The sequence below is a fragment of the Nelumbo nucifera genome, chromosome 5 (genome assembly GCF_055504915.1).
Source record: "Nelumbo nucifera cultivar China Antique chromosome 5, China Antique-T2T, whole genome shotgun sequence".
In the NCBI taxonomy this organism is placed as follows: Eukaryota; Viridiplantae; Streptophyta; class Magnoliopsida; order Proteales; family Nelumbonaceae; genus Nelumbo; species Nelumbo nucifera.
The window spans coordinates 25,199,115-25,256,819 of NC_142653.1; the positions used below are offsets into that span (position 1 = coordinate 25,199,115).

Below are 57,705 nucleotides of genomic sequence, written 5' to 3' on the forward strand. Positions count from 1 at the left end.
ACTATCAATAATTAAATTAAATAATTTTCCCGTGACAGTACATCTGGTACGAAATAATCTATGCCTTTGAGAAGTATCCTTATTTTTCTAGGACAACATTAATTTTCTTACCACACAAGTATACTCCTCATGTTCATATGGACCCTCTTCATCCTCCCCATCAGGTCTACAATATACTTCCTCCTCAATATCTTCTTCCTCCTCCCTTTCTACCATATTAACTGCCTTCCTCCTGGGACAGTCACTAGATCTATGTCCAACCTCATTACATTTAAAACATTTAATAGGAGCAGGCATTCCATAAGGGTTACTGTGTTTAGGAGGATTGGAAGGATTACCTCGAATATGTCCTCTTGTAGTAGCCTTACCGGCGTTACTTGTACTTGCTGGGTGAAAAGGTTGTACAGCCGGAACTGATTTGTTCCTGTCGACAGTTGCCGGTCTGTTGTTGCTCCCGCTGTACCGGCGATAATTGTCACTGCGTGCCTTGTCCTGGAACATTAATTCTGCTTTCAAGGCTAGGTTCCTTGCTTCCTGCACACTAAGAACCATCTGTACACCAATTTTATCTCTGATAGACGGTCTTAAACCGCTTAGATAACGGGCTGCCTACGAGAACCCTGCGCACACCTCTGATAAGATTCAAACATATATTGTTCATAGTCAGGAGGTAAGAATTTACCTCTGATCAATTGTTTCATGCGCCTCCAGGTTCAAACAGGACCCATTCTTTCTCTCATCTGGGTCTCTCTCATCCGTTCCCACCAAACAGATGCGCCTCCCTTTAATCAGAAAGCTACTAATTTTACCATTCGTTCCTCTGATATTTCCATGTAATCAAAGAACCTATCGACCTCTATACCAAGATCTCCACTAAAAGTAGGAATATCTACCTTGAGTTTAAATTCATCATTATTCCTACAGGGTTGAAATTACCTTGATTGTGCCAATTTCTACTGTTTCTGTCGTTGCTGGGAAGAACTGGAGCACCACCAAATTCGAAATCGTCATCACTGTCGTCGTCAAGAACTGGGCGTCGGGACGCAGTAGTGACGGGTGGTCTGTTGTGGTCGTCTCCTGCGATCTGCTATGGATTTTCCCGGATTCGTGGGACAACCTCCCGTAACAAGGTTTGCAGTTGTTCAGTCACCTCTGCCAACTGCCGTTTGATGTTACGTGTGGCTGTATGCTGCTCTTCGATTGCTCTCCAAACAGCTGAGAACCCCTGATCTCCGTCACGGGGTGGGTTGCGACTGCTACCGTCTGGGTGAATTCCCTGCTCTGATACCACCTGACGCAGCGTGGAAGCAATGAGAACCGGATCTGGTTATGCAAGCACCGGGCGTTCGCTAGCACCTAGCGAATAACACGATTTCTCTAGGAGAGAGAAAAGGTGGCGAAAATAGGAAGAAGAGAACTTGAAGAAATTCTGAAATCTGAAGTATGAAATTGATGAATAACTTTGGAAAATAGCAGTATTTATAATACATTTGGGAATTGTAAAAGAACTAAGAAGGAACATGAGTCTTGATCTTGATCTTGATCTTCTTGGGCTGTCTTGATAAAGTCGAACCCTCTTGGAATTCTTGGGCTTGATCTTCCACCGTCCGATCTCCCTGGTTCTCCTTATGCATGAATCTGGGAGTCTTGGATTTCTTGATGCTTCTTGGAGTCTTTGTTGGATCTTGATTGGAGTCTTGAATTCTTGCTAATCTTGGAAGAGTCTTGATAATCTTGGATTCTTGATAAGTCTTGGAGTCTTGGAAGAGTCTTGATGGATCTTGAATTATCCTTTCTTGGCTTATCTTGGACTCTTGGCCTTATCCTAGGAGCTACCGCCCCTAGAAGTGAGATGGGCCTTGGGATGGGCCTCCATCATAAACTATTCAAGGAAGATGTGAGATCAAGGAAGGCATCCTCGAGAGAACCCATTGGATGATCGAATCCGAACTCCTTTTCGGCCTGACTTAACAAATCTTTGAAAGAAGGATGGTTCAAATATGATATGGGAACACAAACCGCTTCTTCTGATGAGCCTCTCCAACATACACCGCCAAGTGGCCTTTAGGAACATCCAATGCCACCGCTGAAACAGATTGGTTTGCAATCAGAAAAGAGCGTCGAAACATCATCTTAGCGTGAGACAAAGTAGCAGGCAAACGGATACCCATGGCTTCTACGTACGCACGGTTAAGTCAGAAAGAGTTTGCACATCTAAGAACAAATTATCTTTTAAGAATAGAGAGGCTGTGATTTATGAGGACTTAATTAGAAGGTGAGATTGTATATGGGACGACTAAGTATATATATATATATATACTAGAAGAAGCAATGATCAGAAGGCAAATAATCCCCATCAAATATTGAATGAGTGGTGAAGAGGGGTTTGGGTGGGTCATGATTAGGGACATAAGTCATGAAGGTTCACATGGCTTTACCTCCAGATCCGTTGTCCTTATTTTAGTTAATTAGGTATTGATAGGGACAAGGAATGCTCATTCATTTCTCTAGTGAGAGAGTTAGACTGAGAAGACGAAAATAGCCATGCAATGCCCAATCACTTGGGATTTGGTAAACAGCTAGCCAAGAGTCTACAACCCAACTTGACTGGACGGATAGGAAATCGCCCCTTGATTGTGATTTGTGAGTTGGAAATGTTTGGTCTAAAGTTGTTTAGGATGGCCACAATACGAGCCATTTGTGGACTTAATGTACGTACCTATCAATTCTGATGAATATCAAACTTTCTTCCTGAATAGAGTGGGGCAATAAGTCTATCCTCTTTCGTCGGTCATCAAAGGAACAATTGACTCAAAAAGTTTGAACCTAGCTATCCTCCACTCAGCCCATTATCCACTTTCCTCTTTTCTGCTGTCCAGTCCCCTCTAAATTTTATAGATTTTGTTTTAAGTTTTGAGAAAATTAGACAATATTGAATTGGATTAACGTGGCTTCCAACCCATCTATTCCCCAAAAATCATTAGTCTATTACCTTATCGTTTTGTTTCCGATTCTATTTTTCCTACACTCTCTCTCTCTCTTAATTTTATGCAATAACCATATCTCTTCACCACACTTCAGCAGTTCCAGTGTATGCCTCTCGAATGTTCAAACCCAAGGTGTTTACATTCTACTAGGGCCGTCAAATGTATCTGGTTATCCAAGTCCGGATTTGAATTTTGATTTAATCAAACTGCATTTGTATTTCTAATCTACCCCAATATTCAAATCCAATTTTGATTCGAATCTGATTATATTGGATGACTATATAAAATCGATAAAGCTGTTTAAATATCCTATTTTTATTGAGAAAAAACAATAAATATCATATTTTCATCAAAGGCTCATAAAATGAAGTCTAACTAAAGCCATTATTAGTTTATCTTTTCAATAAAATATCTGTCATTTATGATTCTTTTTATTCCTAAAAATATAGTATTTTGATTATTTTTAATTTAATTTATTAATAATATATAATATCTGATTCCAATCGAAGGCAAAATCCGACAGATGAAATCCAATTTGAGTTTGGATACTAATTTATTAGCCATGTAGGTAGATCTGATATGTTGATTTCGACTACCCTGATCTAAATCTAGCTTGTCGTAACCATTGCCAAAAAACTGAAAAAGTTTCTGTTTCATTCTTCACAGTCACCTCTAAGCTATGCAACTTGAATAAACAAAAGGATTTGGTGCAGTATAAGTGCTTTCCTTCAGCTGAGGAAATTAAGCATTATGTAATGGTATATCTATATTTATACCTATACTACTTCAAAAAGTACAAATGGCTTCAAGAATATTTCTGCAATTTTTTGAGGACAATCTGTCCCTCAATATTTAAATTTATTGATAAAAAATAAGACAAATAGGGTAATAGGTTATTGATATTAAATGAGTTGAAAAGAGATAATTTTAAGATATTCAATGCTTTCAATTCTCCCATATTAAATCCAACATTTAAGTTGTTAACATGCATTCATGTTCATTGAATCATATATTTAGTTCATTTTTATTTATTCTCATCATTAAGTTCTATTAATTAAATCCATACTTAATAAATTAATTATTCCAATAACATAAAAACTTATACTTTTTAAAATCTACATAAAAGAAAAGTCTTTTTCATCTAGGTGGTGGTCAGAAACTAAACAATTTTTGGGTCAAATGGGTCAATCCATGTTGACATGATTAAATAATAAAATATAAAAAATAGATAAAATGAAAAAATTGGGAATATTTTTAACATACATATTAAATAATAATAAGTATGATAAATAAGAAATGCTTTTTTACTAATGATGGAAATGGAATGTAAAATTTAAAACCAATTAGAAATAAAAATATTTTCCTATTCTTTGATTAAATCATATATTTAAGATATATTTTTCTCACCATTAAATTCTTGTAATCAAATCCAAAATATTAATTTTAATAGTATAAAAATAAATATTTTGAAAACTCATTTGAAAACAAAACCATTTTCTTCCCTCCCGGTGGTGGGCAAGAAATTTAACCATTGGGGGTCAAATGGATTAATAAATAATTTCATAATTAAATAATAAAAAATTAAAATAAATAAGTATGAAATGTAAGAAGTATTTTAATTAATGATGAAAAAGGACTGCCAAATTTAAAGTTTACCTAGAAATGAAATGATGTTACAGTCAAATAATAAAACTTTAAAAATAGAAAATACATAGAATAAAAAATAAAATATAGAGAAAATTTTGGAAACATATCTAATGTTATACATTTATAAAAAGTAAAATATTGAGTACGTATCTAATATTATGCATTCATTATATTGAACAAAAATAAGTATTATATATAAGAAATAAATTTATCAATGATAGAAATGTAATACAAAATTTAATGCCAACCTAAAAATCAAATTATTTTTCTTTTGGGGTAGTGGGTTAGTGGTTTGGGTCAAATGACATCATCAACAAATAAAAATTAAGTGTGATAAGTAAAAATTATTTACATAATGTAAATGAAACATATAATTTAAAGGGAAAATTATAGTCAATTCCGGTTGTACATTTAAAATTAGGTTGTAGGTTGGTCTAGAAACCAACAAAACTCTGACAACCAACTCTACATTTCAAATTATAAAAATTCCAACCATGTCATCGAAGACTTATGTGGCTATAACCAACATGAGACTCTTAATCCATGTTGGACACAGTAAAAAGCCTATACCGAAAATAAGTTTTTAATTTCTTTCCCGCTTCTTCTGTCTCTCGATCTCCCTCCCTTCTCTCTCACAATCACAATCATCTCTCGATCTGCTTCTCCCTTTGTCTCTCCCACTCTCTCAACTTTGATCTGTAGCCAAATCAAAACCTTTGTTTCTATCTCTCTCTCTCTCTCTCTCTCTATATATATATACACCTTTCTTTCTTTATTTTTTTCTCTCTCAATCTCTCTAATTCTTCTCCTACACTCTCCCTCTCGGTCAATATCTCATTCTCCCTCAATCTTTATCGTTTTCCCTCAGTCTTTCCCTTATTCCCTCTCTCATTCTTTTTCTTTATTTTTTCTTACAAACTTTTACAATATTAATCAGACCATATAAAAGAACGAAATGGGCCAACCACTTGTACAATCAAGTTATAGATTTCTATCAAGTTTCTGTAAATTTCATGGCCAAAAGTTTCTTGTCAATTTTTATCAAATTGGTGTAATGAATTTTGAACCATACCAAGTTGGTCTCATGTTATTTTATATGGTATGCTTAATACCATATAATTGTGTAAGAAAATAAAAAAGAATGAGAAAGGGAGTGGGAGAGAAACTGAAAGAGAACGATAGAAATTAAGGGAGAATGGGAGATCAATTGAGAAAGAAAATGAGAGAGATTGAGAGAGAATGATAGGTAGAGAGAGAATGGGAGAAATTGATAGAGAGAACGTAAATACAAAAACTAAAACCATTTTTTTTAATTTTCAAATCACATAGTTGTTGAGTAGGGAGAGATGACTATGAGAGTGAAAGAGTGGAAGGGAGATTGCGTGAGAGAGAGAGAGAGAGGGGGAGTGGAAGAGATACTAAAATCCATTTTCTTCTTTTCCAATCACCCAACGTTAAAAGGCAATTTCGGTACAAGTTTTTTTTTTTTGTGTTCAACATGGATTAAGAGTCCCATATTGGCAATAGCCACATAAGCCTCTGATGACATGGCGGGGGGTTTTATAATTTGAAATGTAGAGCTAGTTGTTAGTGTTTTGTTGGTTTTTGGACCAACCTATAGCCTAATTTTAACTATACAACCGGTTCTGACTATAATTTTCCCTAATTTAAAACTAATCCAAAAGCAAAGCTATTTTCTTATGTGTGTCAATGATCCAATTTTTCAAAAAAGCTGATGCTGTCGTAATTGAATAATAAATAATTTAGAAAAAGATAGAATAGCAAAAATGAAAATATACAGAATTTTGTCAAAAATATTTGAGAACATTTCTAATGTTATATACTCATCATATTAAATAAAAATAATTGTTAAAGTAAAAGTTTTTTTTTGTTAATGAGAGAAATGGAATACAAAATTTAATAATAATAATAATAATAATAATAATGATAATAATAATAATAATAATAATAATAATAATAATAATAATAATAATAATAATAATAATAATAATAATAATAATAATAATAATAATAATTGCTATTTGCTACAAGCATTTAAGTTTATTTTTAATCATGTTGTTATTTTTGTTAATTTTCAATTTCTATCTTAACTATGTTATATCTAAAATTTAAGTAATTAATATGAAGAAAAAAATTCTGACCTGCCATGTGCTTAATTACTAGTTCTAGAAAAAAGACATTGGCTGTTTGAAAAAGAACAACATGGGCTGTTATTCAGCATTCTGCACATACCATTGCTATTACCTTCCTCCAAACATCTTTGCCATTTACTTTAACGGGGTTTGTACATTCCATTTCTATTCCTTCCATGCACATTGCATCCATTCTAGGCCAAAATAAGATAAAAGATCAACCGTTCATTTCAAAAACCTTTACAGTAACAATTTGAGAAGTCAGCTATGCTTTTCCACATTTATGCCAAATGCCACATTCCAGTATAGCCAAGGCCTGACGACTGGAATCTTTTTATGCTAAAGAATTGATTTTTAAATGATGCTTTCTGATCCATAACCATGAGTTTAATGCCCTGTATATTTTGATTGGGGATGACCTTAGAGCATACTTGACTCTTGATAGTAACAGAAATGAACTTAGTAGATCGAGAGAAGAATTCTCTAGATGTATTGTATTGTTTCTCTCAGATATCCGAACCAGTACAGGAGGGAGATATTTATAATAGCTGGAGTCGGTTGAAGGTGAACCGACTTACATTGAACGAAGACTGATATTAACTCACCTTGGGAGCAGAATCGACTAACTTGGGAACTAACTAATCTTGGGAGATGTAACGACTCATATTGGAAAGAAACGAACATTGGAAGAAGACTCGACTTACATAGGAAAGTAGCTTTACATTGGAAGAGGACTCGACTTACATTAACATCTCTGTTTCTCAAGGATGACTCGAGAACACTGAATTAATGTTCCTGAAAATGTGTAGTAGCATTTAATACTCCTCCTTGGTGCACATTTCAGTAACTCCAATCATGTCTCGTAACAATTCAAACTTGCCTTTTGGTAATGCCTTTGTGAATATGTCTGCTAACTGTTCTTCAGTTTTGCAATGTTTGAATTCTATTACTTTGTTTCCTTCATTTTCTCTGATAAAGTGATATTTGATGCCAATATGTTTGGTTATGCTATGAAATATGGGATTTTTTGCCATTGCAATAGCTGATTTGCTATCGTAGTAGATTTCAATAGCACCAACTTGTGGTTCTCCCATGTCATCAAATATCCTTTTGAGCCATATAGCTTGACTCATTGTTATTGCTGCTGCAATATATTCTGCTTCAGTTGATGATTGGGCAACAGTTGCTTGCTTCTTTGAAGCCCAAGAAAATATTCCTAATCCAAGTGTGAAAGCATAACCAGATGTACTTTTCATGTCATCTACCGAACCTCAATGAGCTTAGAGTCATGTGTGACTCTGTACCAAATTCCATTGCTCTTTGTACCTTGCAAATACCTTAGTATTCTTTTAGCTGCTCCATGGTGGACTTGACTTGGGTTCTGCATGAATCTTGATAGTAGACTAACTACATACATGATGTCTGGTCTTGTAGCAGTTAAATAGAGAATACTTCCAATCATACTCCGAAATTGTGATTCATTTGCCTTTGGTGAGCCATTTTCCTTTTTGAATGTTTTAGTGTTGTCTAATGGGGTGGAGACTGTTTTGCACCCCTCCATATTGAATTTTTCAAAAGAGTTTTTGTATACTTCTTTTATGAGATGAAGGTCCCTTCTTCTTCTTGAATTATTTCAATTCCAAAAAAGTAGTGCATTAGGCCCAAATCAGTCATCTCAAAAGTCTTCATCATGTCTTCTTTAAACTTCTTGACCATCTTCTCATTATTTCCAGTATAAATGAGATCATCAACATATAAAGAAACAATGAGAGTGTCATTTGTACCTTGAGTCTTGATGTAGAGTGTTGGCTCACTATAGCTCCTCCTGAATCCTTGCTCCAAGAAGTAATTGTTGATTCTGTTGTACCAAGCTCGTGGAGCTTGTTTTAAGCCATATAATGCATTCTTTAATCTGAGAACTTTGTCTTCTTGTCCTTGCACAATGAACTCTTGAGGTTGCTTAATATAAATTTCCTTCTTAAGATAGCCATTGAGGAATGTAGATTTCACATCAGTTGAAAAGTTTTTCATTTCTTCTGTGCAACTAGTGCTATCAATGCCCTGATTGTGTCAAGGCGAGCAACTGGAGCAAATGTCTCATTGTAGTCGATACCGTATTGTTGTGAGTATCCTTTGGCAACTAGCCTTGCTTTAAGCTTCTGGATCGAGCCATCCGAGTTAAATTTTGTCATATAGACCCACTTAATTCCAATAGTGTCTTTGTCTTGTGGACGATCCACAAGCTTCCAAGTCTCATTTTTTTTCAATCATTTTTATTTCTTCATCCATAGCTTTTCTCCAATTTTCTTCCTTAAAAGCTTCTTCAAAGCTTTCTGGTTCTATGATCATCAAATTGCATGTTTCATATATTTCTGTTAAGGATTTAGTTTGCCTTGGTGGTGAGTCCGGAGTAGACTATGAAGCTTGTTCCGGTTCCGATTGTGTTGGCGAACTGATTTGATCATGATCTTCTTCAATTCTTTGACTTGGTAATAGAGGCAAGTTGATAGTTTTTATTTCAACTTCTTTTGTCTCCCAATTGTATGCAACATCCTCGTCAAAGCTTATGTCTCGACTGATTATGAGTTTTTCTTTCCTTAAGCTATAGACTCGATAGCCTTTTGATTGAGTGCTATAGCCTAAGAAAATTCCTTTCTCAGTCTTCTCATCCAGTTTGCCTCTTTTCTCTTGTGGGACATGGGTGTAGCATATGCATCCGAAAACTTTGAGATGCTTTGATGATGGTTTTTGCCCACTCCAAGCTTCAATTGGTGTCCTATCTTGCACAACTTTAGTAGTGCATCTGTTGAGCAGATAGACAACAGTGCTTATTGCCTCTGCCCAGAAAATTTTGGGAAGACCTTTTTCCGTGAGCATGGCTCTTGCTGTTTCCATAACTGTTATGTTCTTTCTTTCAGATACTCCGTTTTGTTCTGGAGTGTATCCAACTGTGAGTTGATGCTCCCTGCCTTCATCTTCATAGAACTTGTTGGTATATTCTTTGCCTCTATCACTTCTTATGGTCTTGATGTTGTGACCACTTTGCTTCTCAACACGGGCTTTGAATTTTTTTAAAAATATAAAAAACCTGCGATTTTTCTCGCAAGAAATAAACCCATGTCATTCTAGTATAATCATTAATGAAGAGAATGAAACACCTGTTTTGATTATTTGATGGATTACGCATTGGACCACAAACATCTGTATGAATTAACTCCAGTGGCTCTTTGGCTCTCCAAGCTTTGCCGGATGGGAAGGGGTGTCTATGTTGTTTTCCGAGCATACACCATTCACAAACATTGTTGAACTCCTTGATAGCTAGTAGGTCATGCATCATGTTTTTCTGTTGAAGAATCTTTAATCCATGGAAGTTAAAGAGTCCGAATCTTCTATGCCATAGCCACGACTCGTCCACTTGTGCTTGCATTGCTATATAAGTTGCATCTCTCCATTGAATGGGAAAGCATCTGTTTTCAGTCATTTTTGTCTTTGCAATTTCAAGGGACTTGTCTTGCTTGTCATAGATTGTGCAAGAGTTTCCCTCAAAATGTAAAGAATAACATTTTTCAATCATTTGGCCCACACTGAGTAGATTTTGATCAATATTGAGGACCAAAAGTACATCATTTATGTATTTCTTGCCTTGTTTGGTGTCAACAACCATGGTGCCTTTGCCGGTTGCTTCCATGAAGTTGCCTTTACCAATTTGGACTTTTGTCTTGATTTTATTAAGACTATGGAAGATGCTTTCATTTTTAGTCATGTGGTTATTGCACCCACTGTCAAGATGCCAAGTATCCTTTTTTTCTTCCATTGCAAAATGACAAGCATAAACGAGATTATTTTCCTCATTTTTCTTTTCTGAAAAATTAGCTTGATGGGTTTTCTTGAATCTACAAACTTTTTCAACATGGCCAAATTTTTTACAGTTTTGGCATTGTGGTTTTCCTTTGAACCAGCAAATTTTCTCCAAATGGTTTCTCTTCTTGCAAATACCATATGAAGAATACTTGTCATTATTTTATTTTGGTTTTCTTTGTAACTTTCTTCCATCAACTTTTGTTTTATGAGACCGAAGATTAACTTTAGACTGAAAGACAGCTTCAACCGAATTTTCATTCTGCCTATCACGCCTATTTTCATATGTCTCGAGAGAGCCCATCAATTCAGTTGGTGATAGTTTTTCTAGATCCTTTGTTTCTTCTATCATCGAAATTATTGGATCATACCTCTCTGTACAAGAAATTAGAACTTTTTTGACTATTTTCTTATTAGAAATAGTCTCCCCATAGGCTCTCATTTGATTTACTATTTCTTTTATTCTAGAATAGTAATCTTTTGCAGTCTCAATATCCTTCATCTTAAGATTTTCAAAATCCCTTCTAAACTTCTGCAATTTAACAGTGCATACCTTGATAGATCCTTGAAACTCCTCTTGCAATGTATCCCACACTTCCTTTGCAGTTGATGCACCCATGATTCGAGGAAATATCTCATCAGCCATTGCTTGCTGCAAACAGAATAGTGCTTGACAATCCTTTTGCTAATTCTCTTCATAGATCTTCTTTTGATTTGCTGAAAGAGTGGAAGTATCGTCAGCAATGCAGAATCCTTCCTCAACGATTCTCCATAAATTTTGTGACCGAAAATAGGTCTTCATTTTGATAGACCAGAAGTCATAGTTTTCTCCATTGAAGATTGGTAGAGAAGGGGTGGAACGATTGGCTTCTGCACTCATTATGTTTAGAAGAAATCACGCCCAAGAGATTGATCGAACGGGCTCTGATACCACTAATAGTTTGCGGATGATAGTAACAGAAAAAAAAAACAGTAAAATATAAGATAGAGAAGAGGGAAATGAACTTAGTAGATCGAGAGAAGAATTCTGTAGATGTATTGTATTGTTTCTCTCAGATATCCAAATCAGTACAGGAGGGAGATATTTATAATAGCTGGAATCGGTTGAAGGTGAACCGACTTACATTGAACGAAGACTGATATTAATTCACCTTGGGAGCAGAATCGGCTGACTTGGAAGCTAACTAATCTTGGGAGATGTAACGACTCATATTGGAAAGAAACGAACATTGGAAGAAGACTCGACTTACATAGGATAGTAGTTTTACATTGGAAGAGGACTCGACTTACATTAACATCTGTGCTTCTCAAGGATGACTCGAGAACACTGAATTAATGTTCCTGAAAATGTGTAGCAGCATTTAATAGCGATGAATGATTCCAACGAGTCGGTCAACATTCTTCTTCTAACTACCATAAATACCAAGATTATCCTTCTCTCTTTGAATTCTGATTTTCTTGAGAATTAAAATCAGTCTGATCACAAAGTGGATCATTAGCGAACCATCAAACATAAAACTCTTTTACCCACCAACCATTTGATCAAAGTCTCATTCAAGCTTCAGCCTCTCCCAATTGAGATTGTAATTCACAGTTTCTTAAAAAGAACCCAAGATTCCTTCGTCGCATATGGCAGGAATATATGTGGATGGATGGGACTTGCCACCCCATTTTCCTTAATTCTTACGATTGTCTTAACATCTGTAAGGTTTCGAATTCTGAAATTCGAACTAAGTATACAATGCTTCTTGATCTTCTTTTTCTCTTATTATAAGTTTCCCGTGATTGAATGAATCCACTGAGTCATACCCTTAGGAACATGCATGCATGGAACTACGAGAAAGGACATTGATAAGCATATTGGGAAGAAAAGGTTCAGAAAGTGTTGTTTACCGGTTATCACTGGCATAAATTAATGAACTTGGACCAGCCTTGCATCCTTCGTTCCAAATAGCCGAGATCTAAACTTTCAGTACGTTGGCCAAGGGCCTGCTTGGCTAATAATGGATAGATTCTCCTTGATGTTCCCTGGAGGATTTAAAGCTTCTAAGAGCTTCATTACCACCATTATAGATCAAAGTAAAACCATTCTAAATGATACTGATAAGAAAATTATGAGACCAATTCCTTCCAACTCTTCACAGAAAAGGTCAGGCTCCTAGCTGGCATAATCTTGGGCTTTATGCAACTTCAGAACCTTGAAACAATTTAAATTTGTTCTCTTCTCCTTTCTTCTAACCATATCATCACGGAATTATATGTCATTAACTCTAGTGGCTAAAAGGGAAATGGTATCATGTCCCACAGAATTCATGTATTCATGTTCATTCTCATTTATTTTGCCTCTACATCTAGTTTTTGGAAAATTTTCTGAAAAGAAATGTTCCGGCTTCATCCTTCCCAATACCCTTTAAACTTTCTTACTAACTTGAAAATAGGACTGAGAATCATGGTTCCTACTCTTGCAAAGGAATTTTTTATTCATTTCTAACAGAGCAAAAAATTAAAGCATTGCTGCTCCAAACTTTCGGCAATTTAAATGGATTTGGTGCACCATAAGGTATGTTGTGTTTGTTTTAATTATCTGGGTGGCTGAGGATAAGAGTAAGATGTCTTTGTTGGGGTTGATTTTGTTTGGGTTGAGTCTCGGTGATTTGATTTTGTTGGGGTCTTTGTTTTGGCTCAGGGTGATTCTGTTTATACCCATTGTTAATCATCTTTTTTCTTTTATAAAATTTTTTACATTTATCTTCAAAAAAAAAAAAAAAGAAATGGGAAAACCACGTTGTTGTCCCAATTAACCATAACCAGGTTCGTCATAGATATATCCCTTCAATAAATTACTGGGTTAGGCCCTTATGGACAAGAAAGACTCAATTGGCCCTCATGAGATTCCACCGTGTCATGCTTAAACTCCCAACAACTCCTCTCTTCAGAGTTGAGAGAGAGATGTATGGCACAAAAGGAATTCGCTATGAGTTGGGCAAAAAATAGGACCGAGCACAGCCTAGAAAGAACTGGTTGGCTGATAATGGGCCTTTATAGTAACAAAAGCCCATTCGGTATTTTAAGAGGCAATGCTTTGAGGCCTGTCATTCATTATGTCTAAGGCAAAGATGCCATCTTTGTTTGGTTTGGTCTAAAATCTGGATGCCTCTAGCAGAACTGGACGTTTAACTTCTCTTGGATTCTCATGGAAGTGAATAAACCTGAGAAGTGTGTTGTGTTAGGGGTGCGTTTTCGTGTCTCTGTGCTGCCAATGTTTATTCCTCGGTTGCCACATGATAAGTTCAAGTTGAGATAACAAAAGAGACTAGTGAGAAAATCAATTTGCTTTGTAATAGAAATCTACTTTGACATATTAGACTAGTTGCTGAATGAGTGAAAGATTGTACTTACAATACTCTTCCGCAGTTGGGATGCTGTACAACTGTTGCAAACTTGATATAGCTTGTTGAATTAATTTTTGATATGCTGGTTGGGTGAGTTGTTTCGTCATCATATCCGCTGTAAGATCCATATCAATCATCCTCAGACCCATGTAGTTTTTCTTAGGATCGGGTAAAGTCCGCAACAGATATTGGTCTATTGATGAACTGGCCTGGTTTTCGATTGTCGTTTGGCATATTCACCACGTATGGAGTGGTATCTGTGTTTTCAAATTCTGGAGAAGGATGCTGCCACCGGTGAATGGTGACATATAAAACCGAAACTCTTCTCTTTCCTGAGTCATAGCAGCTAAATCATGCATGAACTGCTTGTGGCTCTAGCTCTTCCTAACAGAAACACAATATATAGGCCTAGAGATATACTGATAACGGCATGAATCAGTTTTTGATAACAATAAAAACTGAGTGGACGTCATATATGGGACTCAAATTGCTCTTCGATCGAGCTGTGTTTGTAATGAGTAGGGCGTCGGAATCAGAAACTGCTCCAGGTTCTCCTCGACATAGAGGAAAAACGGCTTTGGAAGAGATCAGCAACTAGTTTAAGGAAGATAACAAATGAACTAGAACTGCAACACAACTGTTTTTCCACGGCCATGGTTACAAGGAACAAAGATATCGAATTTGAGAAAATAAAGCAAGATATGATAAAGGTGTAAGAAATTTGCAGGGCGGGATTGTCGATGCTTAAATACCTATCTCCATATATATATGATGTAGGTCCTTGTGTCGGAGAAGCACTCAACCAACTGGTCTGTGATAAATAGTGAATACAAGTTGAGGAAACTAGAAGAAATATTAATTGCATGTTACTCTGTTAGGTTGATGCATTGCCACAAATCCCAGTCATAAATTCTTGTTTGATTTCACTTTCAACTCTCAAGTTTGGTTTTGAAGCCCTTTCGGTCTCAGGCAGTAGGGCCCAAATTAACTTGAATCTTCTTTTACAGTACACTAATAGTTATTCGTACACCAACAGTCCAACACCATCACATGGATATCATATTACGTTGTCAAGTGTATGTTGTAGCTAGCGACCACTTGCATGGTGTCTCTGCAGTCTGCACCATGGGTTGGTGCCTGGTGGATAATTAGAGAGAGAGAGAGATGTAGTAGCTACATTGTTGATACATTGATGGATGCATGAGGTGGGGATAACATGCATGTAGTAGTTATGTTTTTGATGAGGTGGGTCTTGAACAGACCTAATGACCCATGGGTTACAAGGCAAAGCCATGTGATCATTGTAGATGGTGGTCCCTCGATGGAGACAGATGGACCCATGCATTTGTGCCAGTCACGAAAGAATTTACAAATAATTACCATACAATCAGTTCGATCCCCACTACTCATTTCAATGTTTACTCAAGTGGTCAAGTGGGATATTTGCGGTGCATCGTGATGTGATGTTAAAGAGTTATACAAGGCAAACCCATGAGGCGTGTTCAGAATTTGGTATATCCATCATCTAAGTCTGTCTAACTAGTCAATATTCATTCATTTGTGTAGGTGATTAGTTTTGGGCCACATTACATAGCGTGTTGTGTATATATATCTACCCTTACTCCCAAAGGAAGTGCATCGATCCATCTTTAATTTCAAGTCTAGCCTTTACACCTCCCTCTGAAATTCAGAGCTGAAGCAAACTTCGATATCCATTTTCGTCGGTCGCTCTTTTCGTTTTCAAGTTACCTCCTCAGAAGCCATGGGTATCCGATTGCCAGGGATGGTTCTTGCAAAAGCCCTTCTCCGACGTTCTCTTTTACCTTCTGCACCAACCGCTAATGTTCCCAAGGGCCATTTTGCAGTCTATGTTGGTGATCAGGCTCAAAAGAAGAGGTTCATTGTTCCAATATCTTACTTAACCAACCCTTCCTTCCAAGATTTATTAGGTCAGGCAGAGGAGGAGTTTGGGTTCAACCATCCAATGGGTGGTCTTACAATTCCTTGCAAAGAAGATCAATTTCTCGACCTCACTTCTCGTTTGAGTGGCTAGTGATCATGAGACGATCGGAACGCAGGAGTTTCAAATTAATTGAAGAGGTCAATCAAGAGAATTAACAGACAGGTCTGTACCTTGGTTGACATTCTCTGCTTCAACATCGCCAGATCCCAATTCTAAATTAACCGAAGTACTGTTTTACAAACAAGTGGGAAAAGGATACATTCAAAGCTGGTGAATGGAGAAAGGACTAGCATTCAACCTTTCTCGGCCGGTTTTTCAGAGAATGGGAAAATTATGCTCAAAGCTGCAGCCTGCAGGGAAAGCACATTGACATCGAGTCGATCTCTTCAACTCAATTTGCAAATTAAGCATCTATTTTGCCACTCCAATGCATAATTGCATATATAAATTTACTTTTGTACATGAACAGGGAGAAAATCTCCCCAATACAAACATCATCCAATAAATTCTTTTTCATATTTATTACAGAAAAATTTTCGGCGGGAATTCTGATCTTGATCAAACTATCTTGTTTCATTTATGGTAACCTCTCTCTCTGCTTTTATGTCATGAGTTTGTAACGTAATTAATGAAAGATCGAGGATATTTAATTTTTACGATACAACATTGTCTGTTGCCCAAATGATCGTGTTATATATATTGCAATTTACAGTTGATGATGGAAATAGTAGTTGACGCCAATATGATCTGTTTCACACCAACTCCAACTCTCCAAGTGAGCGAATGCCATTCATTCAGATTGCCATTTAGGACCTGATAATGCTGAGTTGATGCTATATCTTTTGGCTTTGCTCATCACTTCTTAAAAAAGCCACATTAATTTTTTAATCTTTCATAAATATTATCTTAATAGGTTAATTAATGGTTTTAGATTTTATCTTTTGGATAATGTTGTAATTAACCTGTAATATTAATAATTATGTTGTGTTGATGTAAAATATCCTTAAAATGATAAATCTAGCATTATTTTATAATTTATAATTTATTTTTTGTAGTTTAATTTATTTACATGAATCGAACCAAATGGTTGAATTGTTTGTCTTGTGATCCAATAACGTGACTAATTCTACATCTGGCGAGAGTTTGATAACATTATGGCTTTTAGCTTTGTGTAATTGAAATGTTATTTAAGACCTTGTAATTAAGAATTGTTTGGTAACTTTTGACAAATGTTAATTAAGATGTTTATAAACCCTTAGGATTGTGGGCGTAGTCTGTTTGGAGTAATTCAAGTTTTTTTCTCCATTCTTTTAAATCCCTAACTAACTAGCGAGGACCAGGAGTGATACATCTCTCAATTAGGAGTAATACCATTTTTTTTTCTGTTTCCATCTTTCTTCCGGAGTAGTAGGGCAATAAGTCTATCGTCCTCTTTCCTCGGCCATGAAAAGGAACAATTGAGTCAAAAAGCTGGGGCCTAACCTCCATCTCAGCCCATTATTCACTTTCCTCTTTTCTTCTGTCCAGAACCCTCTAAATTTCATATTTTTTTGAGAAAATTAGACACTTATTGAGTTGGATCAACGTGGCTTCCAACCCATCCAGTCCCACAAAACCATCTTAATTTAGGCTATTCTCCTATACTCGTCCCTCTCCTTTTTCTGCTATAACCAAAGCTCTAATGTTGAAACTCAAGGAGTTTAAATTCTACCAGGGCTGTCAATTGTATCTGGTTATCCAAGTCCCGATTTGAAATTTGATTTGATTATACTGCATTTGTATTTCTAATCTACCCCAATTAAATCTAATTATTTTGATTCGAGTCCGATAATATTATGACTACATGATAAGGCTGTTTAAATATCAAAGGCTCATAAAATCAAGTGTCTAGATAAAGCCAATATTAAATTTCCTTGTTAATCAAATATCTGCCATTTATGATTCATTTTATCAATAAAATATAATATTTTGATTATTTTTAATTTAATCTATTAATAATATATAATATCTGATTCCAATCTAAGTCCAATCAAAACCCGACATATTTGAGTTTGAATTTTAATAAAGTCGGATTAAGAGGTAGATCTGATATGATGATTTCCACCTCATTACAGAACTACCCTCCAAATCAAGCTTGTCGTAACCATTGCTAAAGAGTTTCTGTTCCATCATTCACAAACACTTCTAAGCTTTGCAACCTGAAAAAAAAAAAAAAAGAAGGAATGTGCTAATTGTCTATGTTTATTTTCAAATTAGGGAGATTATTGCTACTACCAGTACTGGATCAGTGGATTGTGATGGTTCAAATATGATATAGGAACCACAAATCGCTTCTTCTGACTCTGAGCCTCTCCCACATAAATGGCCAAGTGGCCTGGGATGGTTCATGCAAAAGCCCTTCTCCGACGTTCTCTTTTGCCTTATACATCAACCGCTAATGTTCCAAAGGGTCATTTTGCAGTCTACGTTGGTGACCTGCAGACCCAAAAGAAGAGGTTCATTGTTCCAATATCCTACTTGAGCCACCCTTCCTTCCAAGATTTGTTAGGCCAGGCCGAGGAAGAGTTTGGATTCCACCATCCAATGGGTGGCCTTACAATTCTTTGCAAAGAAAATCAATTTCTCGACCTTACTTCTCGTTTGAGTGGCTAGTCAGAGGAGCGAAATGAAACAGAATCAAATTAAAGTGGCTAATCAAGAAAATGGATCTCCAGCTCGGTTGACATTTGATGCCGCAACATCGGCCAAGATTGCAAATTTAAACTGCAGTAATGACAAACAAGTGGGAAGAGAATGCATTCAAAGCTGAATTAGAAAAGACTAATATTCAAGCTTTCTCCAGTTTTACAGCTAACGGGAAGATTGTGCTCAAAGCTGCAGGGAAAGCACATTGAAGCCAATCTCTTCAACTTTGCAAGACATCTGCTTGCCACTCCAGTGTATAAATTTAATTTTGTACATAATCAGGGAGTAAATCTCCGAAATACAAACATCATTCAATAAATTGTTTTTCATCTTTATTACTGTAAAATCTTCCTTAATTTTTTGATGTTGATAAATCTATCTCGTTTCATACAGGGTAACCTCTTTGCTTTGGCATAAAAAGTTTTTAGTGGAATTAATGCAAGATAGAGGAGGTTGTACCATACCCATGATCTGTTTCACGAACTCTTATTTGGTTAGACTTAGATTGCACTTCAGGACCTGATAGTGATTGATTGGATGGGATACATCCTTTCACTTGACTTCTCCGGAATGTCCTCCAACGCTTTTTAAACAGTAATTCTTTCAAATACATTCCTAAAATATTTTTTATTGCTTGGTTGTTTTCAAGCCTTTTTCTATCCCCCCCTAATGAGATCCATGTACTTGAATATCCCATCCGAGAAAACTCAGCCCTCTTATTTTAGCCTGGTCATCACTCACTTCTCCCTCTCTCATAATGACACCTCATCATGTATGGCCTATCCCACTATCCCTCTTTCCTCTATGTTTATCCCTATCTCTTCCTAAAATTATTCTTAAAATCTTTTTCTACCAAAATCTAATTTAATCAAGCCAAGAGGCGCCACTATCCCCACTTTCTCCTAAATTATCTATAATTCCTATTGATCTCCTAAATTATCTCTAATTCCTATTTATCCTCTCCCCCACTTTTCATATGTATATATCAAAAGAAAGTTTGAATAAAACAAATTCAAGAATTATTTAAATTATGTAATAACTTTAAAAATATTTATTAAAAACACAAAAAATGTCATAGATTTAATAATATTCATATTATTAATAATTTCATACTTTTATCAAATTCATAACGCAATTGTGTACTAACAATATAAATTATAATTTTACAAAATAGTAAATTTAAATATTATTCAAATAATAAAAATTTAAAATTTAAAAATATTATTCAAAATTTTCAATAAATAAACATTATAAATAACACAATATTAAAAATATTTAATATTAAATAAAAACTTTCAAATAAATAAAATTTAAATAATAAAAAATTTAAATAATGAAGTTATGTAATAAATTTTAAATAGTTAAAATAACAAAATTATGTAATAAACTTAAAAGTAGAAAATCATTATAATCTATTTCGTAATATTTTAATTAACAATAATTTTATATTTTACAATATAAACAACAAAATTATGTAATAATAGTATAACTTGTAATTTATGGATTATGAAATTCAATAAATAAGTAATATTGAAATAACTAAACAGTGATATTATTTAAATAGATGAATAATATTGTAAATAACTAATTTTAAATATTTAGATATTAAAAAATAATAACTAAAACATATTTTAAATATTATCTAAAAATTAAATAGATTAAATAAATAAATTATGTAATAACTTTAAAAATTTTATCAAAAACCCAAAAATAATTATAATAGTTTTAATAATATTTGATAATAAGCATATAAAATATAAATATTTTAATTTTTCTGAAATATTTTTGAAATAATGAAAAATAGATTAAATAATTTAGAGGTGCTTTCAAATAACAAAAATGGGTAATAACTTTTCAAAAAAGTTTTTAATAGATATTAAAAAATAGAATAATAATTGCAATTTTTAATGTATTAATAATAAAAAACATTATTTAACTTATATGAATTCATAATTCTAGAAAATAACTTTCAGAAAATTGATATTTATTAATAATAATTTTAAAATATTAATTAATCTATATTTGTTATATATTTATATATAGTGAAATTTATTTTATTATATTTTTAGTAATTATTTTTTATATTTTTTTGATAAATATATTTTCAATATTTATGTATAAATATAATTTTTTGTTATTTAATAAAAAATTTCAATCAATCAATCAGTCAATCTATTTATCTATCTATCTATCTATCTATCTATCTATCTATCAGTATCGATTAACATTATTTTATGATATTTATTTAATGAATTAACAGTATTAGTAGAACATTGTTTATCAATATTTATTAATTAATTATGTTATTTCTTTAATTAAATAACACAATTAATAAAAAATACTGTTACAAAAAATACATCTAATATAGTTAAATAATTAAATAAATACCATAATTAATAAAAATATTGTTCATTAATGAATTACTAATTAATTATAACAAAGTACTGATAATTAATTAATAGTATTTTCATAAATACTATTTATTAATAAAATAAATAAATTGATTGAATAAATTCCATAATTAATAACAAAAATATCATTAAAAATACTGTGATTAATTATGGTTTTTATTTGTTTATTTAATTTAGGTATTTTGGTAAGATGGGGGGTATTTTAGTCAATTCAGGTCTAAGGAGGCCAAAACAAAATTCTAATCTAATGGTTAGGCTTAGATTGCAGTTCAGGACATGATTGCTTGATTGGATGAAATATCCTTTCACTTGACTTCTCCAAAGGTCCTCTAAGGCTTTTTAAAAATAGTGTTTTCGTGGTAAGAGGAAGAAATTGAGTTACACTAACCTGTAGGGTGTAACTTAACCCCAATAATTCTGAATAATAATTCTTTTTAATACATTCCAAAAATATTTTTTCTTCCTTGCAGTTTTTCTTTTTCAAAGCCTTTTTTACTGGCAGTAATTCATGTAGCGCTCCTTCCCAAATAGTATGATATCGATATGTACCTGAGTTCCCCGGCTATCTGTTGATGTATTGTACACTAAAGTTAATTCATTAATGGATCTCACCTAGGGTATGTATTCCTCAAATTAGGAACCATTAGGTCACCATTATGGGAATTTGATATGCAAAATTATCTACATAAATCTTGTGCTGAGAACCATGAAAATATAGGTTTGAGTATGAGAGCAAGTATTTTATGCCCAAGAGATGCTAGAGATTAAGACCATAGTCACTATACTCCTTCCAAACCCTTTAGATAAATGTGACCAACATTAATTAAATAATGACCTCTATTTTCATTTTTTTAGAGATTACTTGAATAGTGATTTTGTAGGCAGGGTGCCTATAATTAGGATCTATAACCCGATAATTACTCCCCCTCTCTCTAATGTCTCATATGCCATTAAACATGCCTTAAGTTGATTCCTTTATTTAATGTTACATTTTAGATGTATTTAAAATCAAATTCAAATTTATCATACAAGTGAAAGGATTCAAACCTTAGAATTGTTTTTGTAACAATTATAAGTCTATCATTATGCTATACCATAGTTGCTTGTCATAAACATATGCACTTTTATTCTTAAATAAATTATATCTTCTTAAGAAATTTTGGATAATAAATGATAATATAATATATATCTATATATATATATATATTAAAACTGGTCCTGCCATGTCAGCATAGCTCTCCTTGAAGGAAACTCCCTTCCTAATTTACTGTTTTTTTGAATTTTCTTCTTTTTTTATTCCACGTAATTGTGATTAAACCCAATGAAAGGCGAGAGACATTTGAACTTCCAAGACGTCTTCTGCCCCCCTTATTAATTCGTTTAACAAGCTGGAATGCCAGACGTTTGGACGTGCCAATCTTCTTCCAATTTCAATTCTTTATTTTGATTTTTTTTTTTTATTTAGATTTCCCGATTTCATTTGGGTTTTGCAAATAGATTAGGTTTTGTTAGCCATTCTCCAGCTCTAGCTCAAACCTTTGATTTCACTATCAAAGCTCCAGTCATTCTTCAAGACAGGTATGGTACAAAACTTTTCCTCTGTTATGTATATGAGGAACTACACATCTTGGAGTAACACCATCATATGGAGGTACAAGAAACATACAAAAAGACTGCGTTCAGGTTTGAAGTCTTTCTTTTGGATACCAAAACAGGGGCTCCGCCCCATTGTCCCTTTCAACCTATCCTTGAATGATGAAGATCTTTTATGGGGCGTTTTTTTTCTGGATTTTGAAAGGGGGGAAAGTTGGTTGACCAAGAATCCCATGTTTTTTTTTTCAGATTCATGTGGGGATCAAGGAAAATTTATTTTTCTGTGTATAAGTAATACGCATCTCCTATGTGGATAAATAACTTTCCCACCTTGAGAAAAATTTGTCAACACTTGAATGGGACAAAAATGCCCCTTTTAATAATGAATTTTTATGGCTAAAATGGCCATTGCCTTATTTACATGAGAAATAAAAGAATGTGGATAAATGCACTTACCTAGATAACTCTTTCCTAAAAAGCACTTATTTGGGTAAGTGCGCTTACCCGGAAAAATAACTTACCAAAAAGCGAACTAGGCCTTAATGTTTTACATGAACAGGTTATTCAAGTGGTAGTAACAACTAAGTTCATGTACCATAACACAAACCTTCGTTTCAGGCAAACTCTCTGTCCGAAAATCACATTTTAGATGGCAAAACATTCTCCCTCTACCTATCTGCGAAATATCATTTTATTTTAATGTTTGAGAAATCATCTCAAACAGTTCATCTATTTCTTCTAATATCGCTTTTAGGTGAACAGTTTTATTTTTTTACCTCTATTTTATGCATTGCATTCTTCATATAAACAGTTCACTGCTTTTGTTTGAGAAACCAAGTCTCTTCAGTTGCTTTGTGCTATGCATTCTCTCTTTTCTTTAGTTAGTAGTAGTTCAAATCTTTATTCTCTATTTTTCTAAGTGGAAGTTGAATGTAACATACAGTATATATGTTCTGCAATTGTAGATTTTAGAAGCACAACATCATCAAGGCCTTAAGAGGATTGGGAGCTTTGTCTTTGATCACCTGACAATGATACCAGAACAACTATCGACAGAACAGCGAAGGCATGGGAAGATAAATAGACCCCCACAACGACTTACCTGAGTTGGAGAGACGAAGATGAAAATTTCCTTGCAAATGTAACCTGACACAACCTGTCCACGATGGATGAATAGATCGTAATGAGGACTTGAGGATAGCCTACCCAATTGGAGATGAATAGATTGTTGTCGGTGTTGGTAGTTCCATTAGAACAATAGAGATGAGTTTCTAGATATCCATCTGTTGGGATTTTTGCTTAGACAAAGTAGGAGTTTCTACTTTCCTTTTTAGCGTCCCTTTTCTCACTTCTCAATTTTCTTCGGTCCTTTACAAGCCAACCCATGACTGGAACAACAATAAAACTTGCCTAGATTTCGTTCAGAATGGCCACTAGCCATTTTCCGATTAATTGGGCTTGGGCAATTGGAAGTAATTGATTGCGCGTATAGACCGTTTATACATTCGGGTAAGGACGACAAAGTAAATATGCATCATGCCCACACATTATCAGGGATAATTTGATCCGAAGTTTAATTGGGTATCAACCTTTTGGAGTGCAATGATAATTTTAGGGGATAGGGCCCAAGTTAAACAATCCCTAATAAGTTCAACTTAGAAGTTATATGCATATATGGTAAATATTATTATATATAATTTAAATAACAAATTTTATATTAATATATATAGAAAATGTTATATATTTTTATACTAGACTAGAATTAAGTAGAAAATTTAATTTGTAAAAAATCATAGTTTTATAATTAACGCAAACCTCTTTATTAGCAGGAAATGTGCAAGCCCGAGCCCGAACCCAGCTTAACCATCGGCCCTACATCTTGAGCCCGAGCCCAGCCCTTATATAAAGCCCAAAGCTCGAGCCTGAGCCTGAGCCTGAGCCTGAGCCCAAAGCCCGATCTATACACAAAGTGTCTTATTTTCAATATACTTTTATAAACTAATATTATATTAATTTAGTAATAAATTAATTTGTATTTCCTAATAGTAAATTGATATTTATTAATAATTTAAGAAGCATATACATTATTATATTTATTATATATAACATAAGTACTTTTTTATATATGTAATAGTATCGGGCTAGACTTATTTGAGAAAGCTCAAGCTTGAGCCCACAAGCCTAAAATTTTGTCCAAGCCTGAAAAATAGCGGGTCAGGTCGGGTCGGGCCGTCGGGCTACCTGGCCCATGAATAGGTCTAATTGTATACATAAAAAATCATATGAAATAAAAATTTAAACATCTTTTTCATTTTTTTTAAATGGACCTCTCATAGTTTGGCTCGGTTTGCGGCCTGGCCTGGCCCAAGGCTCGGCCCAACATGACCCAATTTACACCTCTACTTGAATTTGCCCAATACTGGGAACAGGGTGGGGAAATTTGAGGATTCCCCATCTTTGATGAGGAATGGGGTCCCTTGCCCCTGAACTCGCCCAACATTGAGGAGTGGTTGCCTTGCCTTGAACCTGCTTGGCATTGAGGATGGGGCAAAAATGGGGTAGAGTGTCTTGATGATGGGGCAGGGACAGGGATGCCGACGCCCTGCCCTGAATCCACCCGTTGTCATTCCTATATAATTGTTAATTATTAGTGAAGTTAATAAAAATGTTAGTTTTTGTAATTATTTTTATTTATTTAAAGTTAATCAAAATTTCATTTAAAAATAATAAAAATAATAACAATTATTAAAATTACTATAAATGATTAATAAAACTAAATTTATTAAAAATTATTTATTCATATTAAATTAACAATAATTATTTTCCATAAATCAACATTAAATAAAAATTCAATTATTAAAATTTTAGATATTAACAATAACTTTGAATAATTTTGGTTAATTAACAAAAACTTTTGATTATTAATTTAATATTAATTAATATTAAATAAAATTATTAAATCTTTCCGACTTTCCCGTGCATCACACGAGCCCCTACTAGTTGATTATTAAAATTTATATATTAATAAAAAATAATACAAACTATATTGATTTTATGAAAATTAATACATTAAAATTTTAATTCTTCCAGCATTTTTCAATGATATTAAATGTGTTTCGATGTGTCACAATGTATATAAACCATTAAAATATGTTTTTGTTTAAATAACTCCATTATAGTTATATAAAACTTACATTTATTGTTATGAATATAGTTTTATGATTTATTTGAATTTTCTAGTGTATTTTGATTTTTCGTTTGTATCCATGCATATATATCCAAAGAGTATCCCGATATGTCTCTTAAAATTATCTTATTGATACATCTTGCGTTTTCGATACTTTGAACCTTGCCAAGTGCTTAATTATGAGTCCAGTAATAGAGGTTTAACTTAGATGGAATATAGAAAGTTGGAATCATATCCATGAAGAAAAATAAATTTGAACATGATTAATTTAGAACTCAAAAAAGAGAAGATGAAAAAAATACTATTGTATAATTTTCAGGGAGGACAAGGAACTTCTTTTCCCCATTCCTCAACTCTACAAAAAATCTATTTACACTTAATCATAAAATTTGATCAATTTCTCATAATAAACTATTCAAGGAAGTTGCGAGATCAATGAAGGCATCTTCTTTGCAGGGAATGGTAAGAGCACCCATTGGATGAACGAATCCAAACTCTTCTTCAGCCTGACTTAGCAAATCTTGGAAGGAAGGATTGTTCAAAGTGGCCTTTAGGGACATCCAACACCGCTGAAGTAGAGTGGTTTGCAGTCAGAAAAAAACGCCGAAGAATCATCTTAGTGTGAGACAAAGCTGGTAAAAGGATACCCATGGCTTCTATGGTGAAGTCCAAAAGGGTTTGCAGAAGAACAACTTTTTGTAAATTGGGAGGACTTTGGAAGGTAAGATGGTATATATATAGGAGAAGCGATTAGAAGGTAGCAATCCCTATCAAATGGTTGAATGAGCGGTTAAGAGGCAATTGGTTGGGTCATGATTTGGGACATAAGTCATGAGGGTTCATCCAAGAAATCCATTCATCCAATCTCTAGTCATCGTATTCCTCATTTGCGGGTTTTAAACTTCTTTTACAGGCATTACTTTTTAGGGTGCAAAAGGGCAAGAGAACTACACGATTATCATAAATTTGTAAGTAGAAACACATGTATTAACTCTATCAGTTTGTCAGAATAGTTCAAGAACTGATAGAGTTCTTGAGGTGGGAGAAGTTCAGAACCCGCAAATGAGGAATACGATGGCTAGAGATTGGATGAATGGGTTTCTTGAGGTGAAATCGCAGGTGAAGGCTTCAAGAACAGAAGCCCCAATCAACCAGTTGCAATGGCTGAAGGTCCAGAGGTGGAAGAACCCTAAATGGCAAAAAGTTGGAAATGGAGAGAAAGGCGCATTAACTGAGATAGGTTTTCCTTTTTTTTTGTTTTTTGACAAAAATAATAAAATAATAGATAAACACCTAATGAAGCAAAAACGCACCTAATAGTTGGGACAGGTATCACACAGCTATTAGGTAGTTACTTAATGTGCTTTACTAACGTGCCTATTAATAAGTAAGCTCCAAGCTTCTACTCTTTCTTTGTCAAATTGTTAATGATGCGTTCCCTACTGGTCATAGGCTGAAAAAAGCAATTAGAGGTTTGTGTATATGTCCTGCCCTCTTTGAGACAAAAATGAAGAGACTTATATTTTGCCCAATTGCAAAATTGGGTTGGTTTGGATCCGGCCAGAGCTTTCAGGCGGAGGTATACCCACACTCCCACAGCGATGTCTAGTGGGCCCCATTGGAATTGGATCGCCCTTGTGATAGTCAGACATCTACTTCCATCATATTTGTCAACATACTTTGGCACATCTGGCTTGCAAGAAATGCAGCAATATTCCACCATGAGATTTAGAGCCCTAAGTTAATTTTTTGTAAAGCCCATATATCCTGGACTCAGATCACCGAAAAGGAGATGGGTCGTCCATGATCCATATTATTACAGCAAGATGGGCAACTTAATTCATTACCACCCCGTCTTTTAGTGGATAAATTAAATTAAACCTCCTCTTGGTGCTGATTTGTGAAAATAAACTTGGATGGTGCTATACTGTTCATATTCATATGGTAGGGGATAGGAAGGCGTTCGGATGTGCTGGTTGGGTGTATTTCATCAATATATATCCCCTGTATTTGTTTCGGAGGACCAAGCCTGGCATTAATTGTTACTATGTTTAGAATGTATTGATCTATGCTTTTAAATTTTTCTGGGACAATGTTGAAGGTGCCAACCTATCAACTTAATTGATAAGGTCTCTGGCAGGCAGGTTGTAGTGGAGATTTATTATTAATTTGTTGTTGGGATCAATCCTGGTTTCATCAGGGTTGGGGGTTATGGGCTACTCTCCCTTTGTGTAGTCCCATGGAACCAAAAAAAATTAGAAGTTTGCTGCATGCATCAGTGATAGAATCCAAACTTTTTAATTTTTGGCATCATGCATGGAAGGAAGCGAAATTATGAAATGCTTCTAGCTCTTCTTAACATAAACACACAATAAACCTTGATAGAGAATTAGAGATACTAAAAGGGGTATCAACTGGATTTTCATACAATAAAAAATGATTGATTATATATAGAACCCAAATTCTTCCTCTACCTGTTCTTGTTTTGAGTAGTGTCGGAATCAAAAGCTGCTTCTGGATCTCTTCTAATTAGACAAAGACTGCCTTGTGGATGAATCAACAGTGACACCTGAGTGGAGTCTAGACAGAAGAGGACAACAGTTGAACTAGAAGTGCAATATACCAACAGTTGTGCCTTGACAATAGTTACAAGGAACAAAGAAATTGGATTTTGGAAAGTGAAATGTGAGAGAGTCGTTTCGATTAATCTACAAGATGGGACTACGGACGCTTATAAACCTAGTGTCTAGTGCCACCAAGGATTTAGATAGTGACATGCATGGAAGTAGGTCCTTGTGTTAACGTTGGCCAAATATATTATCCAAATTAGGTCTAAATCGTCAATTCTTTTGCCTTCAAGTCTGCAAGTAGTAGGCCCAAACTTGAATCCGCCTTCAAAATGAATATGTGTATTTGTACCAACACCATCACATGGATATGTGATTATTTGTCAAGTGTATGCAGCTATACTACACGCTTGCTTTCATGACTCTGTACCATGGGTTGGTGTGATACTGGATGATTAACTAGAGGGGAGGGGGGGTAGGTGTGGATCTTCAACCGGTCCATTGGTTTCAAGGCAAAGCCATGTGACCTTTGAAGATATATATATATATATATATATATATACAGGTTCCTTAACCGACCCAATTAGCAATCAAGCACTTCACAAGACATGCATTACGATTGAAATGATCGACAACAAAGTCAGTCCCACCACTTAACCTCTGTTTCCTCAAGTGGCTGGCCAAGTGGGATTTATTGGGAAAGACGTTCTTTCAATTTTAAGCTATAACATGTACATTTTTTCTGCCCAGAGATCTTTGACAATGAATTACAAGACAAGACCATGTGGTTTCGTGATCGTGTGTTCAAAAGTTGGTATATCCCTTCAACCACTCATTCAATTATCTCTCTCTCTCTTATATATATCTTCCCACAATCTAAAAGAAAGTGCATCGATGTTTCAAGTCTAATCTTCACCTCCGTTTTTTCAGAGTTGAAGAAGCAAACTTTGAGATCCATATTCCGTCACTCTTTCTCTTTCCAATTCCAAGTTACCTCAGAAACTGATGAGGGAAGATTTGGCCCTGACCTCTTGACCACCCAACACGTGGGAGAAGCAATAGGCTCGGCACAGTAATACGCTCAAGGCATGAGCTCCGAAAGGAGGAACCAGTGGTTCGAGCTCCCCAAAAGGAGCCCGAACTCTCCCTTTGACCCCGAGGCCTTACGAGGAGCGCAAAGGGCAACAACCCGAATTGGCCCACCCCAGGGCAGTTCGGGCTACACCTCTATCCGAACTCAAGACTTCACCTCGCACACCACTCCACCACTTCGTCTCCACGCCACCAAACTGAACAACCGTACCTAACACCAAAGGAGTCCGTATCCTGAGGCGGTGCACCTGACTGACTTAGGATCTTACGTTTGACAGTCGCACTTCAACGGCCACCTGCCACCGCCACCTCCAGTCACAAAGACGGCTCCGACAAAGAGAGTAGTGGTGGTTGCCTGCCCCAGCAAAGGTGATGACACCCGAACCGGCAGAAGTGCAGAGGTAATGATACCCGACCCGACAGGAGCTTGGGAGTGAGGGCGCGAAGTGGTTATAAAAGGCTCTCTTCCCCCCAAGAAGGAGGTATGTGATAACTTTGTGCCATCTGGTTTTTATCTTGCCTTTGAGAAGATACTAACTTGAGCTTCGGAGCACTCTCACCGGGTTCCTCCCCGGAGACTACTCGCTTTCTTCCCTATTTCAGGCACCTTTTGCTCCAGTCAGAGGCAAGATCGTTGACAGGTAGGACTGACTGTATTGTGCTCCATCAATTGGCGTCGTCTCGTGGGAAACGCTTCTAAAAGCCTCCCTCTAAAATTCTCATAACCCCCATTTTTCCAAGAAACCCCAACACCCATGGCTTCTTCCAAGAATGTCGGATGTAGCACGGAGATGAACGCCACCGGGGAACAACTTCAAGTCCCCGTGGTGTGCATCGGAAAGTTCATCATCCCCCTTCCGGTGGATGGGATCCCCAGCCTGAATGCGCCACGAACAGTGGCGCCCGTGAATCTTCCCACCATGAACGTCCCCCTTCCTCTCCCCGTTGAGACAACCTTTACCGAACCAACTGTTGTCCCCCCCCGGCGACTAGCCAAAACCAGTTTGATGACATGATGCAGTGCATGCGGGCAATGCAAGCCCAAATGCAGCAGTTCCAACAAGCATCAGCTTCAGCAGCACCAAGTACTGCACCACATCTCTCAGGATCACTATTAACAGCAGTTCCCCCAACCGCCTCTCGAACTAACCACAGCTTCCACCTCGGCACCCCGCTCCGAAGCCGGTTAAGCCCTCCCCTCAGGGCGGACGCCTTCACCAAGGAGAAGCCTCCCAACTTCAGAACCCCTCCAAGAGTCGGGCCTCATCCCCCGGGCCGGAGGGAAAGAAAAATCACCCCCGCCACGCAGCTCGCCGGCGGGTCGGGAACCTCGCCTCGCCAAGTCAGCACCTTGGCACTCCAAGTTTGAGCTCCCGCCCACAGAGAACCAATTCAGCGTCCTAGCGGCGGACTACCAATAGTCCGGGCCCATCGAGCTCGGCAACACCGAGGCCAGCAGCGCCAGCACCAGGCCCACTCAGCAACGAAGACGCCGGCGAAGTCGCCGAACTACCATTCGCGTCCCGCCCGAACTCCGAGGTAAAGAAGAGACAAGCTCGGACGAGGTAAAAGCTGCCCCTATTCTCTCGGCTCCCTCCCCCCTCTCATCAGAACTCCTTGTAGTCCCCATGCCCAGAGATTTCAAACTCCCCCTTTAGACAAGTATGATGGGTCTTTCGACCCCAATGACCACGTCGATGCCTTCCAGTCCCAAATGCACCTGGCAAGGGCCAGGGAATCATGCATGTGCATGGCCTTCACTACCACCTTCAGGGGGTGGCCCCCACCTGGTACAGGAACCCGGCCCCCGGGTCAATAAGAAGTTGGACCCAGTTCATTCAGGTCTTCACCGCGCACTTCATTACCAGCAAGCGGTGCCCCGGTAACCGAGGAGAGCATCTTCGAGGTAGTCCAGAGAGAAGGAGAGTCCATCCGGGGCTACATCAAGCGGTTCAATGATGCGTGCTTGCAGATACCGCGACTGGACCCCGCGGTGCAGCTTGCGATAGCCAAGAGAGGAGTGACACACAAAGAGTTCAAGTGGCACATGGTAGTTAGCCAGCCCGCGACTATAGCTGAATTCCTCAAGCTCGCAGATAAATTCATGAGAACAGAGGAGGAGATCAACCAAAGGACCGAAAGCGAGATCGAGAAAAGGAAGAGGGAAGGCGAGCCCTCCAACCCGGATGATAGGAGGAGGAAAGATCCAGCTCAGGAGGCGAAGCCGAGCCAGCCGTTCCGAGCTCCCTTAGCAGCTTGGACGGACTATACACCCTTAAACGCAAAGCGGGCTGAGATCTTGATGACGATCAAAGACGTCCCGTACGTAAAATGGCCACCTCGCCTAAAAGAGAACCCCAACGAGAGGAACAAAAACTTGCACTACAGTTTCCATAGAGACCACGGTCATAGTACCGAATATTGTAATAATCTCCGGGACGAGATAGAGGGACTCATCCGTCGCGGGTACTTGAGAAATTTTGTACAGCATAATAATAATAATAATAAGACAGGTCGGCAAGGGGAGCACGGTAAGGATGTCCCCGAGTCCAGCAGCAGGCCGGCCGAACCATCGCAAAGACAACCTCCCGGAAGAGAGGCTAGTTCGGGGAACCATCCACGTGATAGTGGGAGGTTCGGTAGCAGCGGGTTGTACTTCGGCAGCGGCCCGGGCATCAATTCGCGAAGCTGCTCGAGAAGAACAGAACCCTCCCGAAGAGGCCGAAGACAGAGGAACCGGTTTTCTTCATGGAAGACGATGCACGAGGGGTCCACTACCCCCATGATGATGCGCTTGTCATCAAACTAAGGATCACGGACTTCGAAGTCGGCGCGTGCTTGTTGATTCAGGTAGCTCAGCGGACATTCTCTTCAAGTTGGCGCTTGACCAGCTTCAGTTGCAGAGAAGCGAGCTGAAGCCCGCAAACACTCCTCCGGTGGGCTTCGGAGGAGAGGAAGTCAGGCCCCTCGGAAAAATAACAGTACCAGTGGAAGTCGGCACATGGCCCCGTGCGGTCGGACTCAACTACGATTTCCTAGTGGTTGTGACCCCTTCCCCCATATAATGCCATAATAGGGTGGCCAATCACTCATGTCCTACGGGCAGTGGTCTCCACCTACTACTTGGCAATGAAGTTTCCTATAGACTTCGGTGTGGGGGTAGCACGGGGTGACCAGCTTGAGTCCCGCAAGTGCTATGTTGTCACCCCGAAGGAAAAAACCAAGGTCGCCGACGACCTCGAACCGGAGCGGCCTACGGAGCAAGGCGAAGAACGAGTTTCGCCCACGGAAGAAACGGTCGCAATCCCAACTTCAACCGCAGACCCGGCTCGGACACTACAGATCGGTGCTTCCGTCCAGGAACCTCTACGAACCGAACCGGTGAGTTTCTTACTTCAAAATTTAGATATCTTTGCATGGTCCCGGGCCGATATGCCCGGTATTGACCCCAGCCTTATAACTCACAAACTTAATACCGACCCCGTAGTCGACCCATTAAACAGAACAAATGCAACTTAGCCCTAGAACGCCGGAGGGCGGTCGGCGAGGAGGTCGAAAAGCTCCTCGCAGTAGACTTCATAAGGGAAGTTCATTACCCGAGCTAGGTAGCCAACCCAGTGCTGGTAAAAAAGGCAAACAGAAAGTGGCGCATGTGCGTTGACTACACCGACCTGAACCGAGCTTGCCCGAAAGATTGCTTCCCCCTCCCCGCACTGACCGCCTAGTGGACGCGACCTCGGGACATGAGTTGCTAAGCTTCTTGGACACCTACTCGGGCTACAACCAAATCAGGATGGACCAGTCCGATGAGGAAAAAACCACCTTCATAACCGAGTTCGGCCTGTACTGCTACAAGGTCATGCCCTTCGGACCGAAGAATTCTCGGGGCGACCTTCCAAAGACTCGTGAATAAGCTGTTTCAGCCCTTAATTGGCACGAAGATAGAATGTTACGTAGACGACATGGTCGTCAAGATACAGTTTTCGCATGAATTAATACAAGACTTAGATTCTGTCTTCCAAATTCTCCGTCAATTTAGCATGAAACTAAACCAAAATCCCAGGGTACATCGTCAACCGGCATGGTATTGAGGCCAACCCGGACAAGATAAAGGCCATCCTAGATATGAGACCACCCCGAAAAGTAAAAGAGGTTTAGAGGTTAAATGGCCGCATAGCTGCTCCGAGCCGCTTCGTGTCCAAGTCGGCAGACCGGTACCGGACTTTCTTTAAAGCAATTAAAGGCAAAGGGTTCGAATGGACCCAAGACTGTCAACTCGCGTTCAACGAGCTAAAGAAATACCTCGCTAGTGTACCGGTCTTAACCAGGCGCGAGGAGGGCGAGGTCTTAGAACTATACCTCTCGGCAAGCGACGAGGTGGTCAGTTTGGTACTAATAAAAGAAATAGATCGAGTCTAACGATCCATCTATTATGTTAGTAAAATTCTGTAGGGAGTAGAGACGAGATACCCGCAGATAGAAAAGCTGGCATACGCACCGATAATTGCAGCTCGGAAATTCCTCCCATATTTCCGGACTCACACCGTCATCGTCTTGACCGACAAACCTCTAAGGCAAGTCTTACTCAAGCCCGAGGTTTCCGGTCGGCCGACGAAGTGGGTCATCGAGCTCAGCGAGTACGACCTCTAGTATAAGCCACGAATTACTATTAAGGCCCAAGCCTTAGCAGATTTTATCGCCGAGTGCACGTTCAGCCTCGAAGTCCCTAGGCCGGTTGAGCCCGAGATCCCCGGTTCGGGTGAGCCCGGAGCTCCCAGGCCAATAGAATCCGAACCCCGTGAGGTAGCAGCCAGGGCGGCATCTCTCCTATTTAGGCCAAACGCGAACTAGGATGAGGAGCCCTAGATCCTTCACGTAGATGGCTCCTCGAACCAATAGGGCAGCGGGGCTGGAATAGTCTTGCACGGCCCGGGTGGCACGAAATTGGAATACGCGCTACGCTTTGAGTTCGCGGCATCCAACAATGAGGCGGAGTACGAGGCATTGATAGCCGGGCTGGCCCTAGCGCAAAAGGTAAGAGCGAAACACATAGTTATCTGCAGTGATTCCCAGCTTGTGGTCAACCAAGTTACGGGCGAATACGAAGCATGAGAGCTAACTATGATCGCCTACTTGGCAATGGTAAAGGAGGCTCTGCTCAACTTCTAGTCACACTTCATCAAGCAAATCCCGAGGTCAAAGAACACCGAGGCCGACGCCCTGTCCCGGTTAGCCAGCATCAGTCACAACGCCATGAGAACCGTGTACTTAGAGGACTTACCTCGGCCTAGCATTCTCGGTGGGGCAGAGGAGGTTGCTCCCATCCCGTAAGCAAAGCTGAACCGGATCGACCCACTCGCGAGCTTCTTGCTAGATGGGACCCTCCCCGTGGACCGCAATGCATCCGGAAGGGTGCAGCGCCAAGTAGCCAAATATGTCATAATAGACGAATGGCTGTACCGACGGTCGTACACGCTCCCCTACCTACGTTGCTTGTGACCTGCCGAAGCCGAGCTCATACTCCGCGACACTCATGAAGGTCCGTGCGGCAGACACTTAGGAGGCAGGGCCCTCGCCCGGAAGGCACTTCGACAAGGGTACTACCGGCCAACGATGAAGGTAGAGGCCATCGAGCTCGTCGGAAAATGCGATAAGTGTCGAAGCATGCCAATATCCACCATCAGCCTGCCGCCGACCTCAAGTATCTCACCAGTCCATGGCCCTTTACGCAATGGAGCATCGACCTCCTAGGGCCATTCCCACTAGCAACAAGCGGGAGGAAGTTTTTAGTGGTGGCGGTAGATTACTTCACAAAGTGGGTAGAAGTTGAACCTCTCGCAACAGTTACAGGTCGAAACGTACGGAACTTCTTTTGGAAGAACATAGGATGTCACTTCGGGTTACCTCGGGTACTGATCTCCCGACAATGGCAAGCAGTTTGAGGACATCAAGTTTCAGGAATGGTGCAAAGATATGGGGATTCGACAAAACTTCACATCGGTCGCGCACCCGCAGTGCAAATGGTCAAACAGAAGTGATGAACAGAGCTATCCTCCGCGGACTGAAAGCACGACTAGACCGAGCTAAAGGGTTGTGGACGGACGAGCTACCAAGTGTTTTATGGGCTCACCGAACTACAGAAAAAACTGCCACGGGAGAGACCCCCTTTAACCTCACCTACGGCATTGAAGCGGTAATCCCGGCGGAGATCGAAGTACCTACACCGCGACTAGAAGCATACGACGACCGGACAAACGGAGATGAGCTACGTACCAACCTCGATCTACCGGACGAGGTAAGAGACCTCGCGTACATATGGACTGCAGCTTACCAGCAAAGAGTAGCTCGGTACTACAATGCCGAGTAAAAAAGCGGAACTTCCGCGTCGGCGACCTGGTTTTCCGTAAGATCATGGCACCCGAGCCCGGCGTAAGCAAACTTGGACCGAATTGGGAACGGCCCTACCGAGTAAAGAGAGCACTCGGGGGAGCATACGATTTTGAAACATTAGAGGGTAAACAAGTGCCCCGAGCATGGAACGTCGTTAACTTAAGATGATACTACCTATAAATTACCAAGCGAAGTGGACTAGGAGTCACTATCGAGCCCGAGGGTTAGAACGACGAGCTAACAAGGACCACGGCACCATAAGACTTAGTCACCTCTTCGGCATGGACACGCAAAAGCAAATGGTCGGTTCGGCAATATAGTCATCGGAGACATATAACAAGGACCTCGGCATCTCGTCATCGGAGGCATATGGCCGGTTCGGCAATATAGTCGGTTCGGAAAAAAGAGGGTGACAACAACTTAATCAAAAGAACGTTTCATTACAAAATACCCCGTTTACATTCCAAAAAAAAAAAAAAACTCTGTTTACATTCTAACAGTCCGACAATCTCAGTCCTCACCCTCGGAAGGCACGTCGACGATACCCGAGGGTCCTACCTCCTTAGAATCTGGTTCACCATCAGCCGCGTCGGCCATCTCCCGAGTAATGCGCGAAGTAGTTATGGCGCTGATGTCGAGCTCGGGGTACGTATTCCCGATCATCCACCGGCTCGGCTTTAAAACCCTTCTGTACGAGCCCACCATCAGGTCGTCAAAGCGCGGCGAGGCGATATAGTCTTCAACGGCCTTCTTCTTGGCATCCTCGATGCCCCGAGAAAAGATCTCTGTCCTCTCCCTAATATCCTCTTGAAGGTATTCGACCTAATGTTGCAAGTCCAGCCTCAAATCCGCCATGTGCTTCACCACCACTCCCATGGCCTCGGTGTCTCTCCGAGACCTCGCCAGCCTGGCTTGTGCAGCGCGAGAAGTCGCTTCGGCAGTGCGGGAAGCCTCTTCGGCAGCTCGTGCCCGCCTCGAGCTCCTTTCCGCTTGGGCCGCTAAGGCATGGATGGAGGAGTTCTCATACCAAAAGGAAAAATAACGGGAATGTTCAAAGAGCAATAGCAAGAAAGGTAATGACAAGGAGCCCAACAAAAAGTCGCCGACTTACCACCATGGCATAAGAGGCAGCATGCCCAGCTACATGGTTCAAAGGAAGCTCGGTCCACGCCGCGACCTCCTCGGGGTAAACGGCCTCCCTACTTTTTTTGAAGAGCGGGGTTCGGCGACAACACGCTCCTGAACTCGCCTTGGCCTCCCGAGCCCGAAGGCCCAGCTCACGTATAAGCAATCTCGGTGTAAGGAGGAGCCCCCATATAAGCAGCCTCGGCGTAAGGGGCCCCCGCCGCTTCTTGTACCGGAGGGGCCATCTCGGGCTCCCCGGGTAGATCCACTAGTGGGTTCCGCATCTCGAGGCAGTTCGGCACGAGTTCGTTTGGCAACTCGCTTCCTCCTCTTCATGGCATGAAACAGGTTCCCACCACGAGTCTTCTCTGCGTCCATTACACCCGCAAAAAGAGCTCGGCGTCAGGAAAGCGAAAGAGCGGAAAGCAAAACAAAAGGCAAGCCTCCGAGCAAGGAACCTACCCGAACTCAGGCCGGCCTGGATGAGCTTGGCCTCCGTCGGATAATGGTGGTATTTTAGCCCAAGCCGGGCCCATTCCCGGAGGCCCTTCGCCATCTCCCTATCTAGTGTAACACCGGCATCGGGGGCAGCCATCCCCCACCCGGTTTGGAACGGCCACCCCATTGCACTTCACACCCCGAAGTAGTCTCCTTTCCACGCCGGGACCTTGTTGGGAAGATCGTGTAAAAGCTTGAAACCCGGGCGAGGAGACAGGTAGTACGCCCGCCTACACCCGGGAAGGGGACCCGCTTGCTTCTAAAGCATTAGAATGGAAGAAAAGATCTCCAGGTCTAAAGGCAAAATCTGTTCGCAAAAGTGGGAGATAGTCCCAACCAAATTACGGATAAAATTCGGGTGGAGCTGGCCGACGGTAACGCCGAAGTGGTTCATAACCTCGACGATGAGGGGGTGGAAAGGTAGGCGCAACCCAGCGACGAGCTGCTCCCGGAATATCACGATCTCGTCAGGACCGTGTCTCCAAGGGAAGTCGCCCGAGGGTATAAAGTAAGTGTATTCCCTAGGTAGGTTGAACTGGGTGATAAGGGAGTAAAGCCCCTCGGGCATCATGGTTGAGGGCCCAAACTTGTCTATTGTCCGACCTCGACGGGAGGAGGACGCCAAACTACCCGAGGCGACTCGGCCTACGGGTTCGAACTCTTCCTCGAGCTCTTCCTCGAGCTCTACCTAGGGTTCACTAAGGTTGTCGGGGGATGCAGCTCGGTTCGTAGAACCCGCATCTGATCCCCTCGAAGAACCGTCTAAGCTGTCCGAGCTAGACATCGGGAGGAAAAGAATACCAGGAGGAAAGTACCGACTCACCCAGAAAAAGCAAACAGACTACGGAAGGTTGACGCGAGATAAAAACTTGGACGCAAGCTCAAGAAGCAAACGCAGGAGAATGGCAATGAAAAGCGACTGGGGGTCCCCCACTATTTATACCCACAAGTGACCGAAAACCGATGGTTCCGATCGAGGCAAATCCAACGGCCCACGATCAAGCCGACCGCACGCCTCCTAAGACCGAGACGTGATTGGCCGCACGTCTTTTGAAACTGAAGCAGCGCCGATGCACGTCTCCCCGAATTAAAGGCGGCAATGACGCGTTTTTCAATTTTGAAATAATGCCCGCTGTCACGTCTCCCAGCGGCGCGTTTTTTAAATTTTGAAATAACGCGCGTTGTCACGTCTCCCAGCATTTAAAGAAGGATTGGTGCGTTTCCCCGACTTTTCGGTGCTCGAGAAACCCGTAAATCTCCCGACGAAGGCACACTTCGCGCTATCGGTCAAACCGGTTCAAAGTACGGGTCAAATCCACCCGCCACCTCGTGAACTCCCCGCGCCAGGGCAAGCCCCTTAGCGCGAGGAGTGGGGGGCAATTGATGAGGGAAGATTTGGCCCGACCTCTTGACCACCCAACACGTGGCGGAAGCAACAACTCGGCACAGCAGTACGCTCAAGGCGCGAGCTCCGAGAGGAGGAACCAACGGTTCGAGCTCCCCAAAAGGAGCCCGAACTCTCCCTTTGATCCCGAGCCTTACGAGGAGCGCAAAGGGCAACAACCCGAACTGGCCCACCCCAGGGCAGTTCAGGCCACACCTCTATCCGAACTCAAGACTTCCCCTCGCACACCACTCCACCACTTCGTCTCCAGGCCGCCAAACCGAACAACCGTACCGGACACCAAAGGAGTCTCGTATCCCGAGCGGCGCACCTAACCGACTTAGGATCCGACACTTGACAGTCGCACTTTAACGGCCACATGCCACCGCCACCTCCAGTCACAGAGACGGCTCCGATAAAGAGAGCAGTGGCGGTTGCCTGCCCCAGCAGAGGTGATGACACCCGAACCGACAGAAGTGCAGAGGTAATGATACCCGACCCGACAGGAGCTTGGGAGTGAGTGCGTGAAGTGGTTATAAAAGGCTCTCTTCCCCCCAAGAAGGAGGTATTTTGTGCCATCTGGTTTTTTATCTTGCCTTTGAGAATATACTAACTTGAGCTTCGGAGCACTATCACCGAGTTCCTCCCCGGAGACTACTCGCTTTCTTCCCCGTTTCAGACACCTTTTGCTCCAGTCGGAGGCAAGATCGTTAACAGGTAGGACCGACCGGATTGCGCTCCATCAGAAACCATGAGTATCCGATTGCCTGGGATGGTTCAAGCAAAAGCCCTTCTCCGACGTTCTCTCTTACCTTCTGCACCAACGGTTAATGTTCCCAAGGGCCATTTTGCAGTCTATGTTGGTGATCAGGCTCAAAAGAAGAGGTTCATTGTTCCAATATGTTACTTAACCAACCCTTCCTTCCAAGATTTATTAGGTCTGGCAGAGGAGGAGTTTGGGTTCAACCATCCAATGGGTGGTCTTACAATTCCTTGCAAAGAAGATCAATTTCTCGACCTAGCTTCTCGTTTGAGTGGCTAGTGATCATGAGAGGAGCGGAATGCAGGAGCCTGAAATCAATTGAAGAGGTCAATCAAGAGAATTAACAGATCTGCATCTTGGTTGACATTCTCTTCTGCAACATCGCCAGATCGCAAGTTTAAACCGCATTTCTTACAAGTAAGAAGACAATATATTCAAAGCTGCTGAATGGAGAAAGGACTTTCGTTTAAACTTTCTCTGGTTTTACAGCAAATGGGAAGATTGTGCTCAAAGTTGCAGCCTCAAGGAAAAACACATTAACATGGAAATCAATTTGCAAAGCATCTGCTTTGCCACTCCAATGCATATATAAATTTACTTTTGTACATGACCAGGGAGTAAATCTCCCCAATACAAACATCTTTCAATAAATTCCTCTTCATCTTTTGTTGATCAAACCATTTTGTTTCATTCATGGATACCTTTCTATTTTGATGTAAAGAATTAGTGGCCGAATTATTAATACAAGATAGAGGAGTGTTATCATAGGATAGATTATGGGTATTGGTTGCAATTAACAGTACTGTTGAAAATTGTGACCCAACAGTTGAAGAAAATAGTCTGGGGTTAGCTTATCTCCCATAAATTCTGGAGTACAGTAGTTCTTTTTAATAAATTTATTGTTCTTGCTTGGAATAATTCATGTATTTTCCCCTAAAATGGTTTGAGATCCAAGTAACCCAACCCCAATTACCTAACCATATAGGTGTTGCATACACATGCAACATAAAAAGGGTCAATTGCTGAAGCCCTCAATTATCAGTTGATTTATTGGACGCAATAGCTAATCCAATAATGGATCCTATCAAGGGGAATTATTCTTCAATGAGGAAACCATTCAGTCACCATGAATTTTGAATTTAATTTGCAAAATTATACAAATATAGAAAGTCAACTTGAATAGTTGCAGGATTAGCAGGGAGAGTGGGTATAATCAAAATGTCGAACAATATGACCTTAGTTCTGATCAGACACCTGTTTCCTTACAAATAAATTTTGTAAATTGAGCACTGCATATTGTAAATTGTGGGTCTGTCTATATCTCAGACATGATGTTTGTATACCGTAAATGGTGGGTCTAGACCTGATGATCTTGTTTGTATACTTGTTTTTTACTTTTTATTTGGCAATTTCTATGATACTGGAAAGATATGGTAGCTGTAAAAGCTTTAGTCAATATGATACCCATGTGAATTTGAATGGATACCAGTTCATTAATTGGTTATAAAGTTTTTAAGTGCCATATACACCTTTTTGGTATGCAATCAAAGATTTAACTTGGAGAGATGGAATATAGAATTATGTCAATCAAAAATGTTTGAACAAAAATAATTTACAACTCAAAAAGATATTGGTAAAAAAAAATTCTATTAATTGATACGGAACTTTTTTCCCTCTTCCTCAACTCTTGTACAAAAGGCTATTTAAACTGAATCATTGCTTTACAAAATTAATTTGATGATTTCTCATAAACTATTCAAGGAAGATGTGAGATGAAGGAAGGCATCCTCTTTGCAGGGGATGGTGAGAGCACCCATTGGATGATCGAATCCGTACTCCTCTTCGGCCTGACTTAACAAATCTTGGAAAGAAGGATGGTTCAGATGTGATATGGGAACCACAAACCGCTTCTTCTGATGAGCCTCTCCCACATACACCGCCAAGTGGCCTTTTGGGACAACCAATGCCACCGCTGAAGCAGTTTGGTTTGCAATCAGAAAAGAGCGTCGAAGCATCATCTTAGCGTGAGACAAAGCAGTAGGCAAACGGATACCCATGGCTTCTACCTACGGTGAAGTCAGAAAGAATTTGCAGATCTAAGAACAAATTATCTTTTAAGAATAGAGAGGCTGTGATTTATGAGGACTTGATTGGAAGGTGAGATTGTATATGGGACGACTAAGTATATATATATATAACTAGAAGAAGCAATCAGAAGTCAAATAATCCCTATCAAATATTGGATGAGTGGTGAAGAGGGGTTTGGGTGGGTCATGATTAGGGACATAAGTCATGAAGGTTCACATGGCTTTGCCGCCAGCTCCATTGTCCTTATTTTAGTTAATTAGGTATTGATAGGGACAAGGAATGCCCAATTATGTCTCTAGATGAGTGAGAGGACGAAAATAGCTTAGACAATGCCCAATCACTTGGGAAACAACGTAGAATATTCTACAACCCAACTTGATGGATGCATGGATAAGCTAGCAGTCGCCCCTTGGTTGTGAATTGAATTATTACAAATACATAACTGGAAATTCTGGCCCTACAGCCTAGCTAGAATCCAACTATGACTTGTTGACTAGCCTGTCGAAATGGTTTTGAATTGTTGTACGTAGCTCCTCGCATAGTCACTACGAGTAGAATGTGCTTTTTAATGTTTTCAAATTTGGGAGAAGGATGAAGGTTCCTACTGGCTCAGTTAGTAAAGCTTCATGGAACAAAAAAAAAGAGAGAAATTCACTGCACCGGTGGCCGGTGTTGGGTTGTTATGGAAATCCAAAAATTTTTTCTTTCCTGCCTCATGAAATCCAAATTATGAACTGCTTCTAGCTCTTCTTAACACAAGCACAATAAGCCTAGCTTGAGAGATACTGATAGCTCATAGCATGCATGCCTCATTTGGATCTTGATGAAAAAATGGATGGGTAATGGTGAAACTCTAATATATTTCTCCTAGCTCTATGCTGTTCTTGTTTTGAGTAAACTGTTGGAAACTTGGAATCAAAAGCTACTTCCGGCCGGTTCTCGTTGACATGGACAAAGACCGGCTTGTGGATGAATCACCATTAATGACATGCCTATATATATATACTGCGTCGAGTCTAGTCAAAAGAGGACAATAATTGAACTTGAACGGCAATACCAATTGTTCTAATTTCCTTGACAATGGTTACAAGGAACAAAGAATTCGGAATTGAGAAATGAAAGAAAGAAATGTTAGATTTTTCGAATAATTGTGAAAGGACAGGAATACCACCAACAACACATGGATGTGTGGTCGATCACTTGTTAAGTGTATGTGTGTAGCTAAGCCAACACTGGGCATACCCCCACCCCTGTACAAGTATACGATGAGTACTCGGTGTGGAAGATTAACTCAAAAAGAGAAATCAAGAACATGTTGCAGTTGTTAGGTATGTAATACGGATCTTCAACAGATCCATTGGTTGCAAGGTACAAATTAAGCCATGTGATCCTTGACGGTATGCAGTTCCCTCAACAGACCCAATTGCTGGTCACTTCAGAAAACATGTATTAATTAGGAATGAATTGAAAGGCGATTGACACTACAATCACTTCCCCACAACTTATCCCAATGTTTACTCAAATGGTCTAGCTTTAGTCATAGTGGGAGGATTTGAATTGAAGTAGTCCATCATGATGTGCTGGCATTTTGAAAATACAATATATATATATATATATATGTTTGCTCTCCAAAAATCTTTGACAAGTCGTTACAAGACAAGACCATGTGATTTCATGATATGTGTTCAAAATTTGGTATATGGATCCGTCTAATCCCTTGTTCATTTGACTGACGTCGGGCCACATAGTACTACTATATATCTATCTACAGCTCTCTCTCTCTCTCTCTCTCTCTCTCTCTTTATATATATACTCTACCCACATTCTGAAAGAAAGTGCAACGATCTTTCCATAGTCTAGCCTTCACCTCTGTACTTTTCAGAGAGACTTGAGATCCAAGTAGCTTCAGAAGGGATGGGTATTCGATTGCCTGGGATGCTTCATGCAAAAGCCCTTCTCCAACGTTCTCTCTTGCCTTTTACATCAACCGCTAATGTTCCCAAGGGTCATTTTGCCGTCTACGTTGGTGACCTGCAGACCCAAAAGAAGAGGTTCATTGTTCCAGTATCCTACTTGAGCCACCCTTCCTTCCAAGATTTGTTAGGCCAAGCAGAGGAAGAGTTTGGATTCCACCATCCAATGGGTGGTCTTACAATTCCTTGCAAAGAAGATCAATTTCTCGACCTTACTTCTCGTTTGAGTGGCTAGTGACCATGAGAGGAGAGGAATGCAGGAGCCTCAAATGAATTGAAGAGGTCAATCAAGAGAATTAACAGATCTGCACCTTGGTTGATATTCTCTTCTGCAACATCGTCAGATCTCAAGTTTAAAACCGCACTGATTACAAACAAGTGAGAAGACAATATATTCAAAGGTGCTGAATGGATGAAGGACCAGCATTCAGCAAGTTTTCTCCAGTTCTATAGCAATTGGAAGGATTATTGCTCCGAGTTGCAGCCTGGAGGAAAATTAAAACACAATGACATCGAATCAATCTCTTCAACTTTGCAAAGCATCTACTTTGCCACTCCAAACTTGGAGCATATATAGATTTACTTTTGTACATGACCGGGTAGTAAATCTCCCCAATACAAACATCATTCAATAAATTCCTTTTCGTCTTTTTTGATCAAACCATTTTGTTTCATTCATGGATACCTCTCTACTTTGATGTAAAGAATAATAATTAATGGTGGATAAATTACAAATACCGAAGTTAGTTTGTAATTAACAGTGTTGAAAATTGTGACCTAACAGTTGAAAAATGCGACTCTGGTTGCAATTCAGGACCTGATAGTGCTTGGTTGGATGAGATCATGAGATAACCTTTCACTTGATGAATTTGTCCATATGGTGCTTCAAGGTTTTTCGATCGAGGAGTACAGAACTTGTTTGTGATTTGCTACCATAAAGCTGTGTTCATAGTGTCTTGTTGGTAGTAGACCTGGGCTCATAAATTTGTATACAGCCAGCTGATAAGTCTGCAGTAGTATAGAGCGTACCTTTTTACAGCCTTTTGTGTTATTAGTACAGTACCTTTACAGCTCCAAGCGCGCATGATTTACAGCTTCACAGTGCTTTTGTGGTATTTAGTGCTACAAACATTTTTTTAAAAGCTGTAGAATTTCTATATAACTATCTCTCTCTATATATATATATGAATTCAAGCTGAATTTGAATAACTCATGGGATGAAAAAGGACCAAAAGAAATTGATGATTGTAATATGAATCCAGGCCGAATTTGAATAAACTACATTAGATGTAATGTGGAGCCATGAAATTATGGCACTAATCCATGCCTGTGTGCTAATAATTAGAGTTTGTGCTTATTTGACAGAACCTTAGGCTGTGTTTGGAAACAATGTAAATAAATGTGAATGTAAAGATGTAGAGTGTAAAATGGTTCATATAAATTGTAAAGTTGGGTTAATTTTACACTAGTAAATTTATCTTCTTACCAAATAGATTTTTAGCTGTAATGAATGCAAACATGAATTTTAATAAAGCATATGCTTTTTTAATCAAACACCCATTTGAATGCAAATTTACTTCTTTTTTATTAATGTACTTTTACATTTTATTATCAATGTAAATATGCATTGGTTTATCATTTGTCAATGTATAAATGTAATGTTGCCAAACACAGGCAAAAGTGAACCAAAGTGCAAATTTACCTTGAATCAGGATTTCTTTACATTGTTTCCAAACGCAGTCTTAGACTCAGTTTGGAAGGAGTATAAATACAAATATGTACAATACAAATACATACAAAATAATACAAAATGTAAGATTTTGCACTCTACATATTTGTATTTGTATTTGTATTCTTCCCAACTGAGCCAATTTGTAAGCTGCTGTTGTGTTGTTTGTGTACTTTCTTTTATTTTTATTTTTTTGAGCAATTTCTACGATACCGAAAAGGTATGGTAATTGAAAAACTTTCATAAATCACACCCGCATGAAGTTGAATGAGTACCCGTTTTGGTTTTCAGATTTTAGGTGCCGCTTATACGATCTTTTTGGTACCCAACCAAAGGTTTAGCTTGAGGGAATAAAAAAAGCTATTATTATGTCAATGAAAAAAGTTCGAACAAAAATGATTAATTTAAAACTCAAAAAGATATGGATAAAAAAAAAAAGAAATCTATTGTATAATTTTCAGGAACTTGTTTTCCCTCATCCTCAACTCTTCTACAAAAAGCTATTTACACTTGATCATTAATCGCTTTACAAAATGTCATCATTTTCTAATCATAAACTAGACAAACAAGATGTGAGATCAAGAAAGTCATCTTCTTTGCAGGGGATGGTGAGAGCACCCATTGGATGATCGAATCCGAACTCCTCTTCGGAACCACAAATCGCTTCTTCTGACTCTGAGTCTCTCCCACATAAACGGCCAAGTGGCCTTTTGGGACATCCAAGGTTGCTGATGAACTAGATTGGTTTAGAGTCAGGAGGAAAGAAGGTCGAAGAATCATCTTAGCATGAGACAAAGCAGTAGGCAAACGGATACCCATGGCTTCTACGTACGTACGGTGAAGTCAGAAAGAGTTTGCAGATCCAAGAACAAACTTTTAAGAATAGAGCTAATAGCTAGGTTGCAATTTGTGAGGAATTGGAAGGTGAGATGGTATATCAAACCTGTATTGCATATATATATATATATATGGTTTTGCCTCCAGATGAATTGGTTGAGCCTTGAGTAGGGACATAAGTCATGAAGGTTCACATGGCTTTGCCTCCAGATCCATTGTCCTTATATTTTAGTTAATTAGGTCTAGATAGGGACATTAAGGAATGCCCGATCATGTCTGTAGAAGTGTAGAGTGAGAGGACGAAAATAGATCACAATGCCCAATCACTTGGGAAACAGCCCTAGTGTCTTGTCTACACAACCCAACTTGACCTTGACCTTGAGGAAGGAATTAATTAATAAGCAGGCGCCCCTTGATTGTGAGTTGCAACAAATACATGACTGGAAATTAATTCTGGGCCCTACTGCCTCTGCCTGGTATCTATCATGCACCCATTCTGGCCTTTACAAGTTTTGTTGTAATCTGTACGTAACGTGTGAGTTGCTGACTGGGTCAAGTGTATGCTTATAGCTAGCTAGTTAGTCACCACTTGGCCGGTGTTGGTGCATGCCCCTCCCTGTACAATGGGTAATGGGTCGGTGTGAAAGACATCTCGACAGTAGAGAAACCCTTGCAGTTATTGATAAGACGGATCTCCAACAAGGCCATGTGATCATCCTTGACGATATATGCGAGTCCCTCCCTCAACAAGTCAACAGACAACAGACCCAATTGCCAGCCACTCCTTATCTCATTGTTTACTCAAATCCTTATCTCTAGTGGGATTTGCAGTCCATTGTGATGTGCTGATGAAAATTTAATTTGTAGATACAATATGTTTGCTCTATCCAAAAATCTTTGACAAGTAGTTAAAAGACAAGACCCTCTAACCACTTGTTCATTTGATGAGTGATGTCGGGCCACATACTATCTATTTACAGCTCCCTCTCTCTATATATCTCTACCCACATTCTGAAAGAAAAGTACAACCATCTTTCCATAGTCTAGCCTTCACCTCTGTACTTTTCAGAAGAGATGGGTATCCGATTGCCTGGGATAGTTCATGCAAAAGCCCTTCTCCGACGTTCTCTTTTGCCTTCTACATCAACCGCTAATGTTCCAAAGGGTCATGTTGCAGTCTACGTTGGTGACCTGCAGACCCAAAAGAAGAGGTTCGTTGTTCCAATATCCTACTTGAGCCACCCTTCCTTCCAAGATTTGTTAGGCCAGGCAGAGGAAGAGTTTGGATTCCACCATCCAATGGGTGGTCTTACAATTCCTTGCAAAGAAGATCAATTTCTCCACCTTACCTCTCGTTTGAGTGGCTAGCTAATGAAAAGAGGGAAATGCAAGAACCTCACATTAAAGAGGCCAATCAAGAAAAATGGATCTGCAGTTCAGTTAGCATTCTGTGCCTAGCTACAACATCGCCAAATCAGAGGTTTGAACCACGATGATATCAAGCAAGTGGGAAGAGAACACATTCAAAAGCTGAATAAGAAAATGGAAGCTTTCTCCAGTTTTACAGCCAGCGGGAGAAGATTGTGCTCAAAGCTGCAGGGAAAGAACATTAACATTGATATATAAATTTACTTTCGTACACTCCAATGTATAAATTTACGTTTTTACACGACCAGGGAGTAAATCTCCCCAATACAAACATCATTAATTCAATAAATTCTTTTCCGTCTTTAATACTGCAAAATCTTATTGGTTACTTTTTGTTTTGATGTTGATAAATCCGTGCATCTTGTTTTATGCAGGATAACCTCTCTCCTTTCGTATTAAGAATTGTAGTGGAATTAATACATGGTAGAGGAGGGTATTGTACCATACATTATGTACCCAAGTTAGATTGCGATTAACAGTTGCCGAAAATTGTTAACCGTCCGGGATGATTTATCTCACCAACTCTCAGTACCTGATAGTGCTCGATTGGATGCTGAGACATCCAATCAAAAATAATGTTTTCTTGGTAAAAGGAAAAAGGTGAGCTATACAGACTGTAAAGTAGATTTTCGATTATGAGTTGGAAATTAAAAGATATGATATCTGAAAAATATTTGGCCAATTAACTGGAATCAAGAAAGTGGTACGAAATTAGTGTTATTTATCAAAATTCATGGGTGGGTTTTGATTGGTCAATTTTTTTTTTCATACCATATCTTTCTTCCATCATAGATTTTCCCATTTTTTCTTGTTTGTTGTATGAGATCAACCTGATTTCTTATTCTTTGGTTATATTGATGCCTTCATTTGATAATTAGGATATTGGGTTCATACCCCTAAGAGTCTGTTTGATTTACAGTCAGAATTGGAATTAAAATCCTCTGAAATTAAAATTGGAATAGTCTATTCCCATTGTCAGTTTGGTTTAGACAAGAATGGAAATAGGAATTGAAATTAGCAGAAATAGAATTTTATTCCTTAAAAAGAGACAGTAATTAGGATATTGGGTTCATACCCCTAAGAGTCTGTTTGGTTTACAGTCAGAATTAGAATCAAAATCCTCTGAAATTAAAATTGGAATAGTCCATTCCCATTGTCAGTTTGGTTTAGACAGAAATGGAAATAGGAATTGAAATTAGCAGAAATAGGATTTTATTCCCAAAAAAGAGACAGAAAATGATCATTCCCTCAAATGATAAAATGCTATTCCAGTAGAAATGGGAATAAGATTCTGATTCCAGCCAACCAAACAGTTGGAATCGAAATAGCTTATTCCAATTCTAATTCCAGTAGGGCTGTTCACGGGTCGGGTTGGGTCAGTTTATAAGGGTTTTCCCAACCGACCCGACTTGGTCGGGTTACATGAGGTGGAAATCGAAACTGACCCACTGGTAGGCAAAACTGACCTGATCGGTTTGAGTCGGGTTGGATTGATTTGAGTCGGTTTCGGTTTTGCTCCTATACAAAAATGATAGAGAAGCGTAGAACTAGGAGGACACCTAATTCTAATTGTAATTGACTAATGGGTTGCCTATTTAGTATAAAAGACTAGAGAAATTAGAAGATATGGCTGTTCTAGTTCTAGTAGAAGAATAGTAAGTAAGAAACTAGGAACTACCGAACTAGAAAACTAATTGGTTCGGTTTGGTCCGAATCGGTTTCAATTTTTACATAAGAAAACCGAAACCGACCCGATATATCGATTTATGATTTTGCCCAACCTAAAATCGACCGATACTAATGAAAACTCGACTAACTCGGATTAGATCGGTTTAATCGAATTGAACCTTCTTATGAACAGCCCTAGATTCTAGACCCCTATTCCCGCAAACCAAACGGGACTATCAATTGATGTATTGATCGGTAAAACTAATTCACTAATGGATCCCATTCCTCAAACTGGAATCATTCGGTCACCACCGTTTTGTATTTGATATACAAAACTCCAAATAAAATCTTGGGCTGAGAAGAGCGGAAACATAAGTTCGCAGAAGATACTTTGTATACAAACTCACGAGAGTATCTGAGTGCTCAGATATTCAATCAATATTAGGTTGGATGTATAATTGGTTTTTTTTTTTATTTTATAGAGTCAAAAAAATTGAACAACAAAATTTTTTTTTTTTAATATTATAACTATACCCCCAGTCAAAAATGTAATAGACTGTCTCCCGATTGTCTCATACACTTGTGAGAAAAAAGGTAAATTACAAAGAGCCCCCCGTATTATGGGGTCTGTAACAAAGACCCCTTATACACGAACAGCACCTCAGATTCTTTCATATTTCTCTCTCTCCCGATCTCTCTTTCTTCCCCTTCCCCCTTTCTCGTATCATTTGGGAAGAATAATCTGACGATGTGAAATTTCAATTCTCCCTCTGGCTGTCGGTCTAAACAAGCCCATTTTAGATTTATAGGCTGAAGCTTTTTGATCGATCAGTTGGCTCTTCTCGGTCAATCCAAGACTCCGATCCTTGAAAATTGCTGCTCGAGAATCTGGCACTGCCAAAAATCTCCCGTCACCACTGTAAATGAAGCTTGCGTCGATACTCTTAAATTCAATTTGGTGACTTGCACCGGATTTCAGCAACAGGTCCACGGAAGGATCAGCATAGAACAAAACCCTAGGCCCTGAGATATCCAAGCTGAATTTTTTTGAAGGTTCTAGAGATTCCGGGGATACGTGAGAGGAGATCCCAAAGTTGGAGTACAGAACGGGATTCAAGGCCTACAACCACGCAATCGCTCTGGCTGTAATTTTGTATTGATGTAGAGTATTCCTTCTAGGTTCCACATGGGAGCCCATTTAGAGAGAGAGAGAGAGGGAGAGAGAGAGGGATTACCACCGATCACAAAGTTGGTCAAAATGGTTCCACACGGGAACCCATTTTGACATCGTCAGATTATTCTTTCCAAATGACACGAAGAAAGGGGAGGGGAGAAAGGGGAAGGGAAAGAAGAGAGATGTGTGAAGGAATCTGAAGGGATTTACCATCGTTACTCTTTGTGTATTGTGAGGTCGGAGAAGATGAACAGTATTTTTCTTCTTATTGTTAAAATAGTTATTATAAAGGTAATACAAGGATTAAAAAATATTGTAACAACGGATTTCAATGAAAAATTAATGAAAGAGGGTCTTTGTCTCAAGGTCATAGTATAAGGAAGGTTTTTGTCGCAAAACAAAATACAGAGGGGTTTTTGTAATTTACTCAAAAAATGTCAAAATTGGAACCATACTCAATATACTCCTTCCAAGACCCAGATAACTGTGATCAACATTAATTAAATAAAGGTAGGTTGCCGAATAGAAGCGAGCTGGTATAATCATGGTTTTGAAAACCGGGTCGGACCTGTTGCCATGGAACCTGTTTCATTTTATCCTAAAACTGTTCTTAGGCCAAAAATCATTAATTTGGTTAGTAATCTATTGACAATGATTTTTTGCTATTTTTTATTTTAATTATTTATTAAAATTTTTATTTTTTAAACCCAAAACAGTTTAAATCCTTGGAACATAGACACTTATTCATTACAAACAAGTTGTAAATTAAGCGCTGCATGCTGTAAATTGCATACAGCCTAACAAGTGTGCGTTGGTATATGGAGTAACATTGAGAGCTTATTCAAAAAAAAAACAAAAAAAAAACGTTTCATAAAGTTGGTTTGAATTTCATGTTAGCGGTGGCAATTGCGGGCTGGTTGGATTGGGTTTGAAGTTCAACCCAAATCATCCGCTCAAATCCATTAATTTTATATTTATGTACTTAAAATAAAAAATTTGTTCTCATTAGTTATAGCTTGGTGCTAATAGTAATTGTTATTTATATAAGTAGTGAAGGTTCAAATTATATTGCATGTATATTATTTTTACACAAGTGGCGAAGCCATTTAATTATGTTTGGGTTTTGGGTTTGATCGAATTACTTGGTTCAAACCGGTCAGACCAACAATTTGAATTATCTATTTGGATTGTCTTCGAGCTAATCACATCAAGAGTGGTTGAACCATTTAGATTCGGATCAGTCTGGTTGGACTGGACCAAACCGGTTCAGTCAGTGGCGGATTGACTTGAATCGACCCTTGTCGGGTTGTGCACGGGTTAGGGACCGAACCAACTAGTCCGAAGCAGGTCAATGGAATCAATCCAAGTCGGTGTAGATTCGGACCAAGTTATGTGGATACGGGTTGGGATGGTTGGACCGAACCGAGGGCCAAAGAAATCGGGTCAGATCTCGGATCGGACTAGGTCAGGTCCATTTCGAGTTCGGGGTTGACACAAATCTGGATCTGGTTGGGTTCGGGCTGGGGTGGTCGAACCAAATAAACTGAACCGAGGTGATCGGGTCTATTCAGATTTAGACCGGGTTGAACTGTTCCATACTCGGGTTGGGTTTATTTGAATTATACCGATTTGGGTAGAGGTCTAAAATGGGTCGTGCCGGGCCTGCGGCTCGCAGGCCATCCTGGGCCGTGTCGCCCTCCCTAGGGATAATTTGGGTGGTCGGCCTGGCACAACCCATGGCCCAAGCCCGTGCAGGCCTGGGCTGTGCCAAGCTAGGCCATATTGGTTTTTTTTTTCGCTTTTTTGTTTTTTTGCTTTTTTTTGTTTTCTTGTCATTTTTTATTTTTTTATTTCTTTGCTAAGTAAAACTAAAATATTTAACTTTCCTTTGGGAACTATTTGAAAAAAATAGGAGAGCTAACAAAGAAATGAAACAAATATTTAACCGACTAAGAAGTCAAAGAAACAAAGACTAAAGTGAATAACAAATTGGAATAAAAATAGGAATTTTATTTCATTTATGATGTAGCGCGATCCGGTCACTCCTAGCTGGCACTCACGTGGCTCCCGAGAGGTACCCGAAACGAGGAGGAAGAAGAAGAATCCCCGGGGGGTTTGCCCGGCGGGAACGCTCCGACGATTAAGTCGGTATTCTATGTGAGAAGCAAAGGGAAGACGAAGGCTAAGAGTGCATATTGCGCAAGTGGTTCGAAGATACCTTGTTCCTTGAGAATAAGCCCCTTATAACAGAATTCTGTTGCATCATGCCCTCCGGCTAATGATAGGGCAGGTATATCCGCCGCTGTCGGTCCGCCACAGCCGTTACACGCAAGGCTGAGGTGGCACGTGCGGGGCCGTCGTCGCAAGGTACGTGCTTATCAGGTGTAAGGCACCTTTTAAAGGTGGCAGGTGCGATGATGTCTAACGAGGGACATGGCTGTTGTCCTCGGATTTGTCGGGTACGGTGGTCGGGCAGGGAGATCTTTTGGCGGTACGCCGAACTACCCTTTCGCGAGTTACCCCGTGTCGGGCTATCTCACGGGCAGCGAGCTGCCCGTGGCAAGCTATGCCGAGCTGTCCGGCCCGAAGTGTTTTCACCCCGGGGTGTCTAGAGGTGGGTCGGTGAGCTCCCCGTCGGGGAGTGGCCCGAAGTCCATCAGGAGGAGCTCGGGTATCGAGAAAGGTCGGGGCACCCCGACCTCGGGGCACCCCGGAGTGCTTTAACCCCAGAGAGGAGATGCGGGCAAGACGGCTTCCGGCGAGTAGTTTATCCGCCCGGTTGCCGAGCTCAACTCGGTGAGACCCCCCCCCCGAGTTGTGGTTATGTCGGTTGCGTTGTCACGCCGAGTCACTGTTTGAGCAAGGTCACGCCCACGTGTACCCGTGCTGCGAGGTTGGGCCAAATCACCCTCCATCAATTGCCCCCCACTCCCCTGCGCTGGCGGTGATGACCCAAGTGCGGGGAGGTCATGACGCGCCGGGTGGATTTGGCATCGGTATTTATGCCGCTTTGTTGCGCGCTCCGTCCAACTAGACCAGTCTAGTGCCCGGTTCGATCGATAAAAGACTCGAGTCGCGTCCAGATCACGCACGGACTTCATGCGACTTGGACTTCGAGGACGTCAAAAACGCGCTAAACCGTTTTCGCCTCGATGATCCCGCAGCTGTGGCTATAAATAGGGGGACCCTTGGCCATTTTCTTCGCCACAAAGCTTTCGTCGTTAGCGTTTGAGCTCGCGCCAAAGGTCTCTTAGCTCGGGTCTTCCAGTTCGGTTGCGTTCCTTTGGTGAGTCCTCTCGAGCTCCCTTTTCCCTTCTAGTTTGTTTCTTTCCCTTAAGTCTGCTATGTCGTCTAGCGTAGACAGCCTCATCAACGAGCCCGAGGTGGGTACCTCGGCTCGGGGTGTCCCTTCTACCTCCCAGCCATCCGATGCACGGGTGGCTTCGGGTCATTTGGCATCCACTTCCCACCGAGGTCGGGTGCCGGATCAGTTCGGCCCTTCCACCATGACTATGGAGAGACTCCAGGACCTCATACAGAAGTTCCATCTTCCCGGGGAGTACTCTTACAGTCTTCCTACCGGTAGTTTCCCATGGGAGCACGGTCCCGATGAGATCGTGGTCTTCAGGGAACAATTAGTAGCCGGTCTCCGACTTCCTCTCCACCGCTTAATTTCTGAGGTGCTGGTGCACTTCAACATAACCTTGGACCAACTTCATCCAAATTCCATACGGAATATTGCTGGGACCATTTCTCTTTGCTTCGACCGTTCCCTTCTTATTGACCCGGACATCCTTAGCACCATTTTGGCCATAAAGAAGAGTGCTTCGGGCACTCTCCCAGGGCACAGACGGTCTTACTACCTATCTCCCCGCCTCGGGGTTCAAGCTTATGCACAAACTCCCAAGTAAAGTCCCGGCATGGAAGCGGGACTACTTTGTAGTTCGGAGGAGCACGGGATGGCCCTTCCCTACCGACCGGAGGGTGGCTGTTCAAGACCCCGGTGTCATCTTTGATGGTAAGACCAAGAAGGCACTCCGGACGCCGGCTCAGCTCGGGTTAAATTATAAAGACTTCACATCCGATGAGAAGCTTGTCTAGGCCGGCTTGAGCTTGGGTAGGTTTTGCTTTACTTCGGCCTTTTGTATGTATGTTTGTTTCGGGATTGCTAATGTTGAACTTCACCGCAGGTCCCATGGAGGCAGAGAAGATTGACAACCAAAGACTCTTCCGCCGGATGAAGAGGAAGAAGCGCGTAGCCAAGAAGGCACACGTTGAGTCTCCCCAAGCCTCGGCCAAGACTCAACCTCCGCAGAATTCAGCTCCGGGGCCCGAGGTGGTAGCGGAGCCTGTCATCGACTTGGAAGGAGGGGTTGTGCCTCAGGGGCCCGAGGTGGTAGCGGAACCTGCCGTTAGGCCCACCAAACCTGCTGCCAAGCCCACCGAACCTACCGTTGAGAGCGTTGCCGAGGCTAGTGCTGCAGGGGCTGCTGCCGGGGCTCATCCCCGCCGAAGCTACCGCCGAGGCCTCCGAGAGTTCCACTCACGATGTAGAGATGACGACGTCTAGCTCGGAGGGTCGGGGGAGTGAAACCGTCCCGAACCCCTAGTGCAGCCTGGAGAAGAGCAAGCTGGCCGCATACCCGGGGGAGGTCGGCGAGTGGGGTGATCTTACTCCCGGTCGGCTTGGTCTCTTCTCTTCCTTTTTTTTTTTTTTTGGTTTCCCTCTTGATTGGTTTCCCTTTTGCAGGTGAACACCGCCATTCGCGCCTTGACCCTTCAATCGGATCGGCACCCGAGGTGGGCTTTGGAGGCCGAGAAGTCATCCCGCACAGCCCATATTGAGTTGAGGGCAGCTCGCTGTTAGGTCCACCGCCTGGAGAGTGACACCTTGGCTCAAAAGAGCTTCATCGAGGTGTTAATGGCAGAGAAGGGGGAGCTGGCCCGAGACAAAGATAAGCCGAGGGCCGAGGTAAACAGGCTTAAGGTCGGTCAAGAGGCTTTAGGGCTTGAGGTGAACAGCCTCAAGGCTGAGAGGGATGCCCCGAAGCTCGAGATGCAAGGCCTCAAGGAGGCAAAGGGGAAGCTGGAGCACGAGGTGGAGTACCTCCAAGAAGATATAAGAGAGAAGGCCGCGATCTTCGAGGGTGCTCTCAAGGAGGCCAAGACTCGGGCCGTCATTGACTTTGTCAAATCTTCAAGGTTTGACGACGTGATGACCGAGGCCTACCGCAAGGGCTTCAAGCTCGGCCGGTGGCTAATCGGGCACCTCTACCCCGACCTGGATACGAGCACCATCACCACTTCATGAATCACCGACGACATCGTGCGTCAGTCAAAAGATGATCCAGATTCTGAAGATGAGGGCGCCAAAGATGAAGCAGAGGATGCTGGCCCAGTTACTACCCCCATGGAGGTCCCTAACAAAGGCAGCGAGCTTCCAAAGTAGTTTGCTCCCTGTATTTGTAAACTTAATCTTCTCCCTTTTTCTTTCTTGTAATCAAGACGTTCTTAATGGAATTCATGTAATGAATCTTCTGCAATGAAGCGAGTTTTTCTTTTTGTCAAAAGTTTGTGCAATTTATTTTTGTCGAAATGGTTATCTCACCCCAAGTTGTTAACCTATCAAGTTGAACTTTCGAAGTGGGTGTTCCTTAACGGCCATCATGGCCCCGAACCGTTTAATAGGGGTAGCCTTGTGTACGCCGGGGTGAGGGACATAGTAGGGCGCATGCCCGACCTGTCCGCACCCGAGGTAGGTTGCCGTCTGTTATCCTTAACAGGTCCAACCCTTTGCATGCCAGGGCGGGCTATTTGTTGTAAGGTTCATGCCCGGGCCGCCTCGCACCTCAAGCGTTGCAAGTACTTAGTTCATACCGATGGGGCAACTTAGTTTTGTATGCTACCGAGGTTTCTTCATTAGCTCGGCGTTTCAGCCCTTAGGGCTGGAGGAGTGTCTCGTGGCCCATTCTCGGAGTCCGCCCATGCCACGGAGGCGACCGGGTCCTGTTGTGCCGAGGTCATATTAGCTCGGTATTCCGGCCCTTAGGCTTTGGGAGTGGCTCGTGCCCTACTCAATTCTTACGGATAGTATTGTCTTAGGTTGACAATATTCCATGCCCGAGGTACTTGTTTCCCTTCGAGGGTCTCGAGCTCGTACGTTCCTTCCTCGAGTACTCGCTTCACTCGGTAGGAACCTTCCCGGCTTGGACCCGAGCTTGCCAGCGCCGGGCTCAGGTACCATAACTTTACGAAGGACCAGGTTGCCAACGCGGAGGTTCCGCCTCTTGACCCCGGCATTATAGTACCGAGCTACTCTCTCGCAGGTAGGCTACGGTCCCGATGTACGCGAGGTCCCTTACTTCGTTGAGTAGATCGAGGTTGGTACGTAGATCATCTTCGTTTGTCCGATCACCGTATGCTTCTAGTCGCAGCGTAGGTACTTCGATCTCTCCGGAGATCACCGCTTCGGTGCCGTACGTGAGATTGAAGGGTGTTTCTCCCGCGGCAGTCTTCTCCGTGGTCCGGTATGCCCATAGAACACCGGGTAGTTCATCTGCCCACAATCCTTTAGCTCGGTCCAATCGTGCCTTTAATCCGCGGAGGATGGCTCTATTCGTGACTCCCGCCTAACCGTTTGCTTGAAGGTGTGCGACCGAAGTAAAATTCTGTCGGATTCCCATGTCTTGGCACCAGTCTTGAAATTTGATGTCCTCGAACCGCTTGCCATTGTCGTAAATCAATACCCGAGGTAATCCGAAGCGGCACACGATGTTCTTCCAAAAGAAGTTTTGAACATTTCGGGCTGTGATCATTACGAGGGGTTCGGCTTCTACCCACTTGGTAAATTAGTCCATTGCTACTACTAAGAACTTCCTTCCACCCGCCGCTGGCGGGAATGGCCCGAGTAGATCGATGCCCCACCGTGCAAAGGACCACGGGCTGGTGAGATACTTGAGGTCAACAACGGGTTAGTGGTGAATATTGGCATGTCTCTAGCATTTGTCACATTTTCTCGACGAGTTCAATGGCATCTGCCTTCATTGTTGGCCAATAATACCCTTGTCGAAGTGCCTTTTGGGCGAGGGCCCTACTCCCCAAGTGTCCGCCGCA

The 57,705-nt window shown here is 40.6% G+C and overlaps 4 protein-coding genes, 1 long non-coding RNA gene and 1 pseudogene across 5 annotated transcripts; 3 read left to right on the plus strand and 3 right to left on the minus strand.

Annotated features, from left to right (window-relative positions):
* Positions 1–12,276: 12,276 nt before the first annotated feature.
* LOC148791306 (uncharacterized) lies at positions 12,277–15,804 on the minus strand. Its single transcript, XR_016076226.1, has 2 exons — positions 14,045–15,804; positions 12,277–12,673 (listed from the first exon to the last, which is right to left on the minus strand). It is a non-coding gene; the product is annotated as an uncharacterized LOC148791306 (long non-coding RNA).
* Positions 15,805–39,683: 23,879 nt separating this feature from the next.
* LOC148791307 (auxin-responsive protein SAUR21-like) lies at positions 39,684–40,372 on the plus strand. The gene has a single exon (XM_088888678.1). It carries the CDS (start codon positions 39,684–39,686, stop codon positions 39,972–39,974), a length of 291 nt encoding a protein of 96 aa, XP_088744804.1. The 3' UTR covers positions 39,975–40,372.
* A 944-nt stretch (positions 40,373–41,316) lies between these two features.
* On the minus strand, positions 41,317–41,863 carry LOC148791308 (auxin-induced protein X10A-like). Its single transcript, XM_010249930.3, has one exon. The coding sequence runs from the start codon at positions 41,750–41,752 to the stop codon at positions 41,441–41,443; it is 312 nt and encodes a 103-aa protein (XP_010248232.1). The 5' UTR covers positions 41,753–41,863; the 3' UTR covers positions 41,317–41,440.
* A 1,700-nt stretch (positions 41,864–43,563) lies between these two features.
* Positions 43,564–44,417, plus strand: LOC148791309 (auxin-induced protein 15A-like). Its single transcript, XM_088887139.1, has one exon. The coding sequence runs from the start codon at positions 43,698–43,700 to the stop codon at positions 43,989–43,991; it is 294 nt and encodes a 97-aa protein (XP_088743265.1). The 5' UTR covers positions 43,564–43,697; the 3' UTR covers positions 43,992–44,417.
* Positions 44,418–45,707: 1,290 nt separating this feature from the next.
* LOC148791310 (indole-3-acetic acid-induced protein ARG7 pseudogene) lies at positions 45,708–46,485 on the minus strand (annotated as a pseudogene).
* Positions 46,486–47,253: 768 nt separating this feature from the next.
* LOC148791311 (auxin-induced protein 15A-like) lies at positions 47,254–48,251 on the plus strand. Its single transcript, XM_088887138.1, has one exon. It carries the CDS (start codon positions 47,397–47,399, stop codon positions 47,688–47,690), a length of 294 nt encoding a protein of 97 aa, XP_088743264.1. The 5' UTR covers positions 47,254–47,396; the 3' UTR covers positions 47,691–48,251.
* The last annotated feature ends 9,454 nt before the right edge of the window (positions 48,252–57,705 follow it).

Coding starts and splice junctions, on each gene's coding strand:
- LOC148791307 (XM_088888678.1), top strand. CDS start 39,684: ATGAGTATCCGATTGCCTGGGATGGTTCAAGCAAAAGCCCTTCTCCGA.
- LOC148791308 (XM_010249930.3), bottom strand. CDS start 41,752: ATGGGTATCCGTTTGCCTACTGCTTTGTCTCACGCTAAGATGATGCTT.
- LOC148791309 (XM_088887139.1), top strand. CDS start 43,698: ATGGGTATTCGATTGCCTGGGATGCTTCATGCAAAAGCCCTTCTCCAA.
- LOC148791311 (XM_088887138.1), top strand. CDS start 47,397: ATGGGTATCCGATTGCCTGGGATAGTTCATGCAAAAGCCCTTCTCCGA.